A 72,089-nucleotide genomic window follows, 5' to 3' on the forward strand; every position below is an offset into this window, starting at 1 on the left:
CATTTCTTCAGAGAGGCTATTCACGAGCACTCAACCCAAACTCCTTCCTTCCTGGCCCCCGTCTACTCCTGAGCCCTGTTTTATGTTTTGCCGCAGCACTTACTGCTGCCTGTCAGTATGTTACATCATGCAACGCATCTTGAGTTCAACTATTTCCTAAAATTTTAGAATTTAAGACATCTGTTGACTGGTTTCAGATGACTTAATGTTGTAGCTACTGGGCTTCTTTCCCCCATTTGTTTTGTGTTTGTATGTGACATTTTCCCGTTTACGAGTTGATATGGTTTAGGCAGATAATAGAAGATGCCAGTTTGAAGGTGTTGTGAGCAGCATTACCACCCTTGTGGAACGTTTCATTGCATTCTTTATTTTCTCTTGCATTCTTCTTGATTGGTGGACCTTTATTATTTTCTGTTTCTTTTTTTGTTGCTACCAGCACTGTGTTCCAACCCAAAGTTAACTAAAAATTAATCCACAAAAATATTAAAATGTGATACCTCCCCTAAGCCTTGCTTTTCATTTATCTTCTTTACGTCCTTGCCAGTAACTTTTTTTGGCATTTCTTTTAACTTTGTATTCAACAAGAATTGATGGGGTGTGAGAGCAGGAGTCTGGCTATGATCAAAATTTTACAAAGGGATGTAATTAATAACAAAAACAGCAATAAGGGTGACGGCTAGCCTTTCCTGAGTGGACATTACCTGTAGCACGGTGTTTATGGGCTTCACCCACGTTTTTGGATGGTCCTTGTGGTAACCCTTGGAAGGCAGCAAGCACAGCAACTGGAAAGCTTGTTGATAAGTGGTGGAAACAGGGTTTGAACCCAGACAGTCTTGACTGAAATTGTTCTTAACTGCTCTGCCATGTTGCTGGTACGTTTGGGAGCTACCACCAGCTTTCCGTCCCTGAGATTCAGTACAGGCACAGCGCAGGAAGGCGCCCCTGCAGGCAGAGCTGAGCAGACAGACCCCGGAGGCTCATGCAGTGAGGCAACGGGATGTGCCTTGAGGCTGACTTCTCACTTAGTGCTTATATAAGTGCTCACAGATTTCATAATGCTTTTGGTCTCATCAACTCTAAGAGGCAAGTGGTATTATCCAGTTCATTTTATGTTTAGGGAGACAGAGGCAAGACCAGGAGATGCCATCTGTCCAATTTGGCACAGCTGGTAAGAAGCAGGAGAAGTAGGAGCCATACCTTTGATACAAAATTCACCCCCTTACCAACATGGCTTTGCCCTCAACAGACAGAAGCTTCTTGCTCAGATGCAACACTTCACAATGACTCTTTATTTATTTATTTTTACTTATTTCAGCTAAAAACCTCGAGGGACAGGCTGTGCAGTGTAAGGAGCCTAGAAGCCACAAATACTCTTTAAAACATCCAACAGTAAAAAATAATAGGAGAGTAGGAAACAGAAACGGTTCCCATAAATCAAGGGTTTCCCTCCACCTTCATCTGAGCATTTCCAATCGGCATGGAGTTTTCCAGAGAGAAAACTTTTATATTCGTGGGGGATTTAGAGTCAATCAATAGCCTCAAATCTCACATTATTAAAGTAACTCTGAACCTGTCAAGAATTCTGACCCATAAACCACGTTTCTGTGTTGGAACCATATCAGCCACAGAATGGGTCAAAAATCTCATTTTTCAATATTTTTCAATCCACTTCATCAACCAGATGGTAACTGACAAGCACCCCCAGAGTAACATTTAAGAAAACAATTAGAAGAGAAGCTTCTGGGGGATCAAGAAGTGTCGGCCACAGGGAATGGACCATTAAATCTACGTTTTTAAGCAGAGTCCTGCTGCCATTTGAAAACACTGGGAAACAGTCAAGAAACTCCCAAGTCATGGTGGAAAGCAATGCTGACAATCTCTATGTTTTGTCGGTACTTTTGTACAGAGTAGAAAGGTCAGGCAGCAAAGTGCTTCACAAGATACTGTGCACAGTAATCCCCATGGAGGAGAGCGGAGGGGACTTGTTTAAACGCAAACCCTAGTTGAGGGCAGGTGAAGACTCTTGAGAGTCCCTTGGACTGCAAGGGGGTCAAGCCAGTCCATCCTAAAGAAAATCAACCCTGAATATGCACTGGAAGAACTGAGGCTGAAGCTGAAGCTACAATACGTTGGCCACCTGATGCGAAGAAACAACTCACTGGAAAAGACCCTGATGCTGGGAAAGATTGAAGGCAGGAGGAGAAGGGGGCAACAGAGGATGAGATGGCTGGATGGCATCACCGACTCCATGGACATGAATCTGAATGAACTCTGGCAGGTCCTGGAGGACAGAGGAGCCTGGTGTGCTACAGTCTCTGAGGTCACAAAGAGTCAGACCTGACTTAGCAACTAAACAACAACAAATTCAGGAGGTCTGGGTTGGAGCCTAAAATTTTACATTCCTAACACTTTCCCAGATGATGGGTTATATTTTGAGTGTAAAGCTTGCATCATGGAAAAGTCACCCGCTTTCAAATCAGAGAGACATAGGACTGATGCTCACCTCTGCCACTGCCTAGCTGGATAACCTCAAGGAATCTTTACCTTCTCTGAGACTCTGTTTCCTCATTTGTCAAGTTTGCCTGGTAAGACAGAACCCATATGACTGCCCTGCAGTGTCTGGGAAAGAGGAAGAATTCAACTGAGTGAAGCCATCCCAACAATAATGCATATTATTGTTATTATTGCCTCAAAAGGTGGAGACAAAGTGTAGACGATGCTAGAGGTGAAGTCGAGATGTGGATGGGATCCCAAAAGTCATCAAAGGTTTTCCTGTTCGTTCGTTGAGCATCTTCCTGCAAGACTCAGCTTGAGAACTTGAATGTGTGCCACTCCTGTGACTGAGAGAGTGAATCATCGCGGGACGTCCCAGGCAGCCCAGCAGTGCCAGTGGGGGTGGGGGTGGGGGGGGCTCAGCATTTGATCCCTGGTCAGAGAGCTAGGATCACACTTGCATCACGGCCAAAGAACCAAAACATAAAATAGAAACAATGCCGCAACAAATTCAAGAAAGACTTTAAAAATGGTACACACCAAAAAAAAAAAAAATCTTTATAAAAGGGGGTAAATCATCTTATTAACCCTTATCACCAACCATGACTTCATGGCAAATAGAAGGGGGAGAGAGGAAGCTGTGACAGGTTTTATTTTCTTGAGCTCCAAAATCACTGCAGACGGTGCTGCCGCCATGAAAAGGAAAGATGCTTTCTCCTTGGAAGGAAAGCTATGACAAACTTAGACAGCATATTAAAAGCAGAGACATCACTTTGCTGACAAAGGTCCATATAGTCAAAGCTATGGCTTCCAGTAGTCATGCACAGATGTGAGAATTGGACCATAGAGAAGGCTTGACACTGAAGAACTGATGTTTTCGAACTGCAGTGTTGGAGAAGACTCTTGAGAGTCCCTTGGACTGCAAGGAGATCCAACCAGTCAATCCTAAAAGAAATCAGTCCTGACTATTCGTTGGAAGGACTGATGCTAAAGCTGAAGCTCCAATACTTTGGCCACCTGATGCAAAGAGCTGACTCATTGGAAAATATCCTGATGCTGGGAAAGACTGAAGGAAAAAGGTGAAGGGGCGACAGACGATGAGATGGTTAGACAGCATTACTGACTCAGTGGACATAAATTGAGCAAACTCTGGGAGATAGTGGAGGACAGGGAGCCTGGTGTGCTGCAGTCCATGGGTTGCAAAGGATCCGGCAGAAATGCAGACTGTACTAATATCACTTGCATCTCACAGAGAAAGAAACTGAAGCTCCGATCCATTGGCTTATCCAAGATTGCATGGCCCACTGTGGCAAAGGAGGGCACTGAACTCAGCTCTTTATCAACATCAAGAGCTCTCAGCCTCTCACTCTCCATCATTAGCAAGCGGCCTTGAGTATACAGCTGGCAGGCCAAGTTGAGTAAGGTGTCCCTACCTTAGAGGAGCTCTCAGCCCCTTGGGGGAGGCTGTTGAAGACCATTTGAGATGTAACTCCAACAGAAAAATATCACTCGAACTACTAAAAGAATGGAAAAGCCCCATCAGCGAGGCACTCACGTCCATAGATCTGCAGTGGAGATCTGAGTGTAAGGCGTTATTGGGAGGAGTCCGTGCGTGCTGAGGTCCACAGTTATTCCTAGAATACCAGTTGCTCTAGAAGCGAGTGAGTTAAAGCGCTTTGCCTGAATCCCCCCACCTATTGAACGGAGCCACCTTCATGGAATTATTCCACTCCTGCTGTGCTGGATTGCTTTTCACATTCCCCCTGGTTCCTGCTATGTAGCCCTGAGTGTTTCATCTGCTGACTTCTTGATGCCGGACGCAGGTGAGAGGCCCTGGCAAATAAAGCTCGGTTCTCTGATTGTTTGCCACAAGTGACAAAAATCCAATTCAGACCAGTTTAAGGGGAAAAACAATGTTATTTATTGACTCACTGACCTGAGAAATCTAGGGTGATGGTCTGACTTCAGGAACAGCTAGACCCAGGGGTCCGAAAAGCTCCCGCAGGACCTAAGCTCTCTGTCTCTCGGTTTGGCTTCCGTTTGCACTGGCTCAGTTCTCCTGCGTCTCCCTGGGAGCCAGCCCCCAGGGGCTCTGCACGTGTACAGCTCTGTCCACGTGTGCGTGCTCAGGCATGTCCCACTCTTCATGACCCTTTGGGCTGTAGCTTGCCAAGTTTCTCTGTCCATGAGATTTTTCAGGCAAGAACACTGGAATGGGTTGCCATTTTCTCCTCCAGGGGATCTTCTCAACCCAGGGGTCAAAGCAGCGTCTCCTGTGTCTCCTGCATTGCAGGCAGATTCTTTACTTGCTGAGCCATCGGGGAGCCCACTGATATTGCTGTCAAAATGTAAATTTCCTTTCCAATGATTGCAAGAGATGTGCTGGATCTATTACAATGGACTGATTTGGGACTTGGATCTATGCTTAAAGCAATCCCATGACCGAGCGGATGAAATTGGTCAGGAGCTGATCATGTGACCACCCCTCAGGCGTCATCCAGGGACCACATGGAAGGCGTGTGGGAAGAGTGGTCTGCTAAAATGCTGCCAGAACAAGTATCTGGCTGATGAAAGCATTAGAAAGTTGCCACAGCGCGGATGGACAAGGTCTCACAGGAGACCAAGAAGTGACAGGAGGACTGGAGAGAGCTGTGGAGTTAGGAGTGTGAGAGGCGCCGTAAGAGGGTCCACCCATCTTTCCTGGTCCCCGTCTCTGGCCACCTAATACAAAGACCTAACATGGAGGAGGAGTGCAGGCTTCTGCTGGGACGCGGTGAACTTCCCAGGTGGCTCAGTGGTAAAGAACCTGCCTGCCGATACAGGAGACTCAGGTCCCATCCCTGGGCCGGGGAGATCCCCTGGAGGAGGAAATGGGAGCCCGCTGCAGTGCTCTTGCCTGGAGAATCCCGAGACTTAGCCACTGAACAACAACAACAAAGCCGGGGCAAGGTATTTCTTATGAAACTCCTGGTCTAAAATGGTGCTGCTTTGGAGGCAGCCATAAGGCACAGTCCTCTCCACTATCCCTGTGGCCCTATGGGAGCAGGAACATGGTACAAGTTCCCAAGTGAGTACAAAAGCAACTCATCTTTATCATCTCTCTCTTAGGCTTTTCCAAGACCCCGAACAGCAATGACTTCTCTAAATGAGGCACCCTCCTGAGCAACCTAATGGAATAGCAGTGCTGACTGGTGCTGGCAACTGTAGCGAAACACTTTCTGATCGCCACCAGGCCAGCCTGAGAAGGAAAAGGGGGAAATGCAGTATTTGCACATCGGCACGCGCACGCACACGCGGGTGTATAGAAATCACTCAGTTCAGGGCAGCAGACCACCCGGAGCTACAGAGTGAAGCCAAAGGGAGGAACGGGATTTACTGGGGCCGCGCAGATTCTGCTCGAGGCCTCAGGAGTCCGGATACCATGGAAATAGCGATTGTATTCAAGGCTATTTTCCATGATCCACATATCAGTGAGGAAGCTGCACACTGGGGCAATGTAATGATCCACAGAAAATTGCAAGTTAAAAAGCTGTATTGTGTTGATTACTGTGCTGGGTCGCCACATCCCTTTCAGTGTGACCTCCTGACAAGGGACACCACAGGACTGATGACCTCAACAGAAACAGTCTGGAAGCTCAGTAGAGAGTGCAGATCCAAGGTGAAGAGGAGTTATTTTCTAGGATTCTGACTTTTATAGAGCTATCCATCTTTGCTTAGAAAAGTTAGCATTGCTACTCATTGTAAGTGACAGAAATCCCAGGCCAAACTGGATTAAGCAGGAAACACAGCTTGTTCCGGAGCTGAAGAAGCCCACGGAGGCTGCGGGCCTGGCTGTGCCGAGGACTCCCGTGGCGTCACCAGGACTCTCTCCCTTCCGGCGCTGCCTTCCACCGCACTGGTTTCATCCTCAAGCTCGTTCTGTGGTTCCCAGTTGCCGCAGAACTTCAACCATCCCAAGCTAAAGACAGAAAACATGCTGTCCTGTGTGTCTCCATCGCAAGCCCTGTGGCACTCGTCGGACAGGCCAGCGCAGACCCCGTGTCTCCCTGGTGGCCTGTCACCACGCGGGAGGAGCGTTATCACCCGAACTGCCCGGTTCTGGCTCACTGCATCCACCCAGTGAAGAAGGGACAGAGCTCCTCTTGGCGGAGAAGGGGCTGCTTCCTCAGGAAACACAGGACAGTGTTACAGAAGAAAAAAGAATGCCTTCTTCATAGACATAGAATATTTATGAAAAAGGGTCTGGGGCAAGGGAAAAGCAAATATGGGCGATTAGCGTGCACGTGTGGAGTCTAGGCAAGCAGTGCAGATGGACCTATTTGCACAGCAGACGTAGAGAGTAAATGTGTGGACGCCAAGCTGGGGAGAAAGGGGTCGGGCGCACTGGGAGATCGGAGTTGACATGTACGCACCGCTCTGCGTAGAGCAGACAGCTGACGCGAGCCTCCCGTAGAGCGCGGAGGACGGCACCCAGGCTCCCGTGCCCTGAGGGTGAAGGACACCCAGGACGGGGGGACGCGTGTGTGTGCACAGCTGACACATTCCGCTGCACAGCAGAAACGAACACCCCACCGTAAAGCGACTAGACGCCAATAAAAAATTTAAGAAACACATAAGCTTATATTCTATTATTTAAAATGTTTTATAGGAAAAAAGATATCATGCATTCAAAAATATACAAAATTATAAGTAAATAAATACATTTATAAATAAATACTCAACATTAAAAACAAACCAAACAAAAAAGGGTTTGGGGGCAACTGAAACTTCCATCAAGGCCAAGAGCTGATGGCTCTTCACAGGTGGACAAAGCAACTGTCTTAGTTTTCCTGACCGCCCCGCCACCCACTTTCTGTGCCGTCTTTCTGCCTGTGACCTAATTCACTTCCAGCCCATCTGAAAGCCAAACCACGGACTCCACAATCCAGAGCACACGGCTAGGCACGCTTCTTTTCTTCAGAAGAAAGAAACGCTTCTGGATTCTGTGTTTAGATGAGTGCTGCTGTCTGTCCTGGGCTGCTAAACCAGGGCCTGTGAGACCCTACCCATTAACCAGAGAGTAAGTGGGTAATTCCGAAAGGCCTAGTGAAGAAAATGAATGGGGAATCTCCAGTCACACAGGGCTCCAGGTTCACGGGGAGTAGGAAAGGGATGTTAAACAGATTCGGTAAAATCCTGAGAAACAGTGGTTGCTGTCCTTTTGATGCACAAAATAAGAAGCTTGTTTTTCTTCAGTAGGACACATGCTTTTATATTTTTGTCAATAGACATTCCCTTTTCTTAATTAAATATTCGAAAGTTTACCGTTAGTCAAACTCACAGTAAAACTTCAAAGAGCTTTCATTTCTTTTAGAAATCGTGGCCCTTAAAGCACAGATCTAAAGTTTGCCGGCTTCTCCTATCACTCTCGCTGCTAAAAATAAACCAGACAAAGAATATAGAGTAGAATATATTTCTAAGTGAATAAGAAGTAAATTGAGGAAGTTCCTGTCTGAGAGATACAACCCTTCACTATAAAAGGATCATTTCGTACTGTGGATACACGCATGCTTAGTCAGGCATGTCCGACTCCCTGTGACCTCATGGACTGTAGCCTGCCAGGCTCCTCTGCCCATGGGATTTCTCAGGCAAGAATACTGGAGTGGGTTGCCATTTCCTGTTCCAGGGGATCTTCTCCACCCAGGGATCAAACCCTCGTCTCCTGTCTCCCGTGTCTCCTGCATTGGCAGGCAGATTCTTTCCCTGCTGAGCCACTGAGGAAGGCTTGCAACGTGAACGGCCATTTCCAAATTCAGGGATAAAGAGTAGATACATGCCAACCCTCTTGATTCAGTGACCGCCTAGAGCAAGCGCCAGCAAACTTGTCCTGGGAAAGGCTAGATAATAAATATTTTCAGCTTTGTAATTAAGCAACATAGTCTCTGTCACAACTATTCAACTCCAGTGGTTAAAACTCCACACTTCCAGTGCAGAGGGCACAGTTTCAATCCCTGGTCAGGGAAATAAGATTCCTACATGCTGCGCAGTACAGCCAAAAAGTTTAAAAAATAAAAAAATAAACTAGTGAATGGGGCTGTGTTCTAATAAAACTTTATTTATAAAAATATGCAGTGGGCCAGATTTAGCCCCATAGGCCCTAACTTGCTGATTCCCAGTCTAGATCACTGTGTTGAGAAGAATTCTGAGGTTCGCTCTGAGCTCAGTGAAAAAAAAAAGACAGTCTAGTCAATTAGTGAGGTCTGCCAAAGGCTGGGGAACAAAAGGTCAGCACATAAGCTACACGTCTGCTATTTCTGCAAGTTGACCAATCTGTTATTTCAGCCACATGTCCCCTTGTGTCCCCTGTGTCAGGAATTGCGACCTCACTGCCTGGGGCGGAAGGTGTGGCCTGAGTTTTCTTTTGAGATTAACTAATTGCCCTAGATGAGTATCAAGCTCATGACCTTGGCCTCATTAGCACCAGCCTGAACCTTGTAGCTGAGACATCATGCTACAAATCAGGCTGCTGGAAAAGTAGAAAAAAATAAGGCCCTTGTTCTTTGAAAATGGTAGCGACTCACACTGGGAAAATGATCATTAGGAGAAGGAAGAGTGAGTGTGTGTCCCAGTCTAACCTCTTGTCACTAGACTTCCTTAACTCCCCACTTCAGGGCTTGAGGATTAATGAAATTTATAGTGATTGTGCTTCCCCTTGAATATACACTGGCAAATGTTCTCTCCTTTACAAGGCTGACAACATACTATTTAGTGAGAAAACTGGGAATCATTTCCAAACTTTGTAATATGGGAAAATGACAGGAAAGCACAGGTTGATATCACTTACATGTAGAACCTAAAAATAATGGTACAAATAAACTCACCTACGGGAGAAGGAGGGAGGCTCCAGAGGGAGGGGATATACAGATATATCTACATAGATAGGTATAGCTCTGACTGACTCACATTGTTGTATGGCAGAAAACAACACAAACTGTTAAGCACTGTCCTCCAACTAAATAAATAAAAGATCGATGGCAATAAAACCCAACTCAAAAAAAAACACCTACAAAACAGAAACGGTCACAGATGTAGAAAACCATCTAATGGTTACTAGGGGAAAGGAAGGGAGAGAGAAACTGGGAGATGGGCATTGATACACACACGCTACTATATATAAAACGGAGGACTGCCCCTGGTGGCACAGAGGCAAGGAACCTACCTGCCAATGCAGGGGACACACGTTTGATACCGGATCTGGGAAGATCTTGCGTGCTGTGGAGCAACTAAGTCCACGTGCCACAACTGCTGAGTCTGCCTGCAGCAACCACTGATGCCTGAGCGCCTAGAGTCCGTGGTTCAGGGACGAGTAGACTTCACGACCGGGGAAAGCCCGATGCAGCAAGACGGCCCAGCACAGCCAAAGTTAATTAATGAGAATAGATAACTGATAAGGACCTGCTATATGGCCCGAGGAACCCTGGTCAATACTGGGCAATGATCTACATGGGAAAGGAATCTAAAGAAAGTGTCGATACGTGTATATATATGTATAACAGATTCACTTTGATGTAAAGCAGAAACTAACACGACATTGTAAATCAACCATACTCCAAAATTTTTTTTCAATTTAAAAGCAAGCACAGGAATTCATAACATTGTGATTTTCCCCTCTCTAACCATTTCATCACCACAGATAAAAACAAAGCATTGTTTTTCAGAAGAGATCTCCTAAAATGAGAGCAGAAACCCAGTCATTTCAAAGGTTTTAACTAGTTGTGTGGGGGTTTCCACACTGATTATGAAGGTGTTCAGGAAACACTGTAAGCATCTGCCTCCAATGCGGGAGACCCGGGCTCGATCGCTGGGTCGGGAAGTTCCCCTGGAGAAGGAAATGGCAACCCACTCCAGTATTCTTGCCTGGAAAATCCCATGGACAGAGGAGACCAGTAGGCTACAGTTCATGAGGCTGCAAAGAGTCGGACACGACTGAGCGAAGTCCCTTCACTCCACACTGATTATGAAGGTTTGCAGGGAACGCTGTCGAGTGGATGATCCAGTGAATGAAAGTCCTTAATGTAGAAGCAGAGCTGGCTTCACTGGCATGTGACCCACTGCCCTGCCTATCCCTATAGACATGTCTGTATAGACAAGGTTAGTTCTGACTGATTCACACCACCCACAACTCTGGGCTCAGAGGGCCCCCCACATGGATAGCCCTGACCTCGGTTTACTGCTTAGCTGTCGCCATCTTCAATAATTTTTGAACCAGGGGCTCTACATTTTCATTTGGCCCTAGATACCCCTTCCTCCGCAATTATGTAGCCAATACTGAATGTACAAGTCAGCGTGCTGGGTGCCAAGTCACTTGCAGTTCAGTTCAGTTCAGTCGCTCAGTCATGTCCAACTCTTTGCAACCCCATGAATCGCAGCACACCAGGCCTCCCTGTCCATCACCAATTCCCGGAGTTCACTCAGACTCATGTCCATTGAGTCAGTGATGCCATCCAGCCATCTCATCCTCTGTCATCCCCTTCTCCCCCTGCCCCCAATCCCTCCCAGAAGCAGAGTCTTTTCCAATGAGTCAACTCTTCGCATGAGGTGGCCAAAGTACTGGACTTTCAGCTTTAGCATCTGTCCTACCAAAGAAATCCCAGGGCTGATCTCCTTCAGAATGGACTGGGTGGATCTCCTTGCAGTCCAAGGGACTCTCAAGAGTCTTCTCCAACACCACAGTTCAAAAGCATCAACTCTTCGGCACTCAGCCTTCTTCACAGTCCAACTCTCGCATCCATACATGACCACTGAAAAAACCATAGCCTTGACTAGATGGACCTTAGTCGGCAAAGTAATGTCTCTGCTTTTGAATATACTATCTACGTTGCACATAACTTTTCTTCCAAAGAGTAAGCATCCTTTAATTTCATGGCTGCAATCACCATCTGCAGTAATTTTGGAGCCCAAAAAATAAAGACTGACACTGTTTTCACTGTTTCCCCGTCTATTTCCCATGAAGTGATAGGGCGGATGCCATGATCTTCGTTTTCTGAATGTTGAGCTTTAGCCAACTTTTTCACTCTCCTCTTTCACTTTCATCAAGAGGCTTTTTAGCTCCTCTTCACTTTCTGCCATAAGGGTGGTGTCATCTGCATATCTGAGGTTATTGATATTTCTCCTGGCAATCTTGATTCCAGCCTGTGTTTCTTCTAGTCCAGCATTTCTCATGATGTACTCTGCATAGCAGTTAAATAAGCAGGGTAACAATATACAGCCTTGACGCACTCCTTTTCCTATTTGGAACCAGTCTGTTGTTCCATGTCCAGTTCTAACTGTTGCTTCCTGGCCTGCATACAGGTTTCTCAAGAGGCAGGTCAGGTGGTCTGGTATTCCCATCTCTCTCAGAATTTTCCACAGTTTATTGTGATCCACACAGTCAAAGGCTTTGGCATAGTCAATAAAGCAGAAATAGATGCTTTTCTGAAATTCTCTTGCTTTTTCCATGATCCAGCGGATGTTGGCAATTTGATCTCTGGTTCCTCTGCCTTTTCTAAAACCAGCTTGAACATCAGGAAGTTCATGGTTCATATATTGTTGAAGCCTGGCTTGGAGAATTTTGACCATTACTTTACTAGCGTGTGAGATGAGTGCAATTGTGCGGTAGTTTGAGCATTCTTTGGCATTGCCTTTCTTTGGGATTGGAATGAAAACTGACCTTTTCCAGTCCTGTGGCCACTGCTTAGTTTTCCAAATTTGCTGGCATATTGAGTGCAGCACTTTCACAGCATCATCTTTCAGGATTTGAAATAGCTCAACTAGAATTCCATCACCTCCACTAGCTTTGTTCATAGTGATGCTTTCTGAGGCCCACTTGACTTCACATTCCAGGCTGTCTGGCTCTAGATGAGTGATCACACCATTGTGATTATCTGGGTTGTGAAGATCTTTTTTGTACAATTCTTCTGTGTATTCTTGCCATCTCTTCTTAATATCTTCTGCTTCTGTTAGGTCCATACCATTTCTGTCCTTTATCAAGCCCATCTTTGCATGAAATGTTCCCTTGGTATCTCTAATTTTCTTGAAGAGATCTCTAGTCTTTCCCATTCTGTTGTTTTCCTCTATTTCTTTGCATTGATCGCTGAAGAAGGCTTTCTTATCTCTTCTCACTATTCTTTGAAACTCTGCGTTCAGATGCTTATATCTTTCCTTTTCTCCTTGGCTTTTCACTTCTCTTCTTTTCACAGCTATTTGTAAGGCCTCCCCAGACAGCCATTTTGCATTTCTTTTCCGTGGGGATGGTCTTGATCCCTGTCTCCTGTACAATGTCACAAACCTCCTTCCATAGTTCATCAGGCAGTCTATCTATCAGATCTAGGCCCTTAAATCTATTTCTCACTTCCACTGTATAATCATAAGGGATTTGATTTAGGTCATACATGAATGGTCTAGAGGTTTTCCCTGCTTTCTTCAATTTCAGTCTGAATTTGGTAATAAGGAGTTCATGAGCCAGACATCCTGGAATGTGAAGTCAAGTGGGCCTTAGGAAGCATCACTATGAACAAAGCTAGTGGAGGTGATGGAGTTCTAGTTGAGCTGTTTCAAATCCTGAAAGATGATGCTGTGAAAGTGCTGCACTCAATATACCAACAAATTTGGAAAACTAAGCAGTGGCCACAGGACTGGAAAAGGTCAGTTTTCATTCCAATCCCAAAAGAAAGGCAATGCCAAAGAATGCTCAAACTACCGCACAATTGCACTCATCTCACACGCTAGTAAAGTAATGGTCAAAATTCTCCAAGCCAGGCTTCAACAATATGTGAACCATGAACTTCCTGATGTTCAAGCTGGTTTTAGAAAAGGCAGAGGAACCAGAGATCAAATTGCCAACATCTGCTGGATCATGGAAAAAGCAAGAGAGTTCCAGAAAAACATCTATTTCTGCTTTATTGACTTTGTCAAAGCCTTTGACTGTGTGGATCACAATAAACTGTGGAAAATTCTGAGAGAGATGGGAATACCAGACCACCTAACCTGCCTCTTGAGAAACCTATATGCAGGTCAGGAAGCAACAGTTAGAACTGGACATGGAACAACAGACTGGTTCCAAATAGGAAAAGGAGTACGTCAAGGCTGTATATTGTCACCCTGCTTATTTAATTTCTATGCAGAGTCCATCATGAGAAACGCTGGACTGGAAGAAGCACAAGCTGGAATCAAGATTGCCGGGAGAAATATCAATAACCTCAGATATGCAGATGACACCACCCTTACGGCAGAAAGTGAAGAGGAACTAAAAAGCCTCTTGATGAAAGTGAAAGAGGAGAGTGAAAAAGTTGGCTAAAGCTCAACATTCAGAAAATGAAGATCATGGCATCCGGTCTTATCACTTCATGGGAAATAGATGGGGAAACAGTCGAAACAGTGTCAGTCTTTATTTTTTGGGCTCCAAAATTACTGCAGATGGTGATTGCAGCCATGAAATTAAAGGATGCTTACTCTTTGGAAGAAAAGTTATGTGCAACCTAGATAGTATATTCAAAAACCAGAGACATTACTATGCTGACTAAGGTCCGTCTAGTCAAGGCTATGGTTTTTCCAGTGGTCATGTATGGATGTGAGAGATGGACTGTGAAGAAGCCTGAGTGCCGAAGAATTGATGCTTTTGAACTGTGGTGTTGGAGAAGACTCTTGAGAGTCCCTTGGACTGCAAGGCGATCCACCCAGTCCATTCTGAAGGAGATCAGCCCTGGGATTTCTTTGGAAGGAATGATGCTGAGGCTGAAGCTCCAGTCCTTTGGACACCTCATGTGAAGAGTTGACTCATTGGAAAAGACCCTGATGCTGGGAGGGAGTGGGGGCAGGAGGAGAAGGGGATGACCGAGGATGAGATGGCTGGATGGCCTCACGGACTCGATGGCCGTGAGTCTGTGTGAACTCCGGGAATTGGTGACAGACAGGGAGGCCTAGAGTGCTGCGATCATGGGGTCGCAAAGAGTTGGACACGACTGAGCGACTGAACTGAACTGAACTGATCTGAGCCACAGTCAGCTCCTGGTCTTGTTTTTGTTGACTGTATAGAGCTTCTCCTTCTTTTGCTGCAGAGAATATAACCAATCTGGTTTCGGTGTTGACCATCTGGTGATGTCCATGTGGAGAGTCTTCTCTTGTGTTGTTGGAAGAGGGTGTTCGCTATGACCAGTGCATTTTCTTGGCAAAACTCTATTAGTCTTTGCCCTGCTTCATTCTGCAATCCAAGACCAAATTTGCCTGTTACTCCAGGTGTTTCTTAACTTCCTACTTTTGCATTCCATTCCCCTTTAATGATAAGGACAACTTTTTGGGGTATTAGTTCTAAAAGATCTTATAGGTCTTCATAGAACCATTCAACTTCAGCTTCTTCAGCATTACTGGTTGGGGCATAGACTTGGATTACTGTGATATTGAATGGTTTGCCTTGGAAACGAATAGAGATCTTTCTGTCATTTTTGAGATTGCATCCAAGTACTGCATTTCCCCAATGGACTATAGCCTGCCAGGCTCCTCTGTCCACAGGCTTCTTCAGGCAAGAATACTGGAGGGACATCATTTTGCCAACAAAAGTCCGTATAGTCAAAGCTGTGTTTTTTTTTCAGTAGTCCGGTGCAGAGGGAGGGTTGCACCGTGAAGAAGGCTGAGTGTTGAAGAATTGATGCTCTCAAATTGTGGTGTTGGAGAAGACTCTTGAGAATCCCTTGGTCTGCAAGGAGATCAAACCAGTCAATCCTAAAGGAAATCAACACTGAATATTCATTGGAAGGACTGATGCTGAAGCTGAAACTCCAATACTTTGACCACCTGATGCCAAGAGCTGACTCATTGGAAAAGACCCTGATGCTGGGAAGGATTGCGGGCAGGAGGAGAAGGAGATGACAGAGGATAAGATGGTTGGATGGCATCACCGACTCAATGGACATGAATTTGAGCAAGCTCCGGGAGATAGTAAAGGACAGGGGAGCCTGGAATGCTGTAATCAGTAGGATCACAAAAAGTCGGATACAGCTCAGCAACTGAACAATAAAAAGTACCTCTGGGGTCTGTACATAGTAATGCCTGAGTATTAATACTCCTGCAAGGTCACAGAAATGACCTTTCCACCTTCTGCATAGAGTGATGCCTGAGTATCAATACTTCTGCAAGGTCACAGAAATGACCTTTCCATCGTCTGCACATAGTAATGCTTGACTATTAATACTTCTGCAAAGTCACAGAAATGACCTTTCCATCTTGCCCAGTAATTAAACTCTAGGGAATTTTTTCTAAGAAAAATTGACAAAAGAATAAAACTCTAGGCACAAAGAGAATCCTTCCAGGATCATCTGCATTTGTGTTATTTTTTTTAAATAAATGAATTACAGATGCTTGTTATCGGTAACTGGAGACAACCTCATTGTTCCACAGCAAAGTAACATTGAAGGTAACGATGGTACATCAATACAATGGACTATTCTGAGGACTTTAAAAGTGATAGCGATGACAGCACCGATACATGGAAACGCTTCTTGTATGATATTATGCAAGAGAAACGGTACGAATGTCATGCTTGTTCCATGATAACTGGGATTAGATTGATTTCATTCACAGCAATCCAGCAGAGTGCAAGCCAGGTGAGTATGTACTGAACAGACTGTAAACCACAGGACCAGACCTGGAAGGCTGGGCAAACAATTTCCTTAAATGTTGATGGTATTAACAGTTTGGTTTTCCATTGTTTCTGCAGTCAGAAAGGAAGGAGTCAAGAAGAAAGGCAGGAGGAAGCAAAGAGAGGAGAAGGAGAAAGAACGGAGGGAGGGTCAGACTCAAGGCTCTTGTGTTTGTAAACCTGAAAGCACCCATAAAACAATGCTGAGGGCGATGCTGAGGTCACAGGGCGACCTAGAGAGGAGGGAGAAGGAGGGGACACGGACGCTGAGGTCACAGGGCGACCTGGAGGGGAGGGAGAGGGAGGGGACACGGACGCTGAGGTCACAGGGCGACCTGGAGGGGTGGGAGAGGGAGGGGACACGTGCAGGTGCTCAGTCGCTCAGTCATGTCTGACTCTGCAGCCCCAAGCACTGTAGCCGGCCAGGCTCCTCTGTCCGTGGGATTCTCCAGGCAAGAACACTGGAGCAGGTTGCCATTTCCTCCTCCAGGAGATCTTTCCAATCCAGGGATCAAACCTGCATCTCACATCTCCTGCACTGGCAGGTGGGTTCTTTACCACTAGCACCACTGAAAGAACCTGCCTACCTATGCAGGAGGCATAAGAGATGATATCGGCTAGATTCTTGGGTGGGAAGATCCCCCGGAGGAGGACGTAGTGACTCACTGTCGTCCCATAGGGTCGCAGAGAGTTGGACAGGTTGGAAGCAACTCAGCACGCATGCACGGCACCTGAGAAGCCCTGCAGCTGATGTACATCAGAAACCAACACAACACTGTAAAGCAATTATCCTCCAATTAAAACTTAAAAAAAAAACATAAATAAAATGAAAGAGTTTCTTAACAAGAACAACAAAAATCTCCTGAGCCACTAGCAGATAGCAGATAAAACAAATAAAGATAAAACTCTTTGGCCTGATCCCTGGAAAGAAGCCACGCGATCCCCTCAGGCAGACAGGTGCTGACCACCTGTCCGGAGACGCCTGGTGGCTCGGCTCTTCCAGTTTAAAGGGAGTTGCCTGTCACAGCCTCACCGAACCAAAGCATGTTCTCATTGAACTGTTTCCTGCATGGACCAACTGCCACGGCTCCATCCACAGAAATAATTAACGTGCCCCTGGCAGCCTTTATTGATATTCGGTTTATAAAGTGGTGGCCTAGAGAGGGGGCATCTCTGGCAGAGTAATGGCTCGCAAGGGTCATTACTGGTGCGAAGGTGCTTCCAGGGGCTACCGATTCCTTTCCACTGGCTGTTAGCCCGGTTTCAACTGCCAAGTGCGCGGTGCACACAAGGGTTTCCAGTTGGGATGTGCATGCAATAACAAGCTTTGCCTTCAGACGCCCCACTTTGCATTTTTCAAAGTGAGGAGAGAGGGACTTAGGACTGGAATCAAATGTTTATTTATGCTGGCAATCTTCACGCAAAACAACCCTGCTCTGCTGAAACCCAGGAAAACGTCTGCACTGCCGCAGTCGGGATGGGTTGCTGCCTGGCACACGTCTGTTCCCTTCTTCCTCTTTGGAGCAGAACACCAATCATATCTGAGCACAACCGAGCTCAGCCAAGCAGTCACATCTCGCAGCTCTCCTTGCAGCAGGGTAGCCACTGACACATAAGCAGAAGTCGCTTTGTAGAGATTCTGAGAAAGCCCTGGTACCCCTTTCTCAGCTACCTTCCTGTGCACCAGAAGGCACCTTGCGGCCTGAGGAGCTCGTGGAAGATGCTGGAGCCAAACGCTAAAGGCGCACAGTGCTGGCCAGCTTCCTGCAGCTGCGCCGCCAGCCTCAGGTGCCTACCTCCGGCCCCCTTCTGCACGTGAGCGGGGTAAGCTGCCAAGAACTGGGAAGGGTCCATGTCTCACCCTCCTCGCAAGGCAGCCAGCTGGCCGGCCACAGCTTCAAGGGTTCTGAGAGAAGGACTGAGACCCTCCTACTCCCAGCACAGCCCGCAGCCCTAGCCTTACGGGCCGTCAGTCTCCTCTGTCCCCCCAGCCCCCAGCGCCCAGTGCCCTAGAGGTGCCAAGGATGGATTCTGTGCTCGCAGTAGCTTGGCATCACAGCTGAGGAACCCTGAACTTGGGATACCCGACTTTTTTATAACTGGCTGTGAGCAAACCTGTCCGAACATCACCCTGTAAAGAGATGTTATCTTTATTAACCCACGCAGCAAACACGTCTTCCCTCTGCCCCAGGGGGAAACACTCTCTCTAGCTTCCAAAGCTGTTTGCAACAGATATCCTGCAGGAGATCCTCCGGAACCAAAGCTGCTCACAAACCAAGCAGAGATGAGGAAGACCCATGCAAAGCTACCGCCCAACAGTAACCATCTGTTTTGTTTAAGCCACTGCTATCTGCTGGTTGTTACCTGCCACTGAGTGAAATTCCCTGCTACTTCTTTTTTATCTGTGTGTACAATGTGACTGTTTTGATTTGGCTGTGCTGGGTCTCCATGGCTGCCTGGCCTTTTCTCTCCTCGTGGACCATGGGTTATCTGTGTGTACAATGTTATTGTTTTGATTTGGCTGTGCTGGGTCTCCATGGCTGCCTGGCCTTTTCTCTCCTCGTGGACCATGGGTTATCTGTGTGTACAATGTGACTGTTTTGATTTGGCTGTGCTGGGTCTCCATGGCTGCCTGGCCTTTTCTCTCATTGTGGACCATGGGTTATCTGTGTGTACAATGCTATTTTTTTGATTTGACTGTGCTGGGTCTCCATGGCTGCCTGGCCTTTTCTCTCCTCGTGGACCATGGGTTATCTGTGTGTACAATGTGACTGTTTTGATTTGGCTGTGCTGGGTCTCCATGGCTGCCTGGCCTTTTCTCTCATTGTGGAACATGGGTTATCTGTGTGTACAATGCTATTGTTTTGATTTGGCTGTGCTGGGTCTCCATGGCTGCCTGGCCTTTTCTCTCGTCGTGGACCGTGGGCTCTCGAGCAAGCAGGCCCAGTAGCTGTGGCATACGGGCTTCGTTGCTCCCAGGCACATGGAATCTTCCCAGACCAGGGATCGAACCCATGTCCCCTACACGTGCAGGCAGATTCTTCACCACTGAGCACCAGGGAAGCCCTCCCTGCCAGTTCCTCCAGTGGCCACATCACTCACCGTGCCATTTTGCTTCACACAGAATGGAGCGCGGGTCATGTGACTCTCCTGGCTCTGGCGGTCCGGTCAGGTGGACTAACCCTGGAACCACACTGCTCGGCTCTGATCCCAGTCCCACCGCGCATGAGCCGTGTGACAGAAGCAAGTTACTCAGGCTCTCTGTGCTTGGTTTTCTTATCTAAAAGGTAGGAATGATAAGAGCAGCAACCGCACAGTCGTGGTGAGAACGAGTGCTAATACGCACAAGGCAAAAGGCGAGTGAAGTGTGAGCCGGGTGGAGCGAAGAGCCGACTAGGGAGGGGAGCGCAGACCTGAGACTGGCCCCAGGTCCTTCGCTGACAGCAGAGCGCGGAGTCAGCACCTCAACCGCTCCGAATGCCTTTATCTGCAAAACAGCACGGGGGTGAAAGGGGACAACGCATACGAAGTGCACAGCACGCTGCCTGGCACCAGGGCAGGCCTTCACGGACCACTGCTGCTGTTGCTACGGCCGCTCATTTTGCGTTGGACTTAAAGTTTGTTCTGTAATCATTTAGAGACACTGGAAGACCTTTGTACTCCTTGCTTTATTTCATGAATACTTTTAGTCAAACATTATTAAATATCTCTGATTGCAGACCCCTTTAATCTTCTGGTTTCGTTCTGACAGAGGTCGCCTGGGGTCATCCCAACCTCATCAAATTCTCAGTCAATTCAGTTGCATCACAGAAAGACAGAGGCCCTCAGAGCTCACCATTTCTATGCTTCTGAATCCGTGAAAAAGATTCAGTCTTTCTTCTTTTAAAAGGTCTCTGAACTCCATTTGTTCTAAATAATACTTTTTAAGAAGCATCCAAGTGCTAATTGAAAGCATTTCATTCCCCATATATTAAATAAAAGTGAGATCTGGAATTCTTCATCTATATTAAAATTCTCCTATGCTATTCACATCTTTAATGTGAATCTAACATACTGAAACAATGTTAGAAAATCTTAAGTTGAAAGATTTTATAGATTTTCTTAAGGTAAGATTGATTTGAATTATTTTTTAAGTACAACATTTACTAGAATGTCACTATAGAATTTCTTCACATGTTTTTGACAGCTAAGAAAGGTCTCTTTCATCCTTCTAAATTAGATCCTTTAATACATGCACAGTCTTGACTTCAGACAGGTTGATTATATGACCAAAACTCCCAGCAGTCAGCTTATAATTAAGCAGTAATATTAATAGACAGTGAGCTTGGGCATGTGTTCCAATAAAGTGCAAAGATTTGAAAAGAGCTGAATACTGGGTAATAGGAGGAGTCCCTGTTTATCCAAGTGTTTGGGATGATACCTCACCCCAGCAAGCTCTGACAGATGCGTTTCTGCTCTTCACCACTCTTTCTGACATCACTGAGCTGAATTCTCAGACTCACCAAAACAAATCTTGGGCCCCTTCTGCTAATATATTTTTCAACCTCAGGACTACAAAACAAAACAAAACTGAAAAATAGCCCCAGGAGCTTTGAGGGTTGCCATTATTGAGGAAAGGAGTCCAAGTATACAATTATACCAGACTCAAGCACAATTCGGTAAGCATTTCCCGAGGGTGGGTAATGAACCATATATGCGAAGTTCCCCCTTCATCGTCTGATAAGCTTCTATTCGTCTTCCAAGGAACTCCAGGTGACCTTATTCTAAAAAGCCCTCCTTGATTTCCCTTAGCCCGAAGTGTAACGGGCACAGACGTCCCTTCCGCGTCATCTCACAGTGCCCTAAGCATAGCTCAGTCATTGCATTGACCCCTTTCTATGTATTATTTAATTTTTATGCTATTCGCTTTTATCCTTGGTGCTCACCACGTGACTTAGAGCACAGGAGATGCTCCTGCAGGTGCTGTGACAACGTGTGTGTGCAGCGTGCTCAGTCACTCAGCCGCAGTGACTCTCTGAGACCCTCCGGACTGCAGTGCACCAGGCTCCTCTGCCCATGGATTTCCCAGACAAGAGTACTGGGGCGGGCTGTCATTTCCTCCTCCAGGGGCTCTACCTGACCCAGGGATCGAACACACGTCCCCTGCGCCTCCTGCACTGGGAGGCAGGCAGATTCTTTACCACTGAGCCACCTGGGAAGCCCAGTTCTTAATGTAACAGTGCCTGTAAGAAAACCTGTAAGAAGATTAATGAGAAAAGAGAAAACAAGCCAGAAGCAAGGCATGGGTGGAGCGGCAGCTCTCCAGGGAAGGCAGAGGCAGGTGGTGGCACAGTGCTGTGTGCTGTGTTATGGGCCAGGACGTGAAGAGCAGCCAAACAACCACCAAGCGCAGAGGGGCGATTTTAAACAGGAGAATGGGCTGAGGAGAGCATAGTGGAGAGCTTACTAAAATGACCATTTTAAAAGTCCAGAAAGCAAAATATCCTAATTTCTTCCCCCGTCCCCTAATTTCTAAAGCAGTGTGCACGTGCTAAGTTGCTTTAGCCGTGTCCAACTCTGTGTGACCCTAAGGGCTTCAGCCTGCCAGGCTCCTCTGTCCATGGGATTTTCCAGACAATAATACTGGAGTGGGTTGCCATGCCCTCCAGGGGATCTTCCTGACCCAGGAATCAAACCCGCGTCTCTTACGTCTCACTGCACTGGCAGGCGGGTTCCTAACCACTAGCGCCACCCGGGAAGCCCTTTCTAAAGAAGGCTTGTCTTCAAACATGGCAGGATATGGCCACCAGTTAGAAAGCTGGAGAAATTTTTGTTTTTGGTCCAGGGTTCCAAGAGTGGTCTCTGCTTACTCACTAGTGATAAAAGGAAACGATCACTGGGACTTACCTGGTGGTTGAATGGCTGAGACTCCATGCTCCTGATGCAGGGGCCCAGGTCCGACCCTGGTCAGGGAGCTAGGTCCCACGCGTCGCAGCTGAAGGTCCTGCACTCTCAATGAAGACCAAAGATCCTGCGTGTTGCAACTAAGACCCAGCGCAGCTGAATAAACAAATAAATGTTAAAAATAAATAAATAATCACCCATAAGCCTACAGGCCAAAAGAGCATGTATTTCTTCCATTTAATAAAGAGAAAGTCAATAATAAGGACCTCTGCCCCAGCAAAATATATGGGAAAAAATTGGTTTGCTCAAATTTGTGTTCATTAAGTCAGTGATGCTATCTGACCATCTCATCCTTCTGCTGCCCCCTTCTCCTCCTGCCTTCAATCTTTCCCAGCATCAGGGTCATTTCCAATGAGTCAGCTCTTTGCATCAGGTGGACAAAGTATTGGAGCTTCAGTTTCAGCATCAGTCCTTCCAAGGTATATTCGGGACTGATCTCCTTTAGGATGGAGTAGTTTGATCTCCTTGCTGTCCAAAGGACTCAAGAATTTTCTCCAGCACCATGGTTTGAAAGCATCTATTCTTCAGTGCCCAGCCTTCTTTATGGTCCAACTCTCACATCCGTACATGACTACTGGGAAAACCACAGCTTTGACTAGATGGACCTTTGTCAGAAAAGTGATGCCTCTGCTTTTTAATACACTATCTAGGTTTGTCATAGCTTTCCTTCCAAGGAGAAAGTGATGCTCTGGTTCTGACTAAACAATACTGTAAGTCTCAAAAGGATTCAAGTGATTCCAAGAAACTTAATAGTGTTTCAGAGCAAAAATGGGCTTCCCTGGTGGCTCAGTTGGTAAAGAATCCTCCTGCAATGCGAGAGACCTGGGTTCTATCCTTGGGGTGCGAAGATTCCCTGGGGAAGGGAATGGCTACCCATGCCAGTATTCTGGCCTAGAGAATTCCATGGACTGTACAGTCCATGGGGTCACAAAGAGTCAGACATGACGGAGCACCTTTCACTTTCAGAACAAAAATCCAACTCTATTTAAAGGAATATGATAAAATAAACTCCAGCAACCAGAAAAATAAAATTCACAATATCTGCAGGAATAAACACGTGGCATTGCTGCAGTTCCTAACCAAATAAATGTATAATAAGGAAGTGTTCCAAATAATATTATGCTGTTAAATTTGACATGTCCGACAAAATGGACAGGTTCCTTGAAAGACATAAACAGGCATTACTCTAGAAGAAAGTGGTAATCTGAATAGTCCTATATCTATTAAAGAGTTGAATCCATAGTTTAAAAATCTTTCCACAAGGAAAACTCCATGCCAGATGGCTTCACTGGTGAATTCTATACATTCTTTAAAAAAAAGCAAAACAAGATGATGCATTCCAAGACATTTTAGAAAAGCAGCACCATTCAGTTAGCAGAACTAAAAAAGACACTATTTTTAAAAAGAAAATGGACTATGTACATATGTATCTCATGTATACGAGTGCCAAAATCCTTTAAAATCTTTGAAAACTGAATCTAACAATGTATAAATGAAGTGGGGTTCATCCCAATAATACAAGGTTGATTTAATTTTTGAAAAGCAATTGATGCAAGTCAATATATTAGCAGGCTAAACATGAAAAAAAAAACAAACAAACTAACCTCTCAAAAAGATGCAGTGAAACATTTAATAAAATTCCACACCTGATGTTCACGATAAAAACTCTCAACAAGCTTCGCAAGAAAACCCTTTCAACCTGATGACAAGGCACCTGTGTCAGACCTGCTTGTTGTTGCTCAGTCACTCAGTCATGTCTGACTCTTTGCGACCCCATGAACTGCAGCACACCGGGTGCCTCTGTCCTTCATTATCTCCAGGGGTTTGCTCAGACTCATGTCCATTGAGTCAATGCTGCCATCCAACCATCTCATCCTCTGTCGCCTCTTCTCCTGCCCTTACTCTTAGCCAACAACATACTGAAATATTGAAAGATTAGACCTTAATTCTCAACATTAAGAACAAAGCAAGGGTGTCTGCTCTCGCCTCTCCTAGCCAATATCACACTGGAGGTTCTTGCCTTTCTAATATAACAAAAACAAAATGTGTATGAATTGGAAAGGAAGAAGTAAAACCCTATTTATTGTTAGACAACATGGCAGAAAATCCTAGGGGGACTACAAAATATAGCCACCAGAAGTAACAATTGAGTTTATAAAGATTCAACATCAATGTACAAAAGTCATTTAGATTTCTAGATACTAGCACTGAAGAGATGGAAAGTGAAATCTCTACTCAAAACATAATCCAAATTATTAAATACTTTGGAATAAATTTAAGAATAAAACATTGCTAAGATAAATTAAAGAAGGCCTAAATAGGGTTTACCAGTTGGCACAGTGGTAAAGAATCCAACTGCCAATGCAGGCAACACAGGAGACATGGGTTTGATCCCTGTGTCTGGAAGATCCCCTACAAAAGGAGGAAGTGGCAACCCACTCCAGTATTCTGGCCTGGGAAATCCCATGGACAGAGAAGTCTGGCAGGATAAGTCCATGGGGTCATAAGAGAGTAAGGCACGACCGAGCGACTGCACAGGAAAAGGACCAGATGGCCAGAACTGTGTGCCACGCTCTTGGACTGAAAGACCTGCTGTTGTTAAGATGTCAGTTACCGGCCAGCTGATATATACGTTCATTATATTCCCAATCACACTTATTGCAGGTGCTTTTATATAAATGAATAGTGAACTGAAGTCACTCAGTCGTGTCTGACTCTTTGTGACCCCATGGACTGTAGCCCACCAGGTTCCTCTGTCCTTCGGATTTCCCAGGCAAGAATACTGGAGTGGGTTGCCATTTCCTTCTCCAGGGGATTTTCCCAACCCAAGGATCAAACCTGGATTTCCAGCATTGCGGGCAGATGCTTTTACCCTCTGAGCCACCAGGGAATCCCTTATAAACGAATAAGCCAATTTTAAAATTCATATGGAAATGCAAAAAACCTAGGATAGCAAAACTAATTTTTTAAAAGAAGAGCAATAATAGAGGACTAAATAGGCTTCCCAGGCAGCTCAGTGGTAAAGAATCTGCCTGTGAAGAAGGAGAGGCAAGAGGATCTGGTTGGATCTCTAATCCACGGGTTAGCGAAAGAGTTGGACAAAACTTAGCAGCTAAACAACAGCAACAATAATATTACAGTCATGTTGGGGAACAGCTTGGCAGTTTCTCATAGAGAAACTATCCACAACATCCAGTGATCTCTAGGCATTTATCCAAGATAAATAAGCTACACATTCCCAAAGAGACACCTACGGTGATGCTCATGGCGGCCTTACACATAATCACCATTAAACAAAGCACAATCCAAATATCCATCAACAGGCAAATGGATGAGCGAAGTGAAAGAGGGAACCACTCCACAGAGCACTGCCCACCAAGTCAGAGCACTGGCCACGCATGCACGCACTGGCCACGCATGCACGCACTGGCCACGCATGCACGCACTGTATTTAATATATGTCCTTCTCATCTTTTTTCTAAATTTCTTGAAATTTGTCCTTAAGAAGTAATTTTTAAGTGTACCCAACATGTTAAAGAACTTAAAAAAATTGGAAATGATCAAAATACCTAACAATGCAGAAAAAAAACAAAAGATGGTACATCTGTTTAAGGGAATATTATGAGTGCAGTCAATAAAAATCACATTTTCATGCAATATTTAATGACATGCGGAAATATTCATGACACAATGTAAAGCACAGAAGCAGTAGGGAGTCCTTTATATTCATAAAATCCTAGCTGTTTGTGTATATAATATATGTATGAATACATGCATAGAGGACTGTGTGATTTCTTTGTTCTGAACTAGGGCACACTGCCCAAACAATGTAAAAACGATGAAGAACTTCCCAGAACTGGCACCTGAAATTGCCATCTGAACCCAGGCTGTGCGGAGCAAACTCGATCGCTCGGCTTGTCCGGGGAGTGGTCAGTGCTGCTTGCCCGACTATCTAGCTGTCATAGTTGCAGGACAAGCTGCCGCCTCAGAAACACTCACACTGGACTCAAACGCAGCACTGCAAAGTACAGCCTGTGCTGAGGCTAGACAAGAGGCAAGTGTTTCCGGATGAGCTTGAAGGCATGTTTCAGGGACCTGGGGCCTCGAGAACCCTAACTATCCTCCTGCTAAAAGGCAGTGTTGTTTCACTGGGAGGAGCAAGTGTGATTTTCAGCCTCTGGAACAAGTCACAGAAGCAGAATTCAGCCTTCCTTTCTAGAGAACCAGGAGCAATACTACCCACTAAGCCTGCCTCCCAGGGAAGATCCTAGCAAAAATCCAATGAGCCAAATGAATGACATTAATTTTTAATTTACAGACCACAAGTCCAAGATGAGGTAGTTTTATTTCCCTGACTTTGGAGACATTCACAACAAGCAGCTGCTTGACTATATCTCTGATTTAATTTTATATATAAATGCATTTAAGTGCATCTATGTAGATTATCACCCTGCTTATTTAACTTTTATGCAGACTACCTCATGAGAAACGCTGGACTGGAAGAAGCACAAGCTGGAATCAAGATTGCCGGGAGAAATATCAATAACCTCAGATATGCAGATGACACCACCCTTATGGCAGAAAGTGAAGAGGAACTAAAAAGCCTCTTGATGAAAGTGAAAGAGGAGAGTGAAAAAGTTGGCTTAAAGCTCAACATTCAGAAAACGAAGGTCATGGCATCCGGTCCCATCACTTCATGGGAAATAGATGGGGAAACAGTGGAAACAGTGTCAGACTTTATTTTGGGGGGCTCCAAAATCACTGCAGATGGTGACTCAGCCATGAAATTAAAAGATGCTTACTCCTTGGAAGAAAAGTTATAACCAACCTAGATAGCATATTCAAAAGCAGAGATATTACTTTGCCAACAAAGGTCCGTCTAGTCAAGGCTATGGTTTTTTCAGTTGTCATGTATGGATGTGAGAGTTGGACTATGAAGAAGGCTGAGCGCTGAAGAATTGATGCGTTTGAACTGTGGTGTTGGAGAAGACTCTTGAGAATCCCTTGGACTGCAAGGAGATCCACCCAGTCCATTCTGAAGGAGATCAGCCCTGGGATTTCTTTGGAAGGACTGATGCTAAAGCTGAAGCTCCAGTAGTTTGGCCACCTCATGCGAAAAGTTGACTCATTGGAAAAGACTCTGATGCTGGGAGGGATTGGGGGCAGGAGGAGAAGGGGACGACCAAGGATGAGATGGCTGGATGGCATCACTGACTCGATGGACGTGAGTCTGAGTGAACTCCGGAAGTTGGTGATGGACAGGGAGGCCTGGCATGCTGCGATTCATGGAGTCGCAAAGAGTCAGACACAACTGAGCGACTGAACTGAACTGAACTGATGGGAAGGAGACAGAGAATCTTTGGTGTTCAAGAGAACTGTGACTATAGCCACAGAGGTGGGCAGACTGATTTCAGGGTCCCTGCCCTAAAACCTGACACTAACAGGGGTGGTAAATAGAGAGACCATGGACGATGAAGCCAGATCAACCTACGTTTAATCTCCAGCTAAGTGTTAAATGACACAATATTTAATTTCACTGAACCACAGTTTTATCCATTTTTTTGGCCTGACCATACAGCATGTGGGATCTTTGTTCCCCAATGAAGGATCGAACCTGAGTCCCCTGCATTGGAAGTTCAGTCTTGCTCACTGAACTGCCAGGGAAGTCCCTTTATCCACTGTTGAATGAGGGTGATAAGACCTCCTCCCTGAGGTTGTAATGTGGTACAAACAAGATCAAATATGGTGTACCCCAACACTTACTGTGATTCCCTGGTGCTTCAGTGATAAACAATTTGTCTGCGATGCAGAAGACACGGGAGACGAGGGTTCTATTTCTGGGCCGAGAAGAATCCCCTGGGGGAGGGCATGGCAGTCCTCTCTGGTGTTCTTGCCTGGAGAATCCCATGGACAGAGCGGCCTGGTGGGCTACAGTCCATGGGGTCGCAAAGAGTTGGACACGACTGAAGCAGCTGAGCAGGCAGACACGACACACATGCTCACTCTCCATCTCGATGCCGACTTTGAATTCCACTTGTTATTGTTTATCGCTCAGTCTTGTCCAACTCTTTGCAGCACCACGGTCTGTAGCCCTCCAGGCTCCTCTGTCCATGGATTCTCCAGGCAAGAAAACTGGAGTGGGTTGCCATTTTCTTCTCCCAGGGATCTTTCTGACCCAGAGATTGAACCTGAGTTCCCTGCTTGGCAGGTGGATTCTTTACCCCTGAGCCACTGGGGAGGTCCATAAGTTCTATAAACTCTAATTAATGACACTCAGTGACAACTCCTAACACACAGGCACAGGATTGGAGATAGACACAGAGAAAGAGATGCATTCTTCCAACTATCCAAACCAAAGAAAGAGAAAAACTCTGAATCTCTTAGACAGCAAGAACTTCTGAAATTTCATAGTTAAGAGGAACACAATTGTGAAAAACATCATGATCCTATTTGCCCCGAATCAAAACTAAGTTGTAATAATATACATATTTTTAAACCCATAGCAACTTTCTCCAGGGAAAAATGTTGGTGACTTACTAGTGTCTAACACTTAAAGACGGCTTCCCTGGTGGCTCAGTGGTAAAGAATCCACCGGCCAAGCAGGAGATGCGAGTTTGATCCCTGGATCAGGAAGAGCATCTGGAGAAGGAAATGGCTGTTCCACTACCTTGCCTGAGAAATCCCAGGGACAGAGAAGCCTGGTGGGCTACAGTCCTTGGGGTCTCAAAGAGTCAGACCCGACTTAGCCACTAACCACCACCACTAGAAGAGCGGCTTCTGTTTAAGAGAAATAGCCAGCTCTGGCTGGTGCAAAAGGTTCTGCTGAACAACGGTGCAAACCAAGGTGAAACTTCTTCCCTTTCCTTGAACCAGAGATAATTACAAATAGAATACAGTGATAATAGGCAGGTGGGGCTATTATATTCTTTTAAAAATTGGGAACAGCAGGAAGTTGATAGCTCCTAGGTGAATGTGACATGAACAAAAAAACACGACAGTTTCTAAATCCATCCAACTGCCAAATGCGGTGATATGCTGACGAAGTTAGTTTTTCACAAAAGAAGACGCTTTCTCACCATCTCCTCTGCCCACCAACATCTTAATTGAGGGTGACTGACTGGGGTTTCAGTCACCCCAAAGGCTACCCGTGGGCCCCACCCCATAAAGCAGTATGTTTCACGAATACGTGGTGTTCGTGTAGATAGCAAATTCTTAATAGAATCTGGGAAGATGTTCTTTGGCAGAAAATGATTTTGTAGACATTTTTCATTATGATGGATGTGGTATTACAGCCGCTATAAGAAATTTCAAGCTGTGTTGCAGCTTTGTCACCAGTGTTATGAATCACTCACTTGTATATTAAAATCTGCAGAAAGCCTCTGAAGAAAAGGGGGGAGGGACTCTCATTTCCTATTTACAGACTAGGTATAACTTGGTATTATTCTTAAAGGTTCAAGGCAGCTTAGAGGATCTGGACTCAGCCCTTCCGATGGGATCAGGAGATCACACTCCATGACTGCTGAGCGGGGAAGGCAGGGGCCATGCAGTGAGCAGGGAGCGGACACCTTCTGCTGCAAATCCTGATGTGAAAGGGAGAGCCTGTGCTTCCCAGAGATGGAGGGCAGAGAAACGCACTGCCATGTGCAAGTTAAGCTGCTAATGGAATTAATGAAGAATTAACAAATTACATATGTGAGAAGCAGCTCCGGGCCACTGATGTGATTTATTTGATCCACGCGGACATCTGTGTGTAGGGTGGTCTCTCTCTGGCTGCCCTTACGGGCGCCTGCATCACTGCCTTATGTGCTGTGCCGTCAGCTGGGCAGAGAAGGTCCTCATCGGGGCATAAACTCTACTGGATGTTGGACTTTTAACACCATACTGTGGCCATCGCTGTCCAGCTCTTGCAACCCTCTGGACTGCAGCCTGCCAGGCTCCTCTGTCCATGGGATATCCCAAGCAAGAATACTGGAGTGGATTGCCATTTCCTTCTCCAGGGGATCTTCCCAACCCAGAGACCAAACCTGTGTTTCCTGCATTGGCAGATGGATTCTCTGGGAAGCCATATAACCATGGCATGGAGGAGCAAAGACCCGGATGTCATTATACCCATCTTTTTTTTGGTCAAAAGCACTGACATAGACATACAGTTCAGTTCAGTTCAGTTCATTTCAGTTGCTCAGTTGTGTCCAACTCTTTGCGACCCCACGGACTGCAGCACGCCAGGCCTCCCTGCCCATCACCAACTCCCAGAGTTTACTCAAACTCATGTCCATTGAGTCGGTGATGCCGTCCAACCATCTCATCCTCTGTTGTCCCCTTCTCCGCCCGCCTTCAATCTTTCCCAACATCAGGGTCTTTTCAAAGGAGTCAGTTGTTTGCATCAGATGGCCAAAGTATTGGAGTTTCAGCTTCAGCATCAGTCCTTTATACGACCATGTGCAGAATGGACAGCCAGTGGGAAGCTGCTGGATAACACAGGGAGCCCAGCCCACTGCTCCGTGGTGACCCAGAAGGTGCAGTGAGAGGGAGGCTCACGAGGGAGGGGATAGATGTATACTCAGTGCTGATTCACTCTGTTGTACAGCAGAAACTAACACACTGTAAAACAATTAAACTCCAATTAAAAAATAAATTAATAAAAATATAAAAATGTTTACTGGGACACAGCCATAAAGAAAAGGTGCAGGCCTGACTGCAGTGCACACTGCTTTAGCCTCCCTCACAAAAGCGGGGCTCTCCGTGATCACAGTGGTCTGACACCCACGTGGCGGAGCGGTGGAGGCGGGAGGCGGGCAGGGATGGCACAGGGGCTGCCCTGCCATCTGCAGCTCAGCCTCGGAAGAGTGGTTCCCAGCCAGGAGTGGCTGCTCTCCCAGGGACATGAGGCGATGCGTGGAGGCAGTCTTGACTGTCGCAACTGCTTTCCCAGAGATAGACAAAGGCTGCCGCTGCACCTCCTGTGACACACAAATCCCACCTCCTCCAAGAAGCCTGGTCCAAGCACCAACAGAAGAGAGCAACCCAGCACCCCACCCCTTCATCACGCTCTTTCAACAACTTCCTCATTCTTTACGGTCCCAACATGCAACCATATACTGACTTGTTTGTGGCCTATTATCCGAACCCCTGACTCCAATGTCACCTCCACAACAGCAGACTTTTTATTCACTAACTGCATCCTCAGTGCTTAAAGAGGTCCAGGCACATAGTAGGTGCTTAATGAATGTGTGCGGAATGCATGGAATCTGGAGGAGAGGGAGAAGGAGGAAGGAGATGGGAAGAGAATGAGAAAGAGAAGGGAGCCACGAGCAAGGAGAGATAGGCGGAGGGAAGAATGGAGGAGGAGGGGAAAGGATGGGAGAGGAGAAGGGGGGACCACAGCTGAGCAGGTGCAGGGCCCTGGGGAAGTCTCAAGTCTGCCTCCTCTGGCTGTAGGGACGCATTTCCTGGCTCCTGAGAGCAGACCCCTCCCTCTGACAGGGCTCTGTCAAAAGCAGAGGCCCAAGCTTGTGTCTGACAGCTTGGTGAGTTCCGGGAGACCCCCGGCTCCCCAGTGCAGAGAAAGGAACTGGCACCTCACTCTGCGGGAGCTGGTGATGGACAGGGAGGCCTGGTGTGCTGCAGTCCACGGGGTCACAGAGAGTCGGACATGACTGAGCACCTGAACTGAACTGAACTGAACTGCAAAGGGACTGTAACCAGGGTCCTTTGGTGCCTCTTTCCCAGCTTCTCATTTCAGCAGTTACTGGTGGCTCACTGAGAGAGTCGAATACCATCACAAATGCCTGGTTGGGTTTTAGCTATTTGCACGATTGCATTTTCTGCTTTAATAGCTGGAACACAGACATCTTAGTTAAGTTCAGGCATAAGCCTTGAATAAAATGAACCCTTTAATCAGGAAGAAAATTCCCCAGCTGAAGTAAACAAGCAGGTTTTAAACTGTGCTATACAAGTAGGGTTGCACGAGAATCTCAAAGGAGATGTTTATAGAAATGCTAAATGGCTCAGACAGTAAAACGTCAGCCTGCAATGCAGGAGACCCAGGTTCGCTCCCTGGGTCGGGAAGATCCCCTGGAGAAGGAAATGGCAATCCACTCCAGTACTCTTGCCTGGAAAGTGCCATGGACAGAGGAGCCTGGTAGGGACACGACTGAGCGACTTCAGTTTCACTTTCAAAACGATCCTCCTCTTTGGGGCTTAGAGAGCCTCAACTCCAGTGAATGGAAGTAAAGCACGAAACTAAAGAAACCCTGCACTGGAACGCCTGCACCATCGATCATCTCACTGTGACGCTGGTCTAAAACCACGAGGTCTGAGGCATCAAACTGCATGATGGGAAACATACAGTAAAGCCTGTTTGCGTCAGACCCAGACCCTCAAATATTTCTGCTTTCCCTCTTTGATTGTCATTTGGTTGGTTGGTTTCTCTGCCTCTTTGCTGTGGCTGAGACATTTACAATGAATGTGCTTTACAAAGAGCTTCAAGGCAGGTTAGGGTACCAGGTGCTTCAGCACGGGGGAGACAGGAGGCAGTGAGCATGTGATAAGACAGGCAGAGGCCGCTCTTAGGTCCTGTGTGATGAGAACCAGCAGCTCCACCCGGGCAGATCCTGTATCTGGAGCAGAGAGTGGGACAGTCTCAAATCAGCCCATCTCCAAGTCAACTTCATGCTACTCAGGGTTCCTTTGGTTTTAAGAACTGGAAGCCAGAGATCAGAACCCTTTTGTAAACTGCCTCTGAATAACGCAGTTAATGGCATCTTGAAGCCAAAGCTGGATCGTTACAATACGAAGAAGCAACACCAAAGTGCAGACTGTTCCTTCCCCCAGGGAAAGGCTCATTTTCTGTAGAGAATTTTTAGTTTGCAGGGGGCTCCTTAATAGCACCTCATTGATGGATTCCAATCACAGAAGAACAAAGAGCGAGTGAGCTGCCCCTCACAAGCTGCTGATTGTTCACACATCCCGGAAACCTTCTCATCATCAGAGGAGGCCAACCTTTGGCCCGAGTGAGGGATTTTGCTCATCTACCCAGAATATGATTAAAAAGAAGCCAGGATATCATGAGAGAATCACTGCCGGGGCCAGCGTGTACAGGATGGGTTTTTAATAAAGCATGAATTATTCTCAGCAGTCGAGACCTCAGTCGGAGGAAGGGGAAAGCCAGAGGGATGGTACAAACACTAAAACGAAAACCTCTGCCCAGAGACCCCATGTTCGGTGCTCATCAGTGTTTAATCTCCCTGCCCGTCTTATCTCTCCGTTCCTGCGGTCCCGTGTTCTCTGCAGCTGGAAGGCTCTGGTGTCATATTTCGCGGTTGTTCTTTGGCCACTAAGCCATGCGCGACTCTTTAGCGACTCCGTGGACCGTAGCCCACCACTCTCTTCAGTCCGTGGGATTCTCCAGGCAGGAATACTGGAGTGGGCTGCCGTTTCCTTCTCCAGGGGATCTTCCCGGCCCGGGGACTGACCCCGTGTTTCCTGCATTGGCAGGCGGATTCTTTACCACTGGCCACCTGGGAAGCCCTGTCATATTTTAGACACAACAGACACCATGAGGCTCACTCTCATGGTGGCCTGTGATGTGGTCAATTCAGTGAGTACTCACCGTAAGACCACTACACCCAGGGCTCTGAGAATACGATGCAAAGGAAGATACACGTTCCAGAGATAATTAGGAATCCAACTCTGGAGCCAGAAGGCAAGGTCTTGCTCACCTTCCTACTCTGTGGTATCAGTTAACTTTTCTTGTCTGCAAACTAGAGAGATGGTGAGCACCTCCCTGTCACAGTCGGGCGAACATCATAAGCGTCATTGTTGCTGCTCAATTGCTAAGTCGCGTTCTACCCTTTGCAACCCTGTGGACTGCAGCACACTAGGCCTCCCTGCCCCTCACTTTCTCCCAGAGTTTGCCCAAGTTCATGTCTATTGAATCAATGATGCCATCCAATCACCATGCAAAAATACTTAGAATAGTGACTGACTATGAGGTCATGCAAGCTTAACTATCATTTCTCTAAGAGGTCTCAGACTACAGAAAGAAGCAAGAACACTCATCCCAACCTTGGGGACTAAATGCTGTGATACTGACCAGCACGGCAGTGAGTGCTGAGCCCTGAGCGAGACAGAGGGAAGATGGGCTGGAGTAAGGAAGGATTTTCAGTAAGAGATGGAACGGAATGGAGGCTTTCTAAAATCAAAGAAAACCCAACGTGGAGCCGCACCTCTTCACAACTGCCCACTTCTTCCTTAAGAATGAAGGGTTCTCAGCTGTTCAATCCTTTCCTCAAGACTAAACATTTGAAGCTGGCTGAAAGAGTAGGCCTTAAGTGTTCTGATCACACACGAAAAAGACGGTCGTTCCAGGAGGGGAAGGAGGTGTCCGTCAGCTTGACTGTGACGTGTCTATGGTGTGTATAGATAGTACAGACATCCACGTCTTAGCTAGTATAGTATCCACAGTGTCTACAGATATTAAATCATCACACTGTACATCTTTCAGAAATCACATTGCGCGACCTCAATATACACAATTTCTATTCTCAGTTACACCTCGATAAAGTCAGGGAAGGAGGTGGAGACTAAAGCTGAGAACAGTATTCACGAGGTAAGTTGATCCTTCCTGCTCCAACTTCATCTAAGGATATAATATGGAATTCCCTGGAGGCTCAGTGGTAAAGAATCTGCCTGCCAACGCAGGAGACACGGGTTCAATCCTGGCTCCGGGAAGAGCCCACACGCTAAGGGGCAAATAAGCCCACACACCACAACTGTTGAGCCCATGTTCTGGAGCCTGGAAGCCCACGTGGAGCAGCCGCTGAAGCCTGCCCAGCCTGGAGCCCGCGCTCTGCCAAGAGGAAAGCCACCCAGTGAGAAGCCCGCTCGGCAGCCAGAGCAGCCTCCGCTCACTGTGACTAGAGAAAGGCCTAAGCAGCAACCGAGAGTTAGCACAGCCAATAATAAATAAATAAAAATTTAAAAATAAAATAAATTCTTAAAAAGGATATCTCTTCAGGCTCCACCCTAGTTCTGGCCCCAGGTTAAGAGTATGGAAATGGATCCAGGACAGCTAAGGGTTAAATTCCAGTTCCACTTCCAGTTTGGAAACCTTGGATAAGTTACTTAAGCGTGTGGTGACTCAGTTTCCTTATGGATAAAACAGGGACCAAAATAGACCCTACCTATATGGTGGTTATGAGGGTTAAATAAATAAATGCATGCAAAGCATTTGAAACAATGCCTGGCAGAGTGTGAGGGTGAAATGTTAGTCGCTCAGTTGTGTCTGACTCCTCGCGACCCCCATGGATCTCTTTGTGACTCTGCCAAGCTCCTCTGTCCTTGGGATTCTCCAGGCAAGAATACTGGAGTGAGTAGCCCTTCTCTTCTCCAGAAGACCTTCCCGACCCGAGGATCAAACCCAGGTCGGCTGCATCACAGGCAGATTCTTGACTGTCTGAGCCACCAGGGAAGCAGAGCATGCGGCCTGCACAAAGAGAGACGGCAGTGACTGTTCTTTTAAAATGACAGCACCCTCAGGGTCAGAAGTGGCAGTCTAGTCTAAAATGGATCGACCAAGGGCTCCCCTCGAGGCCCAGTGGTTGAGACCGCGCCTCCACTGCAGGGGCTGTGGTTGGGGAACTAAGGATGGATCCTGCATGCCGTGCGCAGCGCCACAAGAGAAAAAAATCTCTCCTCATTTAAATAAAAATAAATAGAAAGGAAAAACCTATTGACCATCCCAATTTTTTTTAAAAACCATTTTAGTAGTTACAAGACACATACGATAAACTGCATGTATTTGAAGAACAATATCTGAAAGCGTAGACACATGCACACCCTTAAACCTGTCACCACAGTTAGGTACGCTTTGGAATCTCTCCCCAAGTTGCTCCCTTCCCTCTCCCATCCCTTTGCGATCACTAACCTATGTTGTCACTATAGAGTAATTTGCATTTTATAGAATTTTATAAAAATGAAGCCATGCAGTATGTACTGGTTTTTGGTCTGGCTTCTTTCCCTCAGCATGACTATCCTGAGCTTCGCACATGTTATAGTATGTATCTATGGCTCATTCCTGTCTATTAATGAGCACTATTTCATGGTCGTTTATCCATGTCTCTTCACCTGTAGATACTTGCGGCTTTTGTGATGTTTCTGCTTGGGGCTATTGTAGCTACAGCTGCTATAAACATTCATGTGCAAGTCTTTTTATGAATGTGCATTCCTTTTCTTGGGTAAATAGATAAAACTAGTCCAATCATAGAGTATGCATATTTTTCCATTTTAAAAAACTCAAATTCTTTCCCAAAGTGATTGTGCCATTTGACACTCCCTCCAACAGTGTATCAGAGTTTCAGCTTCTCCACATGCCCATCAACTCTTTGCTTGGTTCAGTCAGTTCAGTCGCTTGGTCATGTCCAATTCTTTGTGAGCCCATGAACTGCTGCACATCAGACTTCCCTGTCCACCAACTCCTGGAGCTCGCTCAAACCCATGTCCATTGAGTCAGTGATGCCATCCAACCATCTCATCCTCTGTCGTCCTCTTTTCCTCTCACCTTCAATCTTTCCCAGCACCAGGGTCTTTTCAAACGAGTCAGCTCTTCGCATCAGGTGGCCAAAGTATTGGAGCTTTAGCTTCAGCATCAGTCCTTCCAGGGAATATTCAGGACTGATTTGCTTTAGGATGGACTGGTTGGATCTCCTTGCAGAGATCTTCCAGGTTGGATCTCCCTTGGACTCTTGAGAGTCTTCTCCAACAGCACAGTTCAAAAGCATCAATTCTTTGGCCCTCAGCTTTCTTTATAATCCAACTCTCACATCTATACATGACTACTGGAAAAACCATAGCTTTGACTAGATGGACCTTTGTTGGCAAAGTAATGTCTTTGCTTTTCAATATACTGTCTAGGTTGACCTTCCCTCATAGCTCAGTTGGTAAAGTATCTGCCTGCAATGCAGGAGACCCCGGTTTGATCCCTGGGTCTGAAGATCCCCTGGAGAAGGGATAGGCTACCCACTCCAGTATTCTTGGGCTTCCCTGGTGGCTCAGCTGGTAAAGAATTCACCTGCAATGCGGGAGACCTGGGTTCGATCCCTGTGTTGGGAAGATCCCCTGGAGAAGGGAAAGGCTACCCACTCCAGCATTCTGGCCTGGTGGGGTCGCAAAGAGTCAGACATGACTGAGTGGCTTTCACTTTCAGGTTGATCATAGCTTTTCTTCCAAGGAGCTTGGTTAGTCTGTTTAATTTTAGCCATAGACATGCAATGGTATAAAAATTTGGTTTTAATTTGCATTTTCATATTGACTGATGATACTAAGCATCTTTTCATGTGCTTCCTTGCCATACAACTAAGTATCCTTCTTTGGTAAATATTCTTTTCAAATCTTCTGCCCATTTAAAAAATTGAGTTATTTGATTTCTCATCAGTGAGTTTTGAGAGCTCTTTATATAATCTGAGGGCTTCCCTAGTGGCTCAGCTGGTAAAGAATCTGCTTACAATGCAGAAGGCCTGGGTTCAATCCCCGTGTTGGGAAAAGACCCTGGAGAAGGGAAAGGCTACCCACTCCAGTATTCTGGCCTGGAGAATTTCATTGACCATATAGCCCATGGGGTCACAAAGAGTCGGACATGACTGAGTGCCTTTAACTAACTAACAGCGTAATCTGAATATGCGTTCTCTGTTAGATATATGACAGCAAACACTGGCTTCCAGTGTGCTGACTTTTTCATTCTCTTACCAGCATGTGTTTAAAAGGGTCATTGTTCATTTTGATGAATTCAACGTAGCCATGGGTTTTCCATGGATTATATTTTTGGTCCAGTATCTAAGAAATCCTTGCATAACCTAGTTCTCAAGGAGTTTCTCCTGGTTTCTGGCTCTCCAATTATTTCACCCCACTGTTGACAAGACTATCCTTTTTTCACTCAGTTGGCCTTGTACCTTTGTCAAAAGTCAGTTGTCATATAGGTGGGGGTCTATTTCCAGATTCTCTATTCCACTGATACATCGTGTTTCTGCCAGTCTTGCTTATCTGTGCACATTGTATTGATTACTACAGATCAGTAATAAACCTTGAAATCAAGTAATATTAGTCAGTCAAGTCTTTCTTTTTAAAAGTCGTTTTGGTGATTATAAGTCCTTTGCACTTTCATTTGAATTTTAGAATGAGCTTATTGATGTTGACAAAAATTTCAACTGAATTCTGATTGGAATTAGATTGAAAACATAGATAAATTCTGAGAGGATTCACGTCCTAACAAAATCAAATCTTCCAAATGATGAACATGGCATATCTCTCCATTTATTTGGATCCTTAATTTAATCAGTAATGTTGTATAGTTTTTGTGCATGTAGTTTTGATTATAGGAATTTCACATCTTATCAGATGTATCCCTAAGGCTTTCACATTTGTGAAATATATTATTGTAAATTATATTGGTTTTTTCATTGCAATTCCAAATTATATGTAAGAAAGATATAGAGACAAAATTGGTTCTTGTTGATTTGAAACCTGCAAACATGCTAAATATAATGTGTTTGTTCCAGCTGCTTTTTTGAAGATTCTGGTAAAAGTCCATGTAGAAGACAAGTCAACTGCAAAGAAACGCAGGTTTACATCTTCCTTTCAAATCCAGACTCTTTTTGTTTCTTTTTCTTGCCTTATTTCACCAGCTAGAAGCTTTAGTACAGTGTTGGATGAAAGTGAGAACACACATCTTTGTCTTGTTGCTGATCTTAAGAACACCATTCTTTCACCATGAAGCATGAGGTTAGCTGTAGGTTTTCTGTCAATGTCCCGTATCCCCGAGGAAGTCCCTTCTGTTCTGAACCTTAAACTCTCAGCTGAATGTTCATGGGGACCTCCGGCAGATCTCTGTGAGCCTCCCCCCACTCTGGGATTCCTCTGCAGTGTCTACCCACCTTCGCTCCCCCAAACTCTCAGGGAATCGACTGGGCCCCTGAGTTCCTTCTCTCTGTGGCACCATCTGGAAACCCACTCTAGGTAGCAAACTGAGGTAAATGTGGGCTCCCCTTTCTATTTCTCATCTCTCAGGGATCGCTGTCCTTCACTGCCTGAAGTCCAGTGTCTAGAAAGCCATCCTTTCATATACTCGATCCCTTTTCAGATTGTTTCGGTAAGAAAGTTAAATCTTCCATCTTAGAAGTGGAGGTCTCTCTCTTAACCTTTACCCATTTACTCTGGTTTCTAATGAGGATCACTCCTGTGTTCCCCACCAACTGACTTCTATGCCTTGAGAGTCACTTTCTGTCACCTCCTGGGTCTCCAGAGAGAAAAACATGCTCCTGGGCCCGGAATATCTCACTGCAAGTGCTGCCTGTGGCCGTGCCAACATGCAGTAGTCAGTTTGACCATCTATGAATTGAAGTAATCTATTTTACAGGGTTGCTGGAAAGATCAGATGCCATTGCCAGTTAAGCAACATCTCCAGGGACTGGTAAATAACAGAGACTCAAGAGCTGATGGGTGTCATCACTGTTACTAGGCTCTTTGTTCCGGTGTATTCTCTCTCCCTTCTCTTCCTCTCTGCCTCCACTTCCCTATCTCTGGATCCTTTCAACCCTAATATTTGATGACTGTGGGCTGCAGTGACAAATTACACTTTAAGTCTCAAGCCCCATGACAGCTGAGTCACACCATCAAGAGTCGTCTGTAGAGTGGGATTCAGTCCTAGCCCTGAAATATCAGGGTGTGTGGGTGGTTTCTGCAAGAATTGCTGACGAACACCTGTTAAATATTTTACTTTTCTTAGACAATCCTCAGTCATTCACTTTTAAGATTTAAAATAGTCTCCCTACATTGACAAAAGACTGGACACACCTGGGCAGCGTCCGCGACGGTTCTGATGGTTCTCTGCATGGCTCCATGGGGCGCCTACCACCCTACGCACACTGGGCGTCTGCCAGGTGCGACACGCACCTGACTGACTGATAGCACTTTGAGAAGAGACACCTTCTGCTCCTTTCATAAGTGGAAGGTTTGCAGAGAAGTTAACAGTGGTTGAAATCATTCAAAGGGTACCCGACTAGTTTCATAATGGAATAAAGATTCAACTCCCTGCTGGAAGCTAGTTTGGCCACCCCTTCTAGAAATATGTTTCAGGCCTGGAAAATAGCCTGAAGGATGGAGGAGCGGTAGAAGGCCCAAGAACGGACTGGCTAAGAACATGGGTGTCCTACCGGCCGAGACTGGGCTCCAGTCCCAATCGCAGCATTTCTCTACCAGCAGCACCGGCTTGGGTGGCTTGTTTGACCCTGGATTTGTACAGCGCGAGTGAGCATGTCAGGGTGGCCGAGGGGTCTAAAGCCCCAGACTGAGGGCATGAAGATGAGAGTAGACGCATCTGCGTTAGGTGAGTGCGTCTGTGAGGCTGGCGTGAGCCAGCAGGTGTCCTGTGCCCTGCGTGCTCTGCGTACCCAGTGACTGGCGCGTTGTGTCATCACCACTGTCCTCGCCACCAGCACCATCGTCAGTGCCGCTGCTACAGCAGCAGTGCGTCTGGCCAGGACGACGCTGTCCAGCAGGATTTCCCACGAGGGCGGGAAAGTTTGGCCTCCTTGCTATCCAGTATGATAGCACAAGACACACATGGATGTCGAGCGCTTGCCCTGGATAGCAGGCCCCAGGGAGCACGACCGCCTTAGCCTGCTCCAGTTGCTACACCAGAATGCCATAGGTGGAGTGGCTTAGAAACAACCAATCATCTCTCATGGCTTTGGAAGCTATGAAGTCCAAGATCAAGGCACCAGGAGACTTCTGAGGACTGCCTGGTTCATAAACAGCTATCTCTCACTGCGTCCTCCTGTGACAGAGGGGGTAAGGGAGCTCTCCAGGGCCTCTCTTATAAGGGTCCTAGTTCCACTCAAGAGGGTGGAGTTTAACTATCACTTCCTAAGGCTCCTCCTCCAAACATCATCACACTTGGAATTTGGCTTCAATCTATGAATGTAGCTCAGCTGGTAAAGAATCCACCTGCAATGCAAGAGACCCGGTTTGATTCCTGGGTCAGGAAGATCTGCTGGAGAAGGGATAGGCTACTCACTCCAGCATGCTTGGACTTCCCTGGTGGCTCAGCTGTTAAAAGAATCTGCCTGCAATGTGGGAGACCTGGGTTTCACCTTTGGGTTGGGAGGATCCCCTGGAGAAGGGAAAGGCTACCCACTCCAGTATTGTGGCTAAAGAATTCATGGACTGTAAAGTCTATGGGGTCAGAAAGCGTCGGACACGACTGAGCGACTTTCACTTTCACCATGAATTGATGGGCTGGGGTAGTGAGACACGAACGTTCACTCTGCGGCACCAATGATGGGATCACTGATTGGAGAACAGCAGGAACCTGCGGTCCTTCCTTCTCATGTCCTCTGCCTGCCATTTGCCTGTAAAAAAAAAAAACAAACTTCAGCCAAAGAATAAATTTAATCAGAGAAGTGAGAAAATTCAGAAGCAAAGCGAAACAGTCATATAAGACCAAATGATAACAGTTTAATCATTAAGTAAAGCCAAGGACTTTTAGTGCCTCCCAGAGGACTGTAAATAATATTCTGAGCCGTGTCCTTTGAGCTGTGCTGTAGATACTTGAACTCCCACCAGGAGGTAGAAGTTAACTACACAAGGATCAGACTATAGCCATGCCATAAACTGCCACAATTCCAAGAACCGGCCTCAAAGAAATGGGAACAAACCGACCCTGTGACTCAAGATTAACGGTACTCAAAATAACACCGATCAGATGGCTGATGACCAACTTCAAGGCAACTGTCGGAGCTGAGTGTGCTGTTCCTGAATGTAGCCTGTCCCTTTACCCACATGCCCCCCCCTCCACCCCACTCCAAAACTCCACTTGAAAAAGCCTTTGCTCTTTGTCCGCTGATTGTCAGTGGGGAGAGTCAAACTTTATGGACATGAACTTGGGCAAACTTGGGCAAACTCTGAAAGACGGTGAGGGACAGGGATGCCTGGCATGCTGCAGTCCATGGGGTCACAAAGAGCTGGACACAGCTAGGAAAGTGAACAACCACCACCACCCCCCTCTCCTCTGGCTGCTGGCCTCCAAACAAAGCAAACTTCCCTTTCCACCAACCTCATCGCTAGAGTATTGACTTCCGCATGGTAAGTAGCCAGACTCAGATTTCAGTAACAACTGGGAAATCTCATAAACGTTTTGCAACCCTACAAAGGGACCACATTCCCGCGGGTCAAGCCTGTGGAGGTGGAGACGGCGCCACTTCTAGGAGAGCCTGCGCCGCAACTGTCCGTCTCTATTTGCTGCTTTGGGGACACGCTGTCTCCTACCCCAGAAGGCAGGCTTCATGAGAGCAATTTTTTTTTTCTGTTCGGATAAGTGCTTGGTCTTAGTACCAAGAAGGTGCCTGGCATGTTGTAGGGTTTCAGTAAGTGTGCACTGAATTTAACACAACCAGGTTACCTAAAGAGGCCACAGCCAAAGGTTTGTTAGTATCACGATACTTCTGTAAAATTAAAACGCTCCTTCCTTCCCTTTCAGCCTCCCCCATCCCCCCCCACCCCCGCCCCCACCAGCATGTTCAGACAAGGGCCTGGGGACCAGCTAGCAACCACCATGAGGGCCTGCGGACCAGCTAGCAACCACCACGAGGGCCTGGGGACCAGCTAGCAACCACCACGAGGGCCTGGGGACCAGCTAGCAACCACCAGCAAGAGCTCCGTAACTCTCAACCCTCAGCTCGAAGGCAAGGGGCCTTGCTTCCAGGTTGGGGAATGCATCCTGAATTCTGAACAAAGCCCAACATTCAACATTGCATGTTTTTCTCTTAATAGTTTACTTTCCTCGCAACTAATGTGATTAAGCATTCACAGGGATGGATATACAGTTTTATTAGGATGATGACAAGTGATTTGACGGTAATTAAGCAAGGGAGTGTTTCACACAATGCCCACTCCACTTAAGAAATAAACTCTATGTTTTGCTAGATTCACAGGCAAACGGGGAAAAAACATTCGGAGAGTATTAACAGCTGAACACGGGAACTATTTTAGGGCCCTGGATAATCTTAAGAAAGTGAGAATTCTCATCCATACAGAAGAATGGGAAAAATACAAAAGATCAACATAAAGATGCATATTACAAAGCCAGTGTCACAGTCCTGTTTTACTTAAAAAAAAAAAAAAAAAAAAAGGCAGCATCTTAAATGTATATCAACAGAGGGATGAATCCATAAACTGGGATTTTATGTAGCATTTAAAAGAATGAGGCAGAATGATGGACACTCCTTCTGTGGAAAGGTGGCTGTGCTACACTGATAAGGAAAAACCTGCTGTAGGTGGTTCTTATTTTTAAAAGAAATTCAATCAATATGTGCATGTTTATCCATATATTGAAAAGTGATTCAAGGACACATGTCAAACTGGCATGGGGTAACGTCTAGGGAGTGAACTTGGGTCTAAAATTACAATAAGCACACATTATTTTGTATTTGTTAAATATATTAAAACATTTTATTTTTTTTTAAGTTAAGCTAAAGCTAAAATCAAAAAACAAAAGCCATGAGCCAAAGAATTACAGGAGTAACACAATTGTTGCAAGGAAACTGCACCACGTTGACAAGGCGCTTCCTCCTCACCATTCCTACCCCCAGCCCCCAACCCCACCACACACACACACACACACACACACACACACACACACACACACACACACACAGTTACTTCAGCTTTTCCAGGAAATATCATTTATGTTTCAATATTAATGAAACAATTTATATTAACTGGATTACAGGAGAAAATCTGTCTAAATTAGGAAGAAAGTAAGTTTATACAATATAACAAAGGGACCTGATCTTATATTAAGATTCTAAAGCCCTGTTAGTCGTTGTGTAGGAAAACAATTATGTCCAATAAAGAGTCTCTCAACATCTTCACCACTTTCTTATCCGATCCACCTGTCACACAGCGAGGGTTTAATATTCTTCTCATTCTTGTATACAAAATACTAGACAGTGGCGTAAAACACTTCAATGACTTTATTTAACTGACATACATCCAAATACACTCTCCCAAGGTAGGAAAGAGACAGAAATGACATTGCAGAGCTTCCAGCTGACTCCACCTGGCCATCGCAGTCAATGAGTATAAATGGTTCTGAGTGACAGCAATTCTGCCTGCCACCCTAGTCACTGGACACAGGATGACCCAGGGACAGCGGGTCGTATGGCTCGTGGGCATGGGCAGTGGCATCTGGAAAGCGAGCCCCAGGGTAAACCCAGGCACCACGCAATGGTCAGTTTTACTGTAGCCTGAAGTGGAGAAGGACTGTCTACACATTATATCCAAGTGTGACCGTATACAGGAAATCTGACATGTCTGACTAGACAGCAGTTGTAAACAGTCTTGTGTCAGAAAACACCATAAATAAGACTGAAAGGCAAACCACTATCTATGAAAGAATACTTTCTAAAACACTAATCCCTTACGGAGCACATAAGACAAATCAGTGAGAAAAAGGCAAATCCTGCACTGGAAAGAAAATGGACAGAGGGTGCAAAAAGGAACTTAGAGTAAAGAGCAACACACGGAGCCAAGCGCTCAGCCATACAGCCACCAGAGGGATGCGAAGGGCAGGTGACGGCAGCTTTAATCAGCGGCGGGAAGATTTTTTTTTTTTAAGATGTGAAGGAGATCATTTGGGGGAACATATATTAATGAGATGTCCTCCATTGCTTTTCAACCCTTAATCCTTCCCACATCCATTCTGCTTAAGTCAGTCATTTGCTCCATGGGAGGTTAGGGATCTTAGAGTGAACTGCAGAAAGGGAGAGAGGACAGAAGGGAGAAAGCAGTCCACGTTTGGCCTCTGACTAACGTAATTGTGTGGTGTTTTTTTTTTTTTTTTGAGCTTCTAGCCTCAAGAAAATAAACTCAACATTTTCATGATTGTCCCAAACTAAAGAAAGGTAAGACTGACAGAAAATGCTAGCTTGATGGGGCTCCCAATTTTCAAGGGAGGTCAAAGACAGTTTTTCCTAAGAAGTGACATTTCATCTAAGACCTGAAGGAAGAGAAGTCACACAGGCAGCGGCCGGAGGAGGAGTGAGCCAGGCAGGAGCTGAGGCCCTGTGGCGAGGACGGCTCTGCCCAACCAGAGAGGAGCAGAGGCGGATGCGAGCAGCCTGTGCGGAAGGCGGCGGCAGACGCGGGAAGGCGCGCAGGCCGCCCTCGCCCGCCGCCTCCTGTCCCACCTGGGCCGCTCTTCCACCTGCCGCGGGGGTCTGAGCCTCCGCAGGGGAAGACGGGGCACGGTGGAGGTCAGGCCCAGAAGCGTCCTGGGGCTTCTTCACGTCCTGGCTGAGATGCTTAGGAGCCAGCATGCCACACAGGAAGCAATGACAGATTTGACTTTCCTGGACTCCAAAATCACTGCAAACAGTGACTGCAGTCGTGAAACTAAAAGAGCTTACTTCTTGGACGCAAAGCGATGACAAACCTAGACAGTGTATTATAATAAAAAGCAGAGATAGCACTTTGCAGACAAAGGTCGATATAGTCAAAACTATGGTTTATCCAGCAGTTATGTACGAAATGTGAGAGTTGGGCCATAAAAACGGCTGAGCGCTGCGGTGCTGGAGAAGACTTCTGAGAGTCCCTTGGAGTAAAAGGAGATAAAAGTCCATCCTAAAGGCAATCAACCCTGAATATTCATTGGAAGGACTGATGCTGAAACTGAAGCTCCAGTAATTTGGCCACCTGATGGGAAGAGCTGACTCACTGGAAAAGACTCTGATGCTGGGAAAATTGAAGGCAAAAGGAGAAGGGGGCAGCAGAGGATGAGATGGTTAGATAGCATCACCAACTCAGTGGACATGAATTTGAGCAAATTCCGGGAGATAGTGGAGGACAGAGGAGATTGGCATGCTGCAATCCATGGGTTCACAAAGAGTTGGACATGACTTAGCAAATAAACAATAGTGTCAAACCCACGTCCTCTCTTGTCTGGAAGCTCGCATGTTGAGACAGTGAGGTCACACTGCAGAGGGGTACAGGGTCCTTCAATTCTCTTGAAGGAGAAACTTGTCTAATCATGTAACATGAAAGCTGCACTGGATTTTTTTGGATTTGATAAAAATAAGCTTTACTGCATCATTTAACAGATTCATAGAAGATGCTAACATTTTTAAACATTTTCTTCAGATTTGGGGTTCACTAATACACTCAGAACTGAAATCTGCAGTGTTCGTGTGAAAATTTTCTACAGTTCTTGTTGAGTTACCAGATTGCTCTTTTTTATGTATTTATAAGTTGTGCATTTTCAGCTGACTTCAGAGCACTAATAGTCTTGCACACACACACACACAAAGTGATTTTAAGCAAGGTCTGCCGTGTATGGCAAACTGAGACAGTCTGGTAAGCAAAATCACGCTGTCATCAAGGACTCATTAGAAACAAAATCCTTAGCTGTAATTTATGAACAAGGAGCACAGAACAATAATTTAGATAATAAGAGTACATCCAAGAAAAAACTATTAAAGTGAGACGAAAGTGAAGCAGAGTTTTCTGTGATGTTGATGTCTTGCCCATCGATCATTTTCATCAGTACCTAAGGAAATTAAGCCGGGTAGTTCCTAACAACTTAAAAATGCAAATGCCAACAAACTTCAAGTTTCTTTCCTCATATTTCTTAGAGGTGTAGGTTCAGCATGTCATGAACCACATAAGGGAAAGGGGAGAAAGAACCAAACTGCCTGGGCGCTGGGAAGCAGACTGTCACCGGAGGTGGGCAGGTTCACTTTATTTCTGTTAAAAGAAGGAACACCTTGAGGGTCCACAGGATGCCTCGCATCTGGCTTTTTCACCCACTTTCTCGCGTGGACGGTCCAGCAAGAACGGTGCCTCTGTCTCATCTCTCCGCTGGCTGTTGCTCCCGCAATGGACAGGTCTGATTCCATTATAACCAGCATCCCAGGCTGTTTGCCTGGGACTAGGCGCCTGGCAGAACCGTGCGGACACTGCCAGAGAGCAGACACTCCCACTAACCCTAACCCTAACCCTAACACCGAGGGAGACCATGGCACGTGGACATCCAGGTTTAGTCTGGGAGACCTCCTCTAGCCAGGCAGGTTTACTGGGCCCAGCTGGGGGCAGAGCCTATGGGGTGGCGTCCACGCCTGTGGGGCCTCAGAGACTCTGAGCACAGAAGCCCCACAGCGCGTCCCCAGCATCTCTCAGCCCTGCCCAGTCTCTGTTGGGGGCTCAAGAATCATCAGCAAACAAGCCATTCTTTTTTTGGAAAAACGATTTGTTTTGAATTGGAGGATAATTGCTCTACAATATTGTGTTGTCTTCTGCCATACGTCACCATGAATCAGCCGTATTCCTGTGTTCCCTCCCTCCTGAACCCCACTGCCACCCCTCTAGCTTGTCACAGAGCTCCAGGTTTGAGCTCCCTGCATCATACAGCAAATTCCTATCGGCTATCTATTTTACATATAGTAATCTATATGCTTCAATGGAAGCAACCTAGATGTCCATCAACAGATGAGTGGATAAAGAAGTTGTGGTACATATGTATGATGGAATATTACTCAGCCATAAAAAGGAATGGATTTGAGTCAGTTCTAATGAGCTGGGTGAACCAAGAGCCTATTATACACAGTGAAGTAAGTCAAAAAGAGAAAAATATTGTAAATTAACGCATATATATGGAATCTAGAAAATTGGTGCTGATGAACCTATCTGCAGGGCAGCAACAGAGAAGCAGACTTATGGACACAGTGGGGGAAGGGGGGGCGAGTCAAGCCGCCACCTGATGGACCTTCCTGGCCCCATCTGCCCCGGGGAAAGGAACCTAAGTCCCCCTTCCCCATTTGCTGGAAGGGAACCTGGCAGCGCCTACAAAGAATGGGCCCAGAGACCTCTCCATAGCAGGAGCAAGACAAGCAGAGCACACAGGACCTCTGAGATGGCTGGGGGTGGAGAGCAGGGCATCTGTGGTTCAGGCGTCCATTTGGAAGGAACGAAAGGCGTGAGAAAGCTCCTGAGACCTGTCCTGTCTCGTGGGTTTGAAACTGCCATCTCATTGGTGGTTCCCTTGAATTCAAAGAGAAATCAGAATATGGTCCAGTCCAGAAGAGAGAACTACCCTCAAGCTGGGAAGACTCCACTGCTCTACTTCAGGGGCGAGAAGCAGGTGGAATGGCTTAAGGAAGAAAAAACCGCAAAACGGTAAGAAAAGTCAGATCAGAAATTAGGAGGAACGAGACGAAATAAGGAGAGAGAGCAGAGAGAGTTTTTCTCCTTCTCCCAGATTTGCAGAGTAGACTTTAAGGAAAAATTTACACACACACACGATTCCACAGCAGTTCTGCTCTCCCCTCACACTCATCGCAGCGCTCTCCAGCCATGAACCTGACTCTGTCCCCTTGTCACCTTGTAAACACCCAGCACCCGACTGAAAACCCTGCTTTGAACTCACAGCCACTTCTGGAAATCTTGATCACTTTCAGCTTCTCCCCAGCAGCCCCGTTCCATGCCTGGCTCCAGTTCTGGATTCTTTTTAAGCAATTTGTTCCTTACAGAAAGTCATGGGACACTTTAAACTCTTGGTGCATGGCGTGGCTTAGATTTTTGTAAATAACTGTTGTTCCCTTCATGTTCATTTCTTGCATTTATTTTTTAAATATGGAAACACCACAGAACTTCATGATGACATATAATCCAGATTATTTGAGGAATCATTCTCTTTGCTATGAACATTTTATTCTCATTTACTCTCACTTTATTTTGAGAAAGTGTGTCCTTTGGACAAAATTACAAAGTAAAAAAAAAATTGCTCAACAATATGTTCCAGTTAAAAGATAAATCTCTTCCTTAAAAACAGCTGCAACTTGAATAGCACAGATTTCTATTTCAGAGTAAAATTATTTCCTCACAACAATCTTCATTCTAGAAGAAAAGTTAGGAGTGGCTATGTGACCTTGGAAAGGAAAGCAGGGTCTCAATTTCCTCATCTATAGAATGGGGATAATACTAGAATTTATTCTCATCTGGAAAATCCCGTGGACAGAGGAGCCTGGAGGGCTATAGTCCATGGGGTCACAAAGAGTCAGACACGACTGAGCGGCTGAGCCTGCACACACACCACACTAGAAATAAGGGCTCATATTGAAGGGGTGTTTCTAGATGGCACCTCTTTCTCTGGGAGGTCCCCTCCACCAGGGTCCTCTTCTTGACCAAGGCAAACACTTTTTCCAATCAGATTCTCTCTCTTGGGGTCTGGAATTAGGGTTCAGACATAGCCAGTCACATCACACGAGGAAAGTAAAGCTGCCCAGTTTAGGCTGAGCCTTCTCCTGCTCACAGAGTGAAGCCGAGGAAGTGGGTTAGCAGACATGAAGGAGTGAGGCTCAGATGGACAGAGGCATGGAGGGAGGTGCGCAGGTCCGAGCAGCCTCCAGAGTTCCTGCTGACGGTCCACTTCTCAAATTGGGTTCTATGAGGAATGGCCACATGCCAACATTCAACTTCCTTCAGACATCACGGGATGTGGAGAGATGGATAAATAAGAGCATGGGATTAACAGACACACACTACTATATGTAAAATAGGTAAACAACAGGATATGCTGCATAGCGTGGGGAACTACATTCAGTAATAACCTGTAATGGGAAAGAATCTGAAAAGAAAATACATATATATGACATAGTGGTAGTTTAGTCACTAAGTCGTGTCCAACTGGTGGGATCCCATGGACTGTAGCCCACCAGGCTCCTCTGTCCATAGGATTTCCTAGGCAAAAATACTGGAGTGGGATATATGGGATTCCCCAGTGGCTTAGATGGTAAAGAGTCTGCCTGAAATGGGGAAGACCCAGGTTAGATCCCTGGATCAGAAAGATCCCCTGGAGAAGGAAATGGCAACCCACTCCAGTATTCTTGCCTGGAAAATTCCATGGACAGAGGAGCCTGGAGGGCTACAATCCATGGGGTCGCAAAGAGTTGGACACAACTGAATGACTTCATTTTCCTTTTCCTCATACATATGTATAAATGTATGAGAATAAGAATATATATTTATAAGAATCCCCTGGTGGCTCAGATGGTAAAGAATCTGCCTACAATGAGGAGACTTGAGTTCAATCCCTGTGTCAGGAAGATCCTTTGGAGAAGGGAATGGCAACCCACTCCAGAATTCTTGCTGGAGAATGCCATGCACAGAGGAGTCTGGAGGGCTGCATTCCAGGGGTTGCAAAGAGTCAGACATGACTGAGTGTTTAACACTTTCACTACATAATGGAATCATTTTGCTCCATACCAGATGCTAACTAAGTCAACTATACTTCATTAAAAAAAAAAATACAAACTAAAAATTTAAAAATTAAAAAATACAAAAATTAGTTTCCCAAAAAAGACATTATCATAGCCTCAATTTTTTTTAAAAAGACTACTTCTGCCTCCCTCTCCTTTAAAAATTTTTTTTTCATTTTAAATTTTTTGCTAAATGCACCATAGCTTTGTTTCTCTTTCTGACAACTGTAAGTATGTTAACTAAAATGCGGAAGGAAAAAGAATGCCAAAGGTATCTCTCTTGATCCACGTTGGCCCTTCAAAGAGAACTCTCTTGTGCAGCCAGAGCTCCCATCGGTCTCTCCCAGGCACAGATTCCAATTAAAGGGAAACAAGGTCTTTACAGGACGCGATCATCGATATGCAAAGAGGTGACACCAGACCAGCATCACAAGCCCAATTACCCAGATGTCTCGCTCAGGTAACAGCCTTTAAACAGTCAAAGGCTCCTTGGCAAATCCTCTCCTTTAGAGAAATTAAAGCCAACATTTTATGCAGATGACTTCACATCCTCTTAACAGCTCCTCTCCAAATAATCGAAAGAGCTTCCCATCAGAGAGCTCATCAGGTCAGCAGAGCTTGCAGAGCCCTGTAATTTGGCCAGAGGAGTTCATTCCAGCTCAAGACCCCATTTGGGTTTCTGAGCAATCATCACTCAGGAGAGGGCTCAAGGTAAGACCTCTTCCAACTTGCCCTTTGAAAGAAGCCATGCCTGGGCGGTCCCTGCCACTGGAGATGCGTCACAACAATGCAAGCGGACAAAGTCCAATCTGGCCGCTGGCTGACCGAGGAGGAAGGTCTGAGAGTCTGGACCCTGCCATGTGTTGATGCAGGGTCTTTAAAAGACTGTTCAAAGAACTTCATCAGTGATTTCTGGAACTTGGAGCAGGCCAGCATGGAGTGCACAGGTAAACCATTTGCCAGGTCACAGGTGTTAGCACAAAGAATCCTCTGACTCTCCACACCCAAAGTTCTCTGCTCCGTGCATCCGAATGGACCCAGTTAGCAATGAACTGGCCCCTAGTTTAGAGAGCAGAAATTCACGCTCATTCTGCAGCCTCAGGGCGCAAATTCAAGGTCTAATTTTCATGCAAATTGACTCACTCCTTTGTATTTCCAGCTGATATTTTCTCTGGGCCCTTGTTAATCAAGGCAAACAGTTCAGTGCAGACTCCTCACCTCCCAAACAATAGCACAAAAGTATAAAGACTTTGGCAGAGTTAAGTCCAGGGTTCAGAGTGCGAAATTACGCAGAAGGCAAGCTTCCTGCAGTGTAGTCAGTGTCCCCCACATTTCTAGGGACATTAACAAATTCCTAGAAACGTGGAGGACTCCTCAGTGGTGGAGAAACAAAGCCATACTGGGGCTTTATTTGTTTAGGTGTGTACTGACTTCTGGCTTCAGTCCCTGTGTGAACAGCGAAGTAGTTTGTCATGCCACCCTTCTAACAAGAGAAAGCTTAACAAGCTGGAACTCAGTGGTTGGCCTGGGAGCCCTCAGAGCCGAGGCTGCGTGGCAAGCTGCCATCACGAAGCCTGCAGAGACAGGAGAATTCAGAGGGTCAGGGCCGAGATGGGCTCACCTGGAGCAGCAGCCGCTGAGACTGGAACTGGCGGCAACTCTTAGAAGGCAAAGTCGATGAATTGCTGAAGGCTGAGTAGGAGCCAGAGTGATGCGGGCTGCAATCTTAGGGGACCCCACCATTTCATGGCCTTTACTTCCAGAATTCCCACCAACTTTTCATGGCAAAGACTCAGGTGGGATCCCCTGGTGGCTCTGAATTGGGGAGAAGTGTCATCCTTGGGAAACTTACAGAGCATTCCTCAGATCTCAGGCATCGCTGATCTCAGAGTCTGTACTGCCAGACACATCACAGTTTTCATGACACCGTCCTTCAGTGGAATGATTGTTGGACGGGTGGACATTTGCGTGGATGGGTGAATGAATGCATGACATGGGATCCATGCCCTCAGGGAAATGATAATACAGAAATTCCCATATTTGTCTCACCAAACACTAACACCATAAGCTGTGCCATGGTGCCAAAAGTTCCTCTACGCTCAAAAAAGTTGAAGGAAATGCTCAGTTTGGCAACTTAAACGGATTTCTTTACTACTAGAACCCGGATATCACACACCCTTATCTTCCTAGAATTCAGTACATCTGTTGTTAGACACTCAATTAGATAATCAAAAGGAGGAAAATAGAGAATAATCCGCTCCTGTTCATTCATTCCACAAATATTCACCGAGCATCTAAGCACTGCAGGCACTAAGCCAGGGTCTGTAAATATATTGGGAGCAAAAATGGGCACACCCTGCCCTCATGGTGGGGGCAGTATAATGGAGGAGATGGACATTGAACAGTCCCACAAGCAAGCATAAAATTGCAGCTACAACAGAAAAGTAGGGGACAAGATACAATAAAGCAAACACCCTGGTCAAGGAGGGTAGAAACAGCTAACAAAGGAACCGAGAATTAAAGCATTGGGAACGATCAATATGGCAAATGGATGGGGATGGCGGGGCGGTGAGGGCGTTTGCTAGGAACCCGGCAGAGGAGACAGTGTGTGTTACCAAACGTCCGCTTTGAAGTCCTGTAGCAGAGAGAAGCATGGCTCACACAGAGAGTAGAAATGGAGACTTCCCTGGGGATCCAGAGGGTAAGATCTGCCTGCCAATGCAGTGAAGCCAAAAATAAATAAATATCCAGCTTTTTAAATGCTTAGCAAAATAAAAGAATGGAAATGAGGCCAAAATGGCTGAGAGTAGGGGATTCCACGGTCGGTTCCTGTTTAAGCCTCTAAGAGCTGTGCTGTTCTGTTACACAGCAACAGATGACACACACAGGTCACTAGCTCAGTGAGGGTCAGCCCTCGCCATTCTCTCCCCTACTTTCTGCCTTGGAAGGACTCTATAGGCTGAACCACCCCAGCTCCCTTGGCCTCCAGCTTTTGCTGGGGTTTGGCCAATGAGTAACCGCAGGAGACAGCGTAGGAGGCAGGAGGTTCAGTGGTCTCCCCTCTTGGCTCAGCTGGGTGCCCTGTGGCACTGACCCATCCTTCGCCCTCCCTCCCCAGGTCTTTCTGGGTTCCAGGCTCTTGGCTCTCACTGCCCCTGGGGTGCCCCACCAACGCCTGTTGGTTTCCATGCTTCCTCCTGCCCACACCTTTGCAAGCAACTGTTTCCACTGACCTGCTCTATTCATCCCCTCTGAGTGAGCCATCTAATTCTGAGGGACAGATATAACTCCTCAACTAGAAAGAGGTGAAGCTGGGACATAAAGTTTCAGAACTTAAAGTTACTCTTTAAAAAACCAGAGTACCAGGACTTCCCTGGTGGTCCACCTTGCAGCCCAGGGGATACCGGTTTGATCACGGAACTAAGACCCCACATGCCCAGGAGCAACTAAGCCCACGAGGTCCAGAACCTGCAGGCCACAGCCAGAAAGCTGTGCACCGGAACAAAAGACCCTCCATGATGCGAGGGAGACCTGACAAAGCCAAATAAATAAATATTAAGAAGGAAAGAAATAGGGTAACTACGCCTCCCCTGGTAGCCTGGGCACAGACTGGAGATGCCCTCCAACTTCAGGTCAGCACAGGTCCAGAGGCCAAACTCTGTGGAAAGGGACATCTTTGAGCCTCAGTTTCTTCATCAACAAAGCCTCCCAGTCACTACATAAAACTACCATTAGAATGAAATGCAGGCACTTATGTAAAAGAAGGCTGAGCACCCAAGAACAGATGCTTTCAAACTGTAGTACTAGAGAAGACTCTTAAGAGTCCCTTGGACTGCGAGGAGATCCAACCAGTCCATCCTAAAGGAAATTAGTCCTGAATATTAATTGGAAGGACTGATGCTGAAGCTGAGACACCAATACTTTGGCCACCTGATGCGAAGAGCTAACTCATTAAGACCCTGATACTGGGAAAGATTGAAGGCAGGAGGAGAAGGGGACAACAGAGGATGAGATGGTCGGATGGCATCACCGACTCAACGGACATGAGTCTGAGTAAACTCCGGGAGTTGGTGATGGACAGGGAGGCCTGGTGGGCTGCAGTCCATGGGGTCAGAAAGAGTCGGACACGACTGAGTGACTGAACTGAACTGAACTGAACTGCAGCAATAAAGCCATAAATCATGGTTTGTGGGGCTGATGCACATTACAAGAAATAATTATTACCATTAAAATCTTCCAAGTACCACTTAGAACCACAGCATCTCCTCCCCAGGTAGCAGATGCCATTCTTGGGGAAATCCTGGGACACACAACCCTCAGGTCCCCGGGTTGAAGAGCACGTGAAAATCCCCACCCTGCTCTGTGAAGGGCTCCACCCTCCTGTGCGGAAAAGCCTTCATGGCTGGAACCCCAGTAAAGGTTCCACCCTTCCTGCTTCTGGAAAGGTCCTCGTGGTGGAACAGTGTCAGAGAGCCATCGCCCTCCAACGATTCTGGGGAGAGACCATCAGGGCTCGCATCCAAGGCCTTGGGGACAGAGTTGAAAATGAAAACTGTAAGGTAAGGGAGTTAGAGAAGGCGAGGTTCGGAAAAAAAAAAGCGAGACCAGCACTTTACAGGAAGATGCCACCCTTAGTGAGGGAGAAGGGGCAGGAGTCAGATCAGCGGGCTGCTGCGCCAAGTCAAGAAGAGGGTGGGAACACACAGAAAGCATCTGTGTGTGGAGATGCGTCATTTTGAGGGGGTCTGTTTTCCTCATGATTATTTTGATTAGTTAGCTTTCAACTACTGGGGTAAGGAACTCCTGAGACCGGCTGGAGACTGGGATCGGCTGGGAGCTGAACGTAATCAATCTTAATGTCCATTCCTTTCTTTGGGGGAGAAAGCTTTTTATTCTGTATAGAATTGGGAGTGCCTGGACAGGAGTTTTGACTCCAGGCTCTCTTGAGCCTGTAGCTTTCCTTCAGAAACCACAGTCATGTCCTCGGGGGACCTGGAGCCAACAGGTCGGCATCATTTCTGCCCTGCACTGATTTGCTGAAAAGCTGAGATCTGAACTTGCGTGCCAGTTGGTTCCAAAATCCATATTCTTCTCCACTATGACCTGCTGTCTAACTGTCTAGTAACAGAGTTTTAACATTAATGCATACTTTTTATGGTGAATCCCACGAAGGAGTTTTCCATTTCAACTCCCTGACTCTCTCAAGCTCCTTTGAGCGTCTCTTTGGCCCTGAATGACTATCCTGGGTCTCCTTTTCCCCAGAGCTATAAACACACAGGGAATTAAGGGGCAAGGGCTAATGTGAGGAGACTGGGGCCAGGAGTGCCGACTACAGACGGCACTTGCCGTCTCTCCCTCTGTTTCTGCAACTGCCGCGGCTGACCTTCAGCACCCCTGAAAGGGGTTCACGGGGAGAGAAGAAATAAGGGTCTGTGCTCAGGGGAAAATCTGAAAGACAAGTCTTCAGACAGATATTGTCAGGAGCCGATTTTATGAGCCCAGGTCTTATATCTCTCCATATCTAGGAAAGCGCCAAAACCCTTCATGGAGACGACTGCTCTTCGTGACTAGCGGAGGCTCCGCAATACTAGCACTAATAGAAATCTTCTGGAAAGATGTGTGCTGGATTGCATGTGTCTCCCCCTTCACCAAAAATCATATGTGTGCCGACCTTTTCCCCTACCTCTTTGGTCCGATTTCTCAGAGCTGTCTGAAGCGCTTTCTCCCAGACCGAGGGCCTCATTTTGCCCCAAATAAAACCTAACTCTCAGCTCTTACACTGTGCATTTTTTTAAGTCTGACGGGAGGAAGCTGAGAAAAGTGCTGGCCACTCAGATACGCTTTGTTTCTTTAATCTACACATTTCTACCCTCTGCACAGCCCACACCTTCCCTGCAGACCCCTTGGAGTCTCTCTTTTTAAATTACAAAAGTCACTGCCTGCCCAACAACCAAGCAAGGGAGTGAGGAGCTGACAAGATGATGAGAATGGCCCAGCTTCCCCTCTGGCAACCGAGGTCCATTTCCCTGGCCCCCAGTTGGAGAGACTTTGGTTAGAAGAACCAGATGGGAATGACACCACCACTCACTGTGTGGCTTTGGGCAAGTGGCCTAACTTTTCTGAGCCTCAGTGTCATCTGCCTAAAACACACGTATCAGGGATACACAGGGTATCACAGGTGAGGCAAGGGAAAGTGAAGTCACTCAGTCGTGTCCGACTCTTCGCGAACCCATGGGCTGCAGCCCACCAGGCTCCCCCATCCCTGGGATTCTCCAGGCAAGAACACTGGAGTGGGTTGCCATTTCCTTCTCCAATGCATGAAAGTAAAAAGTGAAAGGGAAGTCGCTCAGTCGTGTCCGACTCTTAGCGACCCATGGGCTGCAGCCCACCGGGCTCCTCTGTCCATGGGATTTTCCAGGCAAGAGTCCTGGAGTGGGGTGCCACTGCCTTCTCCAGGTGAGGCAAAGTTTGGAAGAAATATATAAAAAGGGATTTGCAACATCTGGCCCAGAGAAGACACTCACCAAAACGACAAAAACAAAGCAGCTGCTTTTACTGACAAGTTCTTTTATTTGACAGGTGGTGGCAAAGTTCCCACACCACAGTCAGATGGCAAAGGAAAGCCCTGGCAGTCCCCCCAGAGCAGCGCGGAATCCCGACAGGCTCACCTCCCTGTAGTCTGACAGTACAAATAAGGTCCTGATTAACTTTGCCAGAGATATTTCTCATTTAAACTGAATGCTGTTGGACAGCTCATCCTGCCAGGGAGAGGAGCATAACCATCACTGACCTTTTCAAACAAAGCTAATTGCTCAGGTTTTAAGGTTACAGAACTGGAATTTTGCCATATATAGATCCAGGGGTGCAAAGCATCTTCCTAACTCCTAATTTCCCCCAGAGGAGAGAGTAGGGATTTGCCTTGATGGAGCCCATCTTCTCTGGGAGGAACACAGCTATTTAGAAACTTCTGTTACCAAATCCACTTGGCCAGCAACTTCCTTGTGGGTCCAGTGGTTAAGACTCCACCTTCCAGGACAGGGGGTGTAGGTCCATAGTTAAGACTTCACCCTCCAGCGCAGGGGGAGTGGGTTCGATCCCTGGTTGAGGACTAAGATCCCACATGCCTCACGGCCAAAACACCAAAATATAAACAGAATCAGTGCTGTAACCAGTCTGGATACTTGGCCGATGGTGCAGCCTCCTTTCTCAGCTGAAGAGTCTGATCCAACTACCCAGGTTTTCACTGAGCCAATAAATGCGTGTTACTGTGTGGCCTGGTAGGCCAGGCCATGCGCTGGGTTCAGCAGACGGTGAGCCAGTCCTTGCAAGCAGAGGGGAGAGACGGCTATGAATCGACAGTTACGCAAACAGGGGAAGCTGCCTGTGCTGCTACTGGGAAGAAGCACGGCTGGCGAGTGAGTGGGCCGAATGGATGCTCCTTCAGGCAAGGAGAGGTGGGGTCCTTGTCTCTGCGGGATTTTAAAGTGACTCAGTCTGCTTTTTATGGCCACCAAACGCTGGAAACCCCAAACGTTATTGGTGATAAAACGCTCCTCCCTTAATGGACAGACTGTCTCCCCACTGTTCATCTCAGGCATCCAGGAGATGAGAAAGACTGACCAGATCACTCAGTTAAGGACTCCCAGAAGATGCGCAACTTGAACTTAAGCTGGGATGGGCAGGAGAGCAGCAGGTATCCAGGCAAAGCTGTAAGGGCGGGGGACGCCTGGAGGACAAGGCGGAAGCAGGGAGACCCGGCCAGCGGAGACCCAGGAGAATCAGGGCTAGATGGCAGGCCTGAGGGGAGAGGGCAGGGGGTCTAGTGGATGAGAGAGTCTGTGTCCCAGAAAAAACAAAACAAGACAGAACGGTAACAGTTATGCAGCTGCAGCTGATTCACTTTCAGCTGAAGCCCCAATTCCTGAGTTTTATGTAAAATACACTCTAGATTTTTTTTAAGTATTGGCAACTTATTTAAAAACAAATCATAGCTACTGGCCAAAGGGTCCCCCTGGGGCCTTTGGGTGGGTGGGAGACAGGCCTTCTTCTGTCCTCTGTGTTAGCTCCTCTGAAGTGTAGGTAACAGTGTGTGGTGCAGATTTCCTGAGTTGTTCTGAACGTGTGAAAACCCCACCAAACAGAAGGTGTTAACTATTCACGACCAGAGCACAACGCCCCAGGCCTCCTGCAGCGGAGGACTGATAATGTGGACCCCTGCCGCCCCACCTGCTAGTCAGAGAATCTCGCACGAGCTGACCACACACCCTCCCACGCGGCCCCCACCCATGACCAAGAGGGCGCATCACAGAGCAGCCACAAGCCACAGAGGATGGCACCCCAGCCTAACAAACGGGCTTCCAGGGGCCCAGCGGTTATGAGCCTGGGCTTGTCCCTGGGCCAGGAAGGTCCCCTGGAGGAGAAAATGGCCACCTACTCTAGTGTTCTTGCCTGGAGAATCCCATGGACAGAGGAGCCTGGTGGGCCACCGTCCACAGGGTCGCAGAGTCAGACACAACTTAGCACGCACACACATACGCATGAGTTGTGATAAAAGAAAAATATTGTTCACATGCATCAGACATCTTTAAAAAGGCTTTGTACTCAGTTCTGACACTCCCATCCTCTACATGAAAATGGACTGCTCCCGGAACTCTTCTCCTGAAATCTTTTCCAGAAAGCCCGACTGGACAGCTCTTCCGGTGACCCTTCCCCCTCCCCTTATCCCACGCGCTGTTTATTTGCTCCTACAGCATCTGATGCAGTTTCCTTGGGCCTGACTCCTTTGATCTCTGCTCTCTCATCCCGTTACTCAGATTCTGCTTCATCCAGGAAACCTGGGGCCTGCTGCCCCAAGCAAAAATCATTGTTTTAGACAGCAAGAGGGCAAGGGAAAGACTGAAAACTCACAAATGGTATTTTTCATCCTATTTATTCACAAATGTATTTTCAAGATGCGTTTCTGTACATAGACTTAAAAATGTGCTGTCTTTTGATCACAGCAGCTGGTGGCAAAGCTGTCTGTTTATAGTTAACTTAATGTCAAGAGCTGGCACAGAAGTTCACAACAGCAGAGAACTCTATCATCTGAAAATTTTGAAGAGGAAGTTACTGCGATCAAGTGGGAAGCCTCAGATCAGTCCCTTAAAGCACAGGTAGGAAAAAAAAAAGGCAAAACCAAACAATACATAGAGTGGGCCGCTTGGTAGATACTCAATAAGCCCTAGCTAAGGGTTAAGGGGCTTCCCAAGTGGCGCAATTAGTAAAAAGCGTGCTTGCCAATGCAGGAGATGCAAGAGACATGGGTTCAGTTCCTGGGTCGGAAAGCTCTTGGAGGAGGAAATTGCAACTCACTCCAGTGTTCTTGCCTGGAGACTCCCATGGACAGAGGAGTTTGGACTACTGTCCATGGGATCACAGAGAGCTGGACACAATAGAGCCTGCACATGCACACACACAGAGACACACACAGAGACGCACATGCACACACACATAGACACACACACGGGCTGCAGTCCCTAGAAAGTGGTGCTTTGAAAAAAAAAAAAAGAACAGTTGGATCCGTTAATTTAATTCCTAGGGAGAAGGGTTCAGTTTCATTTTTCATTATTAAAGCCAATTCTTACTTCCTTCAGTTAAAATCTGCATCAAATACACTTTCCGCTGGCTCTGTTAAGAAAGACTGAGCAGCGACCTCTGCCCCACGTGCGCACCATCTTCGGATGGGTTTCATGGGTTGGGGCCTGTTTGCCTCACACTGAGGTCCTGAACACACAAGGTGGGGAGGCCTGCTTGAAGGAGGTGGAGCAAGAAAAGAGGAATGAACTGTCCTGTGTGTTCATCTGACACCCAGAAGAGTCAAACAGGAAGACAATGGTCGCCACAGACTGCTTGGGCTTACTTTCTTTTTGCTCTTGGGGATGCCACCTTTATTTCACGATTCCAGTGCCCACAAGGCCCAGTACTGCGTCACTCCGCACCACCACCATCACGAGACTTAATTTGGAAAATAAAGCAAACTCCTTTTTGATGATTTCCTCTCTCTCTCTCAGTGTTCAAAGTGACTTTACGTTCAGATCATTCTGGAAGAAATCATTTTAAAAGCCTGTCACTGCACACTGCAAATGGCTGCAAGGACACCCTGGTGTATTTCACCATTATTAAAACAGCTACCAAAAATAAATAAATAAAGCAGAGAGGGAGCCCTTGTGGGGCCTCAGTAACACGACGATTGGAAAATCATCTCTGCGCTGGTAGATCAGAATCAAGGGATGCAGCCATTTTCATCATCAGTCTAACTCTTCGTAACTGATTTCAGCGACGGCCCCACAAGGAGGGTGCCTGCTCTTTTGTCACACACCGTTGATAAATGTGCATCAATTTTTCACTTTGAAGCGTTATTTCCTCTTGCAATTTGCCAAGTGCCTTTTCATGCCGCATTTGAAGACTGTCCCATGAACAAAGCTCCTTCAGGGAAGACAAGTTAATTATCTGCCTGCCATTCTGATTGTTGGCTGCTGGAAAGAAAATTCTTTGCCAGCTCCAGTGGTGAGGCACCAGTGCTGCTGTTTGACAATGGTCAAATTCCTACAGGATCCGTCACTGGGCGAGTAGGAGAGCAATGGTTAAGAACTCAGACTTGGAGTCAGGCAGAGCTGGATTCAAACCCTGTGCTTACTGTGGCCGAGTAAATCAGTCTCTATGAGCCTCTGTTTCCCCATCTGTAAAATGGAGGTAATACTGGTTCCTAGGTTGTAAGATTACTACGAAGATCAGACGGAGAAGGAAATGGCAACCCACTCCAGTGTTCTAGCCTGGAGAATCCCAGGGACGGGAGCCTGGTGGGCTGCCATCTCTGGGGTCGCACAGGGTCGGACGCGACTGAAGCAGCAGCAGCAGGTGTAGCTGCAGAGACCAGACAGCAGAGTGTGTGCTTGGCTCTTGCCACCTAGTGAGCACTAAACAAAGACTCTGCTCTGACAGAACGTGGCTGCACAATTCCCTTCCACTCACCAGAAGATGCTGTGGAGAGTCATTTCATGATGCTTCCCTAGAGGTTATTACAGGAACACTGTTTCCACACCAGACACATTTCTTCATTTACCATAGGTTTCAGTTCAGTTCAGTCGTGTCTGACTCTTTGCGACCCCATGAATCGCAGCATGCCAGGCCTCCCTGTCCATCACCAGCTCCCGGGGTTCACTCAAACTCACGTCCATCGAGTCGGTGATGCCATCCAGCCATCTCATTCTCTGTCATCCCCTTCTCCTCCTGCCCCCAGTCCCTCCCAGCATCAGGGTCTTTTCCAATGAGTCAACTCTTCGCATGAGGTGGCCAAAGTACTGGAGTTTCAGCTTTAGCATCAGGTCTTCCACTCATTTAGGGTTGCATTTGATGCTGGGAAAGATTGAGGGCAACGGGAGAAAGGGAGGACAGACGATGAGATGGTTGGATGGCATCACTGACTTAATGGACATGGGTTTGAGCCTACTCCAGGAGATAGTGAAGGACAGAGAAGCCTGGCGTGCTGCGGTTCACGGGGTTGCAGAGAGTCAGACACAACTCAGCCACTGAACGACAACAACAATGAGCAAACGTCATGAATGACGCTGAGAACTGTTTTTTCTGGGTGCGGCTCTTTAGGATTCCTGTTGTGGGTCTGTAACACATCACTGCTTTTTGGGATGTTCTTCTAAATGCAAATTAATATTCCTCGGCACTTCCTGTTTTTTTCTTAAGCATATAATTGTAGCTTGTTTACTAAACTCTCACTTCTCCAAATACATTCTTTTAAGTCATCTCATTACTAAGCATCCAAATGGAAGGGATCTGGGACAATGACATTCCTCCAGTTAAAACAATTAGTTTAATACAAGACAAGAGAAGGAAGGGATAAACCAAAGTCCCTGTGGGGTGCATATTCTAATCTGAGCTTCAGAAGAGGAAAATAAACAGTACAAGAGCCAAATGCGTATTAATTATGGTTTATTTATTTAGTGCCACTGATGTGTATCGAACTACGCAAAGGTAAATTGAAGGGGGGAAATCAGATCCCAGTTCAAGAGAGCAAACCTTAACTGCACATCTGAATTCCTTACCTACACAGAATTCCTTAACTACACATCTGAATGTTCTAGGAAAAGCCTGGTGACGGATGATGACAGGAAAGTGGAATTAAATCCATGGTGGGGGGCAGGGTGGGGGTAAGGATACTAGGAGGGGGTTAAAGAAAGAAAAACTCCAATACTGTTAGGATACTGGCCAGGCTGGGTCATGTCAGGGGAAATTCCCATTGCCGACTTCCAGCTCCTCAGAACCCTTCATGAACAAGAAAGACAAGATTCTAAACCACAGGCAGTTGTTTAGGCCTTCTCATTGCACAGCTCACCACTAATTCTGGTCATGCAGACAGAGGCCCAGGACGTCCCTGGCAAGACATTTCTCCCCTGATGAGTTAACAGAGAGACTCTCTAGCCCTGACGGCAATATGTAACTCTGGGTTTTCATGGATGCCATTATTAAAGTGTTCTGGCTTAACAGAAGCGCCTGCTAGATGATTCTAGAACCCTGAACCTGCAGGCAGGTGCAGAGCATTCTACCAGAGTAGAAACCAAGGCACGTTTCTCTAGCTGATTTTCCAAAATGACCTTATTTTTTTTTAATCTCCCTTTTTGAGGTATTACTTATATACAACACAATTTACTCATTTTAAATACACAATCTGATGAATTTGGACAAATGTGGACAGGCACGAAGTCACTACCAGAATCACTATATAGAAAACGTCATCACCCCGAGGACCCCACACGGCCCTGTGCAGTCAGCTCCCACCCTGACTCCAGATGCTGGGGACTGCCAGCCCACTTTCTGTCGCTATAATTCCTGCCTGTTCTAGAATTTTCACACGGCTTTTCTTGTCTATGGCATTTGTTACTCACCACTCTGATTGCTGAGTAGTATTCCCTAGTATGGACATACCATAATTTGTTTATCCGAGGGCATTTGGCTTGTTTCCAAATTGCTGCTTGTATGAATAAAACCACTACGGATATACAAGTAAAATTCTTTAGGTGAACATGTATTTCTATTTTGAGGGGGGGAAATACTGAGGAGATTGCTTGGCTATGCAGTGAATGTTGTTCACATTTATAAGAACAGCCCACGTGTCTTCTAAAGAGGCTGTATCATTTTGCATTCCCATTCTTGTCAGCACTTACTACTGCTGGTCTTTAATTTAAGCCATTCTGGATGTGAAATGGTATCCATTGTTCTTCTCTGCTGCTGCTGGGGCTGCTAAGTGACTTCAGTCATGTCCAACTCTGTGCAACCCCATAGGCGGCAGCCCACCAGGCTCCCGTCCCTGGGATTCTCCAGGCAAGAACACTGGAGTGGGTTGCCATTTCTTCTCCAATGCATGAGAGTGAAGAGTGAAAATGAAGTCGCTCAGTCGTGTCCAACTCTTTGCGACCCCATGGACTGCAGCCCACCAGGCTCCCCTGTCCATTGATTTCCCAGGCAACAGTACTGGAGTGGGGTGCCATTGCCTTCTCCAGTGCATGAGAGTGAAAAGTGAAAGTGAAGTCGCTCAGTCGTGCCCGACTCTTCGTGACCCCATGGACTGCAGCCCACCAGGCTCCCCTGTCCCTGGGATCTCCCAGGCAAGAGGACTGGAGTGGGTGCCATTGCCTTCTCTGTGCACTTCTCTGCTGACCAATAATCATGCAACTTTTTGTTTTTACACGCTTACTTGTCACTCACATGCAATTCTTGGTGAAATAGCTATTCAAGTCTTTTCTCAATATTTTTAGTAGGCTGTCTTATTTTATTGAGTTGTAAGAGTCCTTTATATAACTGGGATACAAGTCCAAATAAATCAGATATTTGTTTTGCAAATATTTTCTCTCTGGCTAAACGTTTCATTTTCTAACAGTATCCTTTAGGAGGAAAAGTTCTTCACTTCAATCATGGTTATCATTCTCTGTGTCCTAACAACTTCTTGCCTAACCCAAGATCAAAACAATTTTCTCCTGTTTTTCTAGAAATCTTATATTATCAGATCTTCCATTGAGGTCTACGGTCTAATTCACTTTATTTTTTGTGTATGAAATGAGGTGAAGATTTAAGTTCTGTTTTTTTTTGCATAAAAATATCCAGTTGTTCAGCACCACTTGTTGAAAGACAATCTTTCTTGTCTTTGAGTCAGTTTTTATTTTTGCTGTTTGCTTGCTTTCCTGGCTACACTGGCCTCTGCTGCAGCACGTGTGGGCTTCACGGCTGCACACGGCACTCTAGCTGCACAGGCTTCTCGCTGTGCAGGTTCTCTTGTTGTGGAGCATGGACTTGGCTGCCCCACAGCATGTGGGGTCTTAGATCCTGGACCAGGGGCTCACCCCTGTCCCCTGCATTGGCAGATAGATTCTCAGCCACTGGACCACCAGGGCAGTCCCTTCTGAGTTAGTTTCAAGCTGTATTCTCGGTAGACGCTGGGCTACTGAATCAGCTCTGCACTAAGATGGCCAAAGCTTCTACATAAATGGTCTCCCAGAAGTCGCTGCAGAGAGAGGCAGCAGTGAGACGGTTTTTAAATAATGATAGAGTGTTTAATACACATATTACAGAATCCTACTCCACAGTCATTTAAAATGATAAAGATCAATGTTTATTGATGATGGAAAGAGACCTAATAAAGTCTCACTTAATGAAATGATAAAAAATTCATCAGTTAATGAAATAATAAAAACCACGTGATAAAACAGAACAGATGCGACGACTTCATGTCTCTAAACAGAGGAGGCAACAACAGGGCCCGCAGAGCGGCGGAAGCCTTGCTCCGGAAAGCTCTCCCCGGTCACCCTGGGGGCGAATTAACGCGATGCATGCTGCTTGCAGTTTTCTGAAGTTTTCCAATGCATGTGAGATTGTCACTATTTTTTAAAAAGCTATTTCTGTTTTGAAACACTGAATAGGTGGAATGAGACAGGAATGAGGATGAGCAGTAAGGTATTGCTCCAGATCTGAAAAGCGCGCTCACACCGTTTAGTACTACGAAAACTTAATGAGTCTCAACGTCACATGAACAGCATGGAAACAGTCCCAAAGCACGTCCAAGCAAGGCACCTAAAGAATATGTTCTGACATCTGTAACTCTGACATTTGAGGATGATAAAGTTGAATGCATGGCAATAAGAAAAACTCAGGGAATGTATAAATGATGGTAGAAACTAGTAGTCAAGCCTTTTCAAATTGTTTTTGTTCAGATTCAGTTGTTTATGGCCACAGGGCAATACCAAGCTACTTTCTAAAGAATCTGGGGGTGGCTTCTAATTACCTATAGTTGAATTTTCTGCCTTGCAGATTATCTTCATTGGCTCTGGAATGATTACCCCATTTATCTAAGGAGCATCCAGCTGATTAGGGTCACATAGCCCAACACCTGTCAAGAGCAGAGTTTATAACCGGTTCAAAGGGAACAAGATAAAGAAACTGGGACTGGATCAGCATAGAGAAGGGGTGCCTGAGGGACCCTAGATTACTGCCTTCAGGTTTCGGTAGCAAAGCTATTAACCACCTGGGCAAGAATCAAAAGGGAGTAAATAAAGTTAAGTTAAACTTAGAGAGACATCATTCTGACCAAAGGATGTGTCTTCTTAATAACATTCTCCCGTTTATTCACTGGGCTTCTCAGGGGGCACAGTAGCAAAGGACCTGTCTGCCAATAGGAGACATGGGTTCAGTCCCTGGGTCGGGAGCATCCTCTGGAGGAAATGGCAGCCCACTCCGGTATTCTTGCCTGCAGAATTCCATGGACAGAGGAGCCAGAGGGCTACAGTGCTTGGGGTCGCAAAGATTCAGGCATGACCGAGCGCACACCCACACTTGTTCACCCTGGCTCAGTCCTGTCCAAAGTGCTGGATTTTTCCAAAGCTGACTGGTCAGGGTCTCAGATTCTGAGGGAGCCACGTGAGGACATGTGCTTGGATTACTAAAAGAAACCAGGCGTTAGGGAGACAGCTCCAAAAGTTTCACCAAATACCAGTGATCAAAGCTGTCACTGACTCCATCGACTAATATTTCCTGAAAATCAAGTATAAGCTGGCCACTGCCCATTCCCCCTCGTCTCTCATTTATTTGCTAGGCGCTGCATAGAACATAGGTCAGAACACAGCTTCTGGAGCAAGTGTGACATCCTGCTTAGGCTTCTCAGTGTGAGAAGTAGGGCTCCCAGCGTGCGTAGCTCTGACAGTCACAGAAACGCCTCTGCCCCACACTTTCTGTCAGCATCAACTTTTCCTCCAGGCGCAAGGGCTGCTGAGTGCTAGAAAGCGAAGCCAGGGGAGGATGTGGTGGTTTTGGTAACTGGGAGGAGAGGAGAGGAAGTCCTGCAGGCCTGGCCTTGTAGGAGCAATGATTTTTAAAAACCATTTGCAAGTCTGACTTCAGAAAACAATTTCACACAAGGTGAGCCAGCATTCTCAGGAGGAAACCTCCCTTTTCTCCCGGTTTTGTATCCTGCCTCCTTCGAGGGTTCATAAATGAGGACTTTTGGGTCACACATCTCTGCCCTCAAAGATTGTCGAGGAGTAAGAACTGAGTGCCCTGTTAAGCTGTATCACTCAGCTCACCTAGTTAGCACCGCAAACAGGTCCACCTGTATAAGCGTCTTGAGTTTGTAGGCGAAGAGGACATGCAAATAATGTTGCCCACCCATCACAATGATAACAGCTAATCATTAGCAAACATTCCCTGTGGTCTTCCCTGGGGGCTCAGTGGTGAAGAATCCACCTGCCAACGCAGGAAACGCAGGTTATCTTCCTGCTCAGGAAGGTCCCCTGGAGAAGGGAATGGCAGCCCACTCCAGTATTCTTGCCTGGAGAATCCCCATGGACAGAGGAGCCTGGTGGGTTACAGTCCATGGGTCGGAGAAGAGTTGGGTATGACTTAGTGGCTGAACAACAATGGACTGATACTAAGGCAAGCACTTTACATAGGTCGGCTAATTTTATCCTCAACCTAACCTGTGAGGAGGCTGTTATTACCACCTCTCTTTCATGATGAGAGACCTGGAACCCAGAGAAGTTAAGGAAGCTGTTCAGGGTCATACAGTGGTGGACTCAGGGACTGACCTCTGGCCAGACTGCGCCAGGCGGGCTTGCAGTCACCCACAGCCTGTGGGCTCCGCGGGAGAGAAGCAGCCTGAACACGGATCTCAGCGTCTTCCAGGTTCTACGCTTTCCTTTGGCTTCCAAATCAGATTTGCCAAAACAGAGCTTGTTCTAAGCCCATGTTTGATCAGGATCAAGGGGCACCAGTCGAGGCTCCGTACAGCCCCGGGGCAGGACAGTTACCTGCCCCCCCCCCCCAACCCCCATCACCTTCCTTTATTTGGAAGGTTTTCAGGTTTTTCTGCTCACACACTGTGCGAGTTTGACACAGCTAACCTCGAGAGCTGAGAGGAGACTTTTTTGGTGCTTGTGCTTCAAGAAAAAAGGAAAAGGGAGAGAAAAGCATGAAAACCATGAACAAAGCAAGGGGGGAGGCTGGTGATCTTTTTAGCGCTTGTTCAAGCAACTCAGAGTTGCCGTTGACGTAGTTTCCTAAATCGTCAAGCAATTATTCTCTAAATCAAGAAAAAACCTGCCAGTTAGAAAAGAAACCCATTCAGCAAGGCCTCTGCAGTCTGGGGTTTCAGCACTGTAACCTCCACTAACAAAATGGTGTTAGTATTAATAATTATCATAATAGCTAAAAAAGGTTTTGCTGTTGTGCCAAGCCTAGTGCAAAACCGTCTCTATCCACATAATATTAGATTCTCAGGACTACCCGGGTCGTCCAGCGCCTAAGACTCCCTGCTCCCAACACAAGGGGCCTGAGTTTGATCCCTGGTCAGGGAGATTAGACACCACCTGGCAGGAGCAGAATCGTCTCCCCAACACATGAGGAAAGAAAGACACCAGCGTGCATCCGTTCCACACTCTTCTGCCTGCCCGGCCATCCAGAGCGAAAGGCGCTCCTCCTCCTGGCAGAAGCAAACACCAGGTAAAGGACTTGGATGGAAAGGAAACCAGAATCTTGTCTTGAGCTACAGATACTCTGGGGCTTCCCAGGTGGCTCAGATGGTAAAGAATTCGCCTGCAATGCGGGAGACCTGGGTTTGATCCCTGGGTTGGGAAGATCCCCTGGAGAAGGGAATGGCAACCCACTCTAGCACTCTTGTCTGGGGAATTCCACGGACAGAGGAGCCTGGCGGGCTATAGTCCATGGGGTTGCAAAGAGTCGGACATGACTGAGCAACTCACACACACATACATACACACAGGGAACTAGGTCCACAGGCCCCAACTTAGAGCTCGCAGGCCACAGTGGAAGACCCCACATGCTGCAGAGAAGACTGAAGACCCTGTGCACCACAGCTGAGCCCCCGCACACCAAATGAATAAAAATAAATGTCTTTTCTAAAGTAGCAGAAAATACAAATATTAAAGTATGTATTCAATTCCCATAATTCTATCATTATCCCCATTTTACAGATGAGGAACACGAGGCTCAGAGGGATTAAGAGATTTACCCAGACTGTCGCTCACACCATAGGGACTTGAACCCAAGCCTGTTTGCACCCACAGTCCAGGCTGCCGACCACTCTTCTGGGCCAAATGCCAGCCGGCATGCACTTTCTTTAAGACACCAGGGAGACAATGTTCTCAGCTTTGCGGGTCGCATTTTTTTTGCTGGCACTGCCCATATTCTGTGCTTTTGTAGCACAGAACCGTCCAGGTAAGTGAACAAACGGGCATGGCTGTGTGCTGATAAAGCTTTATTACAAAATCAGGTCACCACCAGATTTGACAACCCCTGTTCTCTTCCTTCATAGAGGAGACAAGATTTGAACTGAATCTGAGAAGGAGTGGGTATTAGTCAGCTAGGGCTGCCATAACAAAGTGCTGTAGACTGGGGGAGGCCTCAATAACAGAAATTAATTTCTCACATTTTTGGAGACTAGAAGTATAAGAGCAAGGTGTCAAAAAGTCTGATTCTTTCTGAGGCCTCTCTTCTTGACTGTTTATAGATGGCCACCATTCTGCTGTGTCTTCACGTTGTGTGAAGTGTGTGTGTCTCAATCCCCTTTTTCATATGTCATTTTGGATTACAGCCCAACCTAATGACCTCTTTTAAAAATAATCTTTATTTATTTATTTGGCTGTGCCAGGTCTTAGTGGTGGCACACAGGATTTTTAGTTGGGGGATGTGGGCTCTAGCTCCCTGCCAGGGACTGAACCCAGGCCCCTGTATTGATAGCATGGAGTCTTAGCCACTGGACCACCCTAATGATCTCATTTTAACTTGAATAGCTCTTTAAAGAGGTATTCTCCAAATACAGTCGCATTCTGAGGTATTGAAGTTGGACTTCATTATACGGATATGGAGGGACACAACCCGACCCCTAACACGACAGGTGGAGAGAGGAAGGGAAGAAAAGTGAGGCAAGGAGCAGGAGGTACGAGTGGCTGCACGGGTGGGTCAGGTCCTATGCTGGATGCTTAGAGACCTTTCTCTGAAACAGTGGTATTTCCATGGAAGCTGCCTAAGGAACTCATCAAGCCATCAGACAAATGAAACAGAGAGTATGTATTGGCTCATGGAATTGAAAGTGCAGGCGTGGGTACAGTAGGCACTCAAGCAACGTCACCCACAGAAGGTGGTGCAAGCAGAAACGTGCCTTCATTTATTCAACAGACATTTACTCAGTTTCCTTTTCATGCCAGCCTTCTCTTAGCTCTGAGGGTTCTCCAGTGCATAAGGTTTGGTGCCAGTTTGGTGGATGCCACCATAGGAAAGAACCTGCCTCTACAGAAGAGGAGAGCAATGCTGAGAAACGGGGAGGAGAGAGCTGATGACACGACAAGGCACCTGGATCAAGCCACACCTGAAGCTGAAGGTCCTGAATTTTTCAATTCAATGAGCTAAAATATAATTTCTTTTGATTTTGTTTGCTTGCTTTTTGCTGATTTACTTAAAAAACTTCAACTCAAATATCCCATCTTCAGAGAAACTGATGCTGGCCATTCACAAAGCTAGATCTCCCTTACTAACCCCACTCACGACCCCCAGTGCTTCTCTTTACAGCTCTTATTACAATTGCAGCTACATTATGCAATTAAGTTTTAAACAGCTGCCTCCCCTGGGAGCTCTATACTGACACACAATGGGTGCTCAATAAATTTAGTTTTTAATATACTTTGTTAGAGCAGTTTCGAGGTTCACAGAAAAATTGAGCAGAATGTACAGAGACTTCTCATAGAGCCCTGGTCCCTAAACAAGCACAGCCTCCGCAATGATCAGCATCCCACACCAGATGGGACATTCATTCAGCAGCAGCTAGCCCTGCGCTGGCCGACACAGGATGGCCACTCCAAGTCCACAGTCTGCGTTTGGGCTCATTCTCGGTGGTGTGCGCTCTGTGGGTTTTGGCAAACAGACGGCGACAGAGACTTCCGCCGCAGTAGCACACAGGGTGGTTTCACTGCTCCACCTCCTCACCTCCCTCTTCTTCCCAGACCCTGGCAAATCCACTTTCTAAAGAAACTAGAACACTATATCCTTATGCCCCCACTAATTTGAGATTCTAGTTTCCGTTCCCGTCTTCTCTTCAAGCCTCCAGGATGGATCCAACCAGGTGACTGGTGCCTGGCCTCCTGGTTCAGCAGGCAGGGACACGGGGTGCTCAGCAGACTCAGCAGGGTGGCCTGGGAGCTTCTAGGCTTATGCTGTCTATAGCTTCCATTCTATTTTTCAACCCAGCATCCCCACTGCTTTTTGCCCGAGTGCCAAAATGCAGCTGGAATGAGGCATAATCCTCCCACTTCCCACAGACTCACTTAGCGTAATGTCACAGGTAAATGTATCAAAGCCCAGCAGATGTTCTGCTTACGGTCACTGCGCAGAAATGTTACCAACGCGTCTCAAAATATAGGTGTTTTCTGGAGGCATGTGATGAGAGGGTGAGGTATGCCCCATTTCCCTCTCTTCTTCCTGGACCCCCTCATGAAACAAAGGCTCCCAACAGTTAGCGACAGCCTGTTTTCACAGTTTATTTCCAGCGAAAGGTACTCAGAGCCTCACAGTTCAGGTCTGACCTCACTAAGCAACTTATGCAATATTTATCATCGCCAAAGTTAAAGAAAGGAACCAGGCTGCCGGCTCCCCGACCCAGCCCCGGAGAAACACTCGCTCTTCATAGTCTCGTCTGTCTGCTGGGTCTTCTGACAAAGACAGACTGGGAGAGGGGGCGGTGATGCGCCGCAGAGGACTCCTGCTGTCGGAAGGTGATGAGTCTGTCTCAGCCCTAACCAGTCCAATGTGGCAGAGCCACAAGCCAGCTCCGCCTGCCCCGCCCCGCGCCCGGCCCGCCTCACCTCCCGCTGCTGGCACCCCCTCCGGCCCAGGAGTGCGGGGCTCGGAGGGGTCTGCTGCCCGGGGATCTGCAGCCTCCCAGCGTGGGTCCTCCAGGGATGGGAGAGAGAAAGCTCGGGACGGGGGCTCCCCTTACATGCCCGTTGTTGACCCCGCAGAGATGTACTGAGTGTGTTCTGTCTGCTAAACAGACTGCTGGGAATGCAAGACTGACGGGAAGAGGGAAAGACAGCAGTTTATGCCCGTGTGGGTCTCAAAATCTGTTCAAGAGACAGATGTTGATGACAAAAGGCAAA

Source organism: Capricornis sumatraensis, chromosome 15 (assembly GCF_032405125.1).
Source record: "Capricornis sumatraensis isolate serow.1 chromosome 15, serow.2, whole genome shotgun sequence".
In the NCBI taxonomy this organism is placed as follows: domain Eukaryota; kingdom Metazoa; phylum Chordata; class Mammalia; order Artiodactyla; family Bovidae; genus Capricornis; species Capricornis sumatraensis.